The sequence below is a fragment of the Amblyraja radiata genome, chromosome 16 (assembly GCF_010909765.2).
Source record: "Amblyraja radiata isolate CabotCenter1 chromosome 16, sAmbRad1.1.pri, whole genome shotgun sequence".
NCBI lineage: Eukaryota > Metazoa > Chordata > Chondrichthyes > Rajiformes > Rajidae > Amblyraja > Amblyraja radiata.
The window spans coordinates 2,140,996-2,213,084 of record NC_045971.1 but is presented as its reverse complement, the minus strand read 5'-3'; the positions used below and the strand labels follow the sequence as shown (position 1 = coordinate 2,213,084).

Here is a 72,089-nt window from a genome sequence, read left to right as displayed (position 1 = left end):
TTTTTAATTTAAAACATTTCCAAAGAGTAATTTCTATGTTTCGTGAGTAGGATTCAAGAATGAATTTGGCAGGATTCAAGAATGAAGCATTGTGGCGGAGATGGAGGGGGGGAGGGCAGGAGCCAGAGGAATCTCATTTTAGGGGAGAGGTGACAGTAAGCTGGTGCAGCACGTGAAGGAGGTTGTAGCCAAGTCACCTTGCTGTCGTAGACTTTGCAAGCACCATCAGGACGTTGAAGAAACATTTAGACAGGTACATGGATAGGATAGGTTTTGAGGGATATGGGCCAAATGCAGGCAGGTGGAACGAGTGCAGCTGGGGCATGTTGAGACGAGTGGAATCGAGGACATGGGTTTAAGGTGAAGGGGACAAGATTTAATAGGGATCTGAGGGGTGATTTTTTTATTTTTTTTTTCCCCACACACAGGGTGGTGGGTGTATGGAACGAGCTGCCAGAGGGGGTAATTGAGGCTGGGACTATCCCATCATTTAAGAAGCAGTTGGGACAGGTACATGGATGGGACAGGTTTGGAGGGATACGGGCCAAACGCAGGCAGGTGGGACTAGTGTAGATGGGGCATGTTGGTCGGTGTGGGCAAGTTGACTTGAACCAAATGGGTCAGTTTACTGCAGACTGACCTCGTCAGTGCAGCTGCCACTAATTAGTTGTTTAGGAAAGAACTGCAGATGCTGGTTTAAATCGAAGATAGACACAAAATGCTGGAGTAACTCAGCGGGACCGGCAGCATCTCTGGAGAGAAGGAATGGGTGACATTTCGGGTCAAGACCCTTCTTCAGACTAATTAGTTGTCCTTGGCTTGTCGGGAGTGACAGCAGATTCAGTTCAAAGTTTTCAATTTCCCAAAGAGATACTCGCTTGAGAAATCTTGTTCGGCTAAAATGATTTCTGAAAATATTTTTTTTAATTGGAGATTATTGGCACCGACCAATGATCACCGCGTACCCTAATAAATAAATAAATGCCTTGTCTTCGTTGAGCTCCACGGCACAGACACGTTGCATTAAGTGACATCTAGTTTATACCAAACAAGCTGTGACACTTAACCATATTAAAAAAAAAACATTAATAACAATAGACAATAGGTGCAGGAGTAGGCCATTCGGCCCTTCGAGCCATTCAATGTGATCATGGCTGATCATCCCCAATCAGTACCCCGTTCCTGCCTTCTCCCCATATCCCCTGACTCCGCTATTTTTAAGAGCCCTATCTAGCTCTCTCTTGAAAGCATCCGGAGAACCTGCCCCCACCGCCCTCTGAGGCAGAGAATTCCACAGACTCACCACTCTCTGTGAGAAAAAGTGTTTCCTCGTCTCCGTTCTAAATGGCTTACTCCTTATTCTTGAACTGTGTGGCCCCTGGTTCTGGACTCCCCCAACATCGGGAGCATGTTTCCTGCCTCTAGCGTGTCCAAACCCTTAATAATCTTATATGTTTCAATGAGATACCCTCTCATCCTTCTAAACTCCAGAGTGTACAAGCCCAGCTGCTCCATTCTCTCAGAATATAACCATCCATCCATGTTTGTTGAAAGGACAACAGGCTGCGCACAGAGGGTGGTGAAAATTGCCCAACGCATCACCGGTTCCTCGCTCCCCTCCATTGAGTCTGTCCAAAGCAAGCGTTGTCTGCGGAGGGCGCTCAGCATCGCCAAGGACTGCTCTCACCCCAACCATGGACTGTTTACCCTCCTACCATCCGGGAGGCGCTACAGGTCTCTCCGTTGCCGGACCAGCAGGTCCAGGAACAGCTTCTTCCCTGCGGCTGTCACTCTACTCAACAATGTACCTCGGTGACTGCCAATCACCCCCCCCCCCCCCGGACACTCCTCCCACAGGAAGAACACTATGACTGTATACATGTAAATAGATTTATTTATTGAAATCATATTCTATGTCGCTCTTCCAGGGAGATGCTAACTGCATTTTGTTGTCTCTGTACTGGACACTGACAATGACAATTAAAGTTGAATCTGAATCGGAGATGAAAATAAATGGGCCTTAATGTCGATATTTATATTTGAGTTATTTTTCGTTGCATTGTTCCCCCTCAGGCACCTTGTGAGTTCGGCCACGACTGCGGCACGGGTCTCTTTTGCGATCACCATTTTGGGCGTTGCGTCTCTTTGCGAGAACAAGGCCACTTCTGCCGGCGGGACGGTCAGTGTTCTCCGGGCCTGAGCTGCATGTTTGGCCAGTGCCATCTCACCATCCCTGACAGACAGGAAGGTAAGAAAACTGTCACGGTGGCGCAGCGGTAGAGTTGCTGCCTCACAGCGCCGGGGACCCGGGTTCGATCCCGACTACGGGTGCTGCCTGTACGGGGTTTGCACGTTCTCACCGTTTGGTTTTACCTGTGAGGAAGGACATCCTTGCAATTGAGGCAGTGTAGCGTAGGTTCACGAGGTTAATCCCCAGGATGGCGGGACTGTCATCTGAGGAAAGATTGGATTCACTGGAATTTAGAAGGATGAGAGGGTATCTGATAGAAACGTATAAAAGGACTGAACAAGCTATATGCAGGAAAAACGTTCCCGATGTTAGGAGTCCAGAGCCAGGGGCTACAGTCTAAGAATAAAGGGGAGGCCATTTAAAACTGAGATGAGAAAAAACTTTTTCACCCAGAGAGTTGTGAATTTGTGGAATTCTCTGCCACAGGGCAGTGGAGGCCAAGTCACTGGATGGATTTAAAAGAGAGGTAGATAGAGCTCTAGGGGCGAGCAAAATCAAGGGATATGGGGAGAAGGCAGGCACGGGTTACTAACGCACTAAGGATGATTTACAAAAGCCAATTAACCAATTAGTGTGGAAGGAAACCAAAGATCTCGGTGGGTCACAGGGGGGTCGGGTCTCTGGTGCTGAGAGGCAGGAACTCTACCTGCCCTGAAAGTTGGGAAGGAGGCACCTGGATTAGAACTGCAGTCAAATGTTCCACCATTAAGCTATACCCCCTACCTGTCAACCTGTGATACTGCACCTATGACTCCAATACTACAACAGGTTGAAGACATCCTAAAGGGGCTGCTCCTTGCCTTCTGGCTGCATTTCTCACCCACATAGAAACATAGACAATAGGTGCAGGAATATGATCATGGCTGATCATCCAACTCAGTATCCTGTACCTGCCTTCTCTCCATACCCCCTGATCCCTTTAGCCACAAGGGCCACATCTAACTCCCTCTTAAATATAGCCAATGAACTGGCCTCAACTACCTTCTGTGGCAGAGAATTCCAGAGATTCACCACTCTCTGTGTGAAAAATGTTTTCCTCATCTCAGTCCTAAAAGATTTCCCCCTTATCCTTAAACTGTGACCCCACGTTCTGGACTTCCCCAACATCGGGAACAATCTTCCTGCATCTAGCCTGTCCAACCCCTTAAGAATTTTATAAGTTTCTATAAGATCCCCCCTCAATCTTCTAAATTCTAGCGAGTGCAAGCCGAGTCTATCCAGTCTTTCTTCATATGAAAGTCCTGACATCCCAGGAATCAGTCTGGTGAACCTTCTCTGTACTCCCTCTATGGCAAGAATGTCTTTCCTCAGATTAGGAGACCAAAACTGTACGCAATACTCCAGGTGTGGTCTCACCAAGACCCTGTACAACTGCAGTAGAACCTCCCTGCTCCTATACTCAAATCCTTTTGCGATGAATGCTAACATACCATTCGCTTTCTTCACTGCCTGCTGCACCTGCATGCCTACTTTCAATGACTGGTGTACCATGACACCCAGGTCTCGTTGCATCTCCCCTTTTCCTAATCAGCCACTATTCAGATAATAGTTTACTTTCCTGTTTTTGCCACCAAAGTGGATAACCTCATATTTATCCACATACTGCATCTGCCATGCATTTGCCCACTCACCCAGCCTATCCAAGTCACCTTGCAGCCTCCTAGCATCCTCCACACAGCTAACACTGCCCCCCAGCTTCGTGTCATCCGCAAACTTGGAGATGTTGGATTCAATTCCCTCGTCCAAATAATCCTCATCTTTGGACACCCTGTGCGTAGGGGAGAGGGTAGGGCTGAAGATGTCCTGGTTGGGTTGCTCTTGGGCCTGGCCAAGCTGGCCATCCGCGAGTCAAGGCACCAGGCGGTGGAGGGGCTCTACCCGAGCCGGCCGCCTGCCCCTTTTCCGAGGATACGTCCGAGCCCGGGTGCGGTTAGAAAGGGAATACGCCCTGTCCACGGGCACCCTGAGGGAGTTCCGGGACCGCTGGGCTCCGCATGGCGTTGAATGTATCCACAAGAATTAAGGGACAGAAGTTTAGGGGTAACATGAGGGGGAACTTCTTTACTCAGAGAGTGGTAGCGGTGTGGAATGAGCTTCCAGTGGAAGTGGTGGAGGCAGGTTCGTTGGTATCATTTAAAAATAAATTGGATAGGCATATGGATGAGAAGGGAATGGAGGGTTATGGTATGAGTGCAGGCAGGTGGGACTAAGGGAAAAAAGTTGTTCGGCATGGACTTGTAGGGCCGAGATGGCCTGTTTCCGTGCTGTAATTGTTATATGGTTATATGGTTAATAAGGATTGTATCATAGTTCACTTTGAATATATGTTTGTATTATGATGGTGGCTTCTGGCTTGTTTTATTGTAGTGTAAATATTATTTTTTAATAATTGAATACATTTTTTGGAAAAAAAAATGGTGTCTATCTATACTCGGTGTAAACCTGCAGTTGCTTCCTACACATGAAACCATTGCTGCTTGCTTGCATTGCTCTAGGGGCCCGCTGCCAACTGGACGAAGACTGCGCTGGCTCTATGTGCTGCGCGCGGCATCACGGCGAAATGATTTGCAAGAAGAGGTTAACCTTTGGCATGGATTGCTATGTACCTGACGGTGGGCTGGCATACAGCATCAACCAGCTCTGCCCCTGTGACACGGGGCTCGTGTGCAGGAGCGGCAGGGTCACACGAGAGTAAGTACAAGATCCTCTTCTTCTTATCGAGTCCACACACAAGATTAGAAGTTGTTCAGCCAGAGCTGAACACGCTTCTCGGCATCTGCACAATGGTGTCTGTCTTGCGCGTCTTGTGCGTGGTGGTGGAAAGATTGGTTGAAACAGGGCCGCGACGTGAACGCTCTTTCCTTGACCCCAGTACAAGATGCAACAAGCCTGTGGTCACTCCAGTCCAAAACAACCTGCATCTCACGATCACAGACCTCATCTAAGTCTGAAGAAGGGTCTCCACCCGAAACGTCACACATTTCTCCCATCCAGAGATCCTGCCTTTCCCGCTGAGTTACTCCAGCATTTTGTGTCTATCTCCTGATCACTATCTGTCCCGATCATTTTCAGTTCATAAGTCGTGGGAGCAGAATTAGGCCATTCGGCCCATCGTCTATTCCACCATTCAATCATTGTTGATCTATCTTACCCGCTCCTTTCTATCTTGGTTTTTCTTTCGTTAGTAATTGTATCTTTAAGGTGGTACAGAGCAACTGACTCTGTAAGATGGCAGAAATACTAATCCTTAACTTGAGCCACAAAGTGTGGTTCCTCAACAAAATAGATGGATTTTGGGTTGCTGTTTCACCTAGGGAAGACACAAAATGCTGGGGTAATCCCTGGAGAATCTGGATATGGTGACATTTCAGGTCAGGACTCTGCTTCAGTTTGAAGAAGGGTCCCAACTCGAAATGTTACCTATCCATGTTCAGTTTAGAGATACAGCGCGGAAACAGGCCCTTCGGCCCAACGGGTCCGCGCCGACCAGCGATCCCCGCTCATTAACACTATCCTACACCCACTAGGGACAATTTTTACATTTACCAAGCCAGTTCACCTACAAACCTGCACGTCTTTGGCGTGTGGGAGGAAACCGAAGATCTCGGAGAAAACCCACGCAGGTCACGGGGAGAATGTTCTCCAGAGTCTGACCCACTGAGTTCCTCCAGAACTTTGCGTCTGTCCTTGGATACATTTTGCTTTTCATCCAACTCGCTGGTGGGATATGAACATCCACCACAGATTTGTGACCCTCCCGCCAGTAGTCATCACCTCCTAACTCAAGAGCAACTAATCAATTCCCGTTGTATTAGACTTTAGAGATACAGCGCGGAAACCGACCCCTCGGCCGACCAGCGACCGATCCCCGTACACTAGAACTATCCTACACACTAGGGACAGTTTACAATTTTACCAAAGCCGATTAACCTACAAACTTGCGAAGGAAGGAACTGCTGATGCTTTTTTACACTGAAGTTAGACACAAAATGCTGGAGTAACTCAGCGGGACAGGCAGCATTTCTGGAGAGAGGGGATGGGTGACGTTTCGGGTCGAGACCCTTCTTCCCACAGAGTCCGGGGGGGGGGGGGGGGGGGGGGGGGAGAGAGAGAGTCTAGAGATATGGAGGGGTAAGGCGAGAAAACACCAGATCAAAGCAGACAATGGTACGGAAATGTAGAATGGTTCATTGTTAGCTGAGGGGAAGGTGGCAAGGGTTGTATGCCTCCTTGTCAGGGAGAACTATTGCTCAAACTCAGTACAGACAGCACCATAGCCAGGATCGAACCCGGGTCTCAGGCGCTGTGAGGCAGCAACTCTGGCGCTGTGAGGCAGCAACTCTACCGCTGTGCCACCCTGTTTTCTGTTTGGGAACCAATTCACAATCCACGGCAGTTTACCAGACCAAATACCGCACGCTGCAACCTTAGTTAGTAAACCTTTGATGTGGTAATTTACAGTTCTACTGAAAGTCAGTAAAAACCATTTTACTCGCATGTTCTGCAAGCTACAGATGTGAAAGATATGCGAGGGATGACGGGGTGAAAGTCGATACATTCCTTCTCTCCAGTGTAGGGTAACGTTAGTGTGCGGGGATCGCTGGTCAGCGTGGGCTCGCTGAGCCGACGGGCCTGTTTCCGCGCTGTATCTCTAAACATAGAAAATAGGTGCAGGAGAAGGCCATTCGGCCCTTCGAGCCTGCACCGCCATTCGATATGATCATGGCTGATCATCCAACTCAGTATCCTGTACCTGCCTTCTCTCCATACCCCCTGATCCCTTTAGCCACAAGGGCCACATCTAACTCCCACTTAAATATAGCCAATTAACTGGCCCCAACTACCTTCTGTGGCAGAGAGTTCCAGAGATTCACCACTCTCTGTGTGAAAAATGTTTTTCTCATCTCGGTCCGAAAGGATTTCCCCGTCATCCTTAAACTGTGACCCCTTGTCCTGGACTTCCCCAACATCGGGAACAATCTTCCTGCATCTAGCCTGTCCAACCCCCGAAGAATTTTGTAAGTTAGCTAAACCAAACTAAGATGCTGCCTGATCTGCTGAGTTAATGCCCCTGTCCCACTTAGGAAACCTGAACGGAAACCTCTGGAGACTTTGCGCCCCACCCGTGCGGTTCCCGGAGGGTTTTGTTAGTTTCCCGACCTGCTTCCACTACCTGCAACCTCCGGCAACCACCTGCAACCTCCGGGAACCGCACGGAAACCTTGGGTGGGGCGCAAAGTCTCCAGAGGTTTCCGTTCAGGTTCCCTAAGTGGGACAGGGGCATTAACTCCAGCACTTTGTGTCTATCTTCTTTGTCAAACATGATCAATTAGACAAACCATATTTACTCCTCAAAATAACATTATGGTAAAAATAGATTTGAGTATTTTCCTTTGACCGATGCTTGGTCATGGACATAGAGTGGTTCAGCACAGAAACAGGCCTTTCGGCCCATCTTCTCCATGCCAACCACGACCCCCCCAACTATGCTAGTCACATATCCCTTTAAGCCTTTCCTATTTACCTGTCCCAATGTCCTTATTGTACCTGCCTCACCTACTTCCTCTGGCAGCTCTTCCCGTATACCTATCATCCCAAGTGAAAAGGTTGCCTCTCAGGTTCCTGTTAAACTTTTTCCTTCTCGTCTCCCACCTGAAACCTGTGCCCTCTGTTTCTTGTGTAGAAAGGAACTGCAGATGCTGGCTTATAGCGAAGGGAGGCACAGAGTACTGGAGTAACTCAGCGGGTCAGACAGCATCTCTGGAGAAAAAGGATGGGTGACATTGAGTTTGGTCCAAAGAAGGGTCCCAACCCAAAATGTCACCCATCCCAAAATCCAGAGATATTGCCTGACCTGCTGAGCTACTCCAGCACTTTGTGCCTACCTGCTAGTTCTTGATTCCTATACCTTTTCTTACTGTTATATTTATCCTTACATCAGTGTGAAATATTTTAGATCCATGGTAGATAATGATCAGCGTATCCCTTACCACCTTCCTCTGTTTGTTACCAATATCAATTATAATACCCTGGGTGGCACTGAAGATAGACACAAAGAGCTGGAGTAACTCAGCGGGTCCAATACCTTCTCCGGAGAAAAGTAATAGAAACATAGAAAATGGGTGCAGGAGTAGGCCATTCGGCCCTTTGAGCCAACACCACCATTCAATATGATCATGGCTGATCATCCAAAATCAGTGTCCCATTCATGCCCATTCCCCCCCCCCCCCCCCCCCCCCCATATTCCTTGAATTCCTTAGCCCGAAGAGCTAATAGGTGACGTTTCGGATTGAGACTGACTCGCTGAGTTGTGGGCACAGCAGGTAGAGCCGCTGCCTGACAGCACCAAAGACCCGGGTTCAATCCTGACTGTGGATGTTATCTGTATGAAGTTGTACTTTCTCCCTGCAACCTGCATGGGTTTTCTCCGGGAGCTCTGGTTTTCTCCTACACTCAAGATGTACACGTTTGCAGGTTAATTGGCCGGGTAAATTGTCCCTAGTGTGCAAAGGATAGTGTTAGTGTGTAATGTACACGGATCGCTGGTAGGTACAGACTCAGTGGGCTGCAAGGCCTGTGTCAGTGCTGAATCTCTAAACTAAGCATTCACTTCAGGCCTGTAGATCTCCTGATTTCCCATGTCTCCACCCGTATATATAAAAATTACATTAATTTCTCTTCCATTTCCCAATGCTAGTTCTCCAGTCCATTAAGCGATTCAGAGTAACTTTAGCTGCTTTTCCTTTTACATGTCCGCGCAAGCCAAGTATTTTAGTTTCTCACTAAATCATTCCCATACGCTATCCACCACCACCATACCATATGATCAAAACCATCATATCATATAAAAGTACTATATATTATGGAACTATTTATTTAATCGGTATGCAGAGTATGATGCATTGGACATTCACCCAGTTCCACCCTTCTTTCCAGTAAATGCAGAAAAAAAAATTAAGCCAAGCACTTAAATTCCAGAAATCACACATTAAAGGGCCTGTCTCACATATGCGTGTCGCGGAGTTACACCTGTATGGTCGTGAGTGGTCGCCCAAAGAGTCATACGTTTTTCTGGTCGACGCTGGATTTTCAACATGTTGAACACCCAGCTGCGACCTATGACGGCAGGTCACTGAAATAATCACGCAAGTGGGACAGGCCCTTAACGGAGTGGAGTGTCCCTTTACACTCGTTGGTGGCGAATCTGTGCAAATCATTGCCACAGACGGCGGTGGAGGCCGTCAATGGATATTTTTAAGACAGAGATAGATTATTGGATTGGTACGGGTGTCTGGGGTTATGGGGAGAAGGCAGGAGAATGAGGTTAAGAGGGAGAGATAGATCAGCCATGATTGAATGGCGGAGCAGACTCGATGGCCTAATTTTGCTCCCATCACCTTTGACCTTACATCCTTTGATCAATTGCACCAGTTAGAAGTCCAAAGAGCAAAAAAAAAATTTAAAATCACAATGTTTAGGAAACATTTAAACCGGTTTACAGATGGGATTAGAGGGATATGGGCCAAATGGAGGCAGGTGGGACGAGTGTAGATGGGACATGATGGTTGTCGTGGGCAAGTTGGGCCAAAGGGCTTTATGTAGCTGGACTTAGAATTGCACACAGCACTCCAAGTGTGGTCTCACCGATGACTCGTACAGCTGCATTATGATGTCCTAACATGGAGCACACAAGACTATATTAGTTTGACAACTTAAGATATCTTCGTGCTTCAATTGTGCAGCACTAAGAGTTGCACAGTGGCGTAGCAGTTTGTCACTGCTTTAGTGCCAGTGACCCGGGTTTGATCCTGACCACGGGTGCTGTCTGTCCAGAGTTTGTAAGTTCTCCCCGTGACCATGTGGGCTTTCCCAGATGCTCTGCTTTCCTCCCACACTTCAAAGACGTGCAGGTTTGCTGATTAATTGGCTTTGGTAAAATTGTAACTCGTCCCTGGTGAGTGCAAGATAATGCTAGTGTATGGGGGGACTCCACTCTGTGGGCCAAAGGGTCAGTTTCCTCGCTGTATCTCTAAATACAGCATGGAAGGGCCAAATGGCCTACTCCTGCACCTATGTTGCTGGCTCGAATGGCCTACTCCTGCACCAATTGTCTATTGTCAAAGGTCTAAATGATTCACAACCCAACCGGTAAATTTTCCTTACTGCAATGGCTTTCAATCCTCTCCTTGCCCTGATAAGATAATGGAGATAATAGTCTTCCTTAGACTTCAACTTAAACTATGTTGGTTTTTGTTTTTTTACACAGGAAAGAGTTTGATTACTGGGGATACACCAACAGCTGGCAATGCCTAAACCCATCCTTGACCTGATCAACCAACACTGACGGCACCCAGTTGTATGTTTTAACATTGTAAATACCTGATGTAATATAATCCTAATAAATAGAACAGTTCAAATGATTCAATGTAAATAATGACTGGTCGCAACACCACTGTTGATGAATGTAATAAAATCCTGTACAGTATTGACAATTCCCATTGCTCATGGAACACTATTTGCCCCAACAGCAGACTCACCATTCATTGCCTGAATGGCTGTTCCATGTGTGAACATTTTAGGATGACTAACCTCACTTGAGATGAAACAGTGAGTGAAGTTTGTATGGAAGGACACACACACACACAGTGCTGGAGTAACTCAGGGGGTTAGGCACCATCTCTGGAGAACATGGATAGGTGACGTTTCAGGTCGGGACCTTTCTTCAGACAGATTGTGGTGGGGGTGGGGCTGGGTGAGTTAGGAAGAGCAGGAGGGAGAGAGGAGAGGCAGGACGGGGTGGGAGATTGCAACCTTCACGTGGTCCGCCCTGTTTCGACGAATGCAATCAACCCGGCGTGCACAATCAAATAGAACAAGTTGTCCTACAACTTCAGGCTGTGCCCGCCCTACGCAAGAAGAAGAAGCAGGATAAAATGTGGCAATAGCTGAACACAGGCAAGAGGGTGGGGGTGCCACCATGTGTGCAGGCTGGCAGTAGACAAGACTATTTGGTGACTTTTTGTAACTTTGCCACGTTTTGGTGCCGACAACACTTGTGAGCTGCTGAGGTGAGGACTCCTATTCATTGCCACTCCCATTCAAGGCTGTGGAGGCAGTCAATGGATATTTTTAAGGCAGAGATAGATTCTTCATTAGTACGGGTGTCAGGGGTTATGGGGAGAAAGCAAGAGAATGGAGTTAGGAGGGAGAGATAGATCAGCCACGATTGAATGATGGGAGTAGACTTGATGGGCCGAATGGCAGAATTCTGTCCCTACCACTTGAGAACTGCATGATGTCACTGGGTTGTATGCAAAGCAAATCATTTCACTGTACCTAGGTACACCAGACAACAAAATAATAGAATCATTTATAATAACTTCAGATTTTGCTTTGTGAAGAAAAATTACCCAAAGACACAAAATAAAGCATCCATTGAAAAAAAAAAATACACAAAAAGTTTATTTAAAACACATGCGGTATCACATGTCCTTGGAATGAAAAATGTTTTCAATGCATTTTCAATGTACAGTTTACACAGAAGAGTATAACAATGTTGTCAGTAACATGACCGTTTCAATACTCGCTCTTCCTCACTTCTGAAGCGAGTCCCCTGTTAAATATTAATACTTAAATAGATTTTTTTTTTTTTTTAAAAACAAAAGAAAATTGATGAAGCTGACATCAGAGTGGCCACCATCAGAGGCAGCAGAGAAAGCCACATGATCGGTGGTCTCTGTATAGCCATAGACAAAAGCGTGATTACAAAAACGGTCTCAGGAACCAGGGAGGGGAACACATGATAACAAATATGCAGACGGTACAGTTTCCATCGAGATTAAGTTCACAGTTGGTGGAGGTAGAGAGTTTCCAAGAAATCCCTTGGGTCCATCTGACCTAAAAAGGCTCCCAAAAAATCTTAAAACTTCATCTATACTTATAAATCTAAAAGGAGCTTAGTTCGAACCACTGTCCCACAGAGACAACTGTTTTTTTGACAATGATTTGATTCAGGGAGAGGTGCTGATTAGAGAGGTCCCTGAATGTATCGCACCATTCTAGCAATCTCGATGAATAAAAATCACACCACAACTCAGTGAGGGGTTGGCTTCATCTTCAGCACCAGGTAATCCCATGAAAATTCCTGGGTTCCCACAGCAGTTCATTACAATTTACACTTCAAGAAGAATATACATCCTCCTAAAGTTGATAAAGTTGCTAAGGCAGATTAAATGTCCATAAGAACCATGATATCCCTCCATTTTCACAAGGATGTCAATATCTCCCTGCCTGTCACACCCACTGTGAAAGTAGCAATTTAAAACGAGTGCAATCCATTAGCTAATACAAGCCTGACTAAACGACTGAAGGCTCCTCTCCCCACATTTGCTGCACGCAAATGGTTTAAAAGTTTGAAAAGAGTCGCCTGACAACCAGTCAAAATATGCCTGCAGATTCGCCCTTCTGAAGAACATAAAGAAACACAAACCAAAGGCAGTGAAAGACCAACATTAAATTGCAACCATTTCCCCACAAATACTGCTCAGTATTTGTTTTCATTGAATAGGCTCAAGAGCAATTTGGCTGGACAACCATTAGCAAATTGATCAAATTAGCACGTTTGGTGTAGCCAGTGCCCTATTCCTGCCCCTTGAATTTCAAGGAATAATAGCAGCGAGTACGAAACACTGGGGATTCTAGCAACACCTCATTCCCATCTACTCACAGGAGCCAAACAACAATGTGAATGAAACATGACGAAAGGTGAAGCACTCAGCCCTGACACCATCAAATACATCCCGAGATCTGGACCACAAGGAAAATCAAAGCTGTTTCTCAGTCAGGAACACATTTGGGGGAAATGCTCACTGCAACCCATGCGTGGAGGTGTTATGCCATATGAACAAGAGGCTGCAGAAACTCCACCCAAATTCAAGTCCCAATTCCTCATGTCGCAGCATAAAGGCCCCGTCCCATTTTCACGACCTAATTCATGCCGAGTTCGCCCTCGAATCATACTCGCAGCATGGTCGTCACGAGGTGGTAGGTAGGTAGGTTGTGATGCTAGTCGTTAAATTATACTCTGCCCCAAAACCAACTAGATAGAACTTTTTCCCAGGTCTAACAAACCCCGAGAAAAACCACCAAGAGGCACTTCACCACCAAGGTACATCATCTTTCTTGTATGGACGTACCCGGAAACAGCATTGCTTATAGAAGGACCAAAGCACATACAGGGACTGTGACCATGCAGCTTCATCATGGCCGATCCCTAGATGCATTATGGATTCGAAAATACTGTCCAGTGACAAACCAATGTATTAAAATCGTTGCACTTCTGAGAAGTAGCAAAGGATCAAGTCAAAATTAGGGTTGAGTGGGGAAAAGGGGACCAACGAGAAAGAAAAATATTTTGACCTAATGTTCTAAATTATGTGCAGGCAGATAGGAGTTGGTCTTGGCATCACTTCCAGCACAGACACTGTTGGCCACAGGACCTGTTCGTGCTGTACTCTGTTCTATTTTAACTGTAAAACCTCACCAACCACCTCCGATAAACTGACTCAAACACATTCACCCTTCGACCCATTTGCTGCACATCCATTCATCACGGAGGAGATTTTTTAATGACCAATAACGAAGGAAGCAATGAGCCTGACTGTTGAACTGTAGAAAAGTAAATGCTGTGTGAACAGCCACCTAGGGCGTGGTGTCACGAAGAAAATAGTCGAGAGGGTGTAACAAAACCCAACCCAGTGATTATTTTCAGCAGGGATTAGACAAATTCTTGAATGAATCTGACAAAAAAAATAAAAAAATTTGAATGGAAACTTGTTTTCCCAGGCCAATCTTGGCAAGAGCGCAATTCCCTTCACCTCTCTCCATTTTCATGTCCCCGTTCTTTACCGAGACCAATTCGCAGGCACTGTTGAAGCCTCACGTTAACAGGCCCGACATAAAACGCACACCAATCCCATCTTCACTTCCAATGTCAAATTCCAGCCGCCTCACTTCATTAAAAGGTGGAATCTTGGCGATGAATTAAAATGTGAAACAAAGAGCCTAGAGCCTAAGCTTGACTTTGGCGGCTGAATTTTGGGCAGAGATGAGAGAGTGGGACTTTGGAACTATGTTCACTCTGTGGTGCTATGCTTCATTAAATCATTGATGCAGAAACCCTATCACCACTAAATTCTTTAACTCAGTGGCAATTATGTTTAAAGGCAACAGTAATATTTAAATTAATAATTCAGATGGGTGTAATACGAGATTGGAGGTAGAATCTATTATCCCGATGTTCAGATCGATGTTCTTGACTAAAGGAGAGGAATGGCTTCTTCAATCTCAGTTACATTGTGGCTGAAGTAGCTTCAATGACATTCACACAAATCTCAGAACAGGTGCCACAGATATAAGCTAGAGATTCAATTGCAGTCAAGGTTCTTCCAGTAGAGCCTCCCGCACCCACAGGCAACAAGTTGCAACTGAAAAAAGGCATGTTTTGCTCCAAATCCTGACATTAGTCCCTATTTGACCTTCCATCCAAGTCTAGACATTGTAAGCAACTCACCATTTATAGAAAGGTTTTCCATTCACACCCCCCACCAAGAAATGTGTCTCAGATATTTGACAGTTTCAAACTCCAGAGCCCAGCAACTTACAACATTCAACTCATTAAGTCACCATCCTGCTGCAATTTGGATGACCTGCCTCTAGTGTTTTAAAACGGCAAGTACAATACTTTTGAAAAGCACCACAGTTAAGAAACATTATCTAATTGTTTGCAGTTTATGGACAAATTTGCAAGCTCCAAACATACCACCATTCAACTACCCTGCAGGTCTTGTCATCTCTCAATTTGTGACCATCCTACACCACGGGGGGGGGGCTCAAGGAAGAGCAACAATGGTTGAAACATTACACGAGGATTAAAAAAATTCTCATGCAAAGGTGAAAGAAGGCAGCATGGTTACATTTGGACAAAGCTATTTTTCCATCTTTGCAGTGGAGCAGAACTACAGTGGCATTGGACATCCGCACATATATCTGGCTTGGAGCATAAATATTAAACATAAGGGAAGTCTTCTCTTAGTTTACCCTTCAAGTAGATGCACAAACTCGGAAGAGAAAGGACCAGCCAGGGCCAAAACTAACAGCTCATCTATTAAGGCCAGTCTGGTGGAGATGTGAATGAAATGCAAAAAAAAAAATTAAAAAATTGGGAGTGGCATCCAATTCTGCAAACAAAGACCAGCATATCGATTCTATCACTCGGGTAGTTGATCACTGGACATCTTTGCTGCACTTTTAAGAATACAAATCTACCGTACAACTGGGGGGCATAAAATGTCCAACTCCATTTGCAGTGTGAATAAATTAAAATGCTTAGGGAGTCAAAAGTGCTGGAGAAACTCAGTGGGCGCGGCAGCATCTATGGAGCGAAGGAAATAGGCAACGTTTCGTCCCGAAACGTTGCCTATTTCCTTCGCTCCATAGATGTAGCCGCACCCCTGAGTTTCTCCAGCACTTTTGTCTACCTTCAATTTTCCAGCATCTGCAGTTCCTTCTCGAAAATTAAAATGCCTACTCGAGTGAAACCCAAACCCCCCCCAAAATCAAATTAACAATCAGTCCAATCTGTTCCATTACTCGAACCTATGCATCAGGCTCTCCCCCAACTTTTGCCTGTTAATTAGTATATTGTTTAGGGATGGGGGGGGGGGGGAAGAAAAAAAAAAAAAACTTCACACGGCACTGATGCCAAAGAGGTCAGGAAGACTAAGATTTGATCCCTCACGTTTGTGCTTGAAATATGAAGCCAGCCCACTATCATCACCAAAAGGATTAGCACGTTAGCCAGAGATTCTGTCTGGAAGGGGAGCGGTCACCAATATCTCTACCCCAGGAACTTTGCATTTGGTGCCATAGTCATACTGAAATAGTTTCATATTTCCACCCGCCCGTGTTGGGAGTTGGGTACTGTTAATGGGAGTTGGATACTGTTAATGGGAGTTGGGTACTGTTAATGGGAGTTGGGTACTGTTAATGGGAGTTGGGTACTGTTAATGGGAGTTGGGTACTGTTAATGGGAGTTGGGTACTGTTAATGGGAGTTGGGTACTGTTAATGGGAGTTGGATACTGTTAATGGGAGTTGGATACTGTTAATGGGAGTTGGGTACTGTTAATGGGAGTTGGGTACTGTTAATGGGAGTTGGGTACTGTTAATGGGAGGACAAACACACAGTGCGACATTACCTTTAATCAAATGGAAGTTAGATTTTAAAAAAAAGCTGGAGAAACTCAACATCTATGGAGCGAAGGAACAGGCGACGTTTCAGGTCGAGACCCTTCCTCAATCAAATGGATGCCCGCCTATTATTGATTGAATTCAGATTGTAGCGGATCCTTCCAGCAAGTTTGTTCAAGTTTCTCTGGCTAACGGGCCCCGCCCCATTGGTACCGCCAAACTATCCTCAACTATGCAATTCCCATGCATGGGCTTGTTAGAATACACAACGTGGAAATCCGCGCACAAAACCTCAACAGCCAGATCTATTAGACAGGGTGGCATAAAGGTGGGATTTAACTGCTGAGGTGTTTTGTTGAATGAATGAGAGTAGCAGAGCTCAGTATGGAGTATCTGGGTAATAGCAAGATGGACCAGTTGAAGCAGGTCCAACTCCAACTGTTGATAGAGGAATGTGCCTGGTGGTCGGCCTCAAGAGTTTTCACCGTCAATAAGACAAAAGGGCAGCAATTCACTTCTCTCTTGGAACTTTCACGTTTCTTTGATACAAGATTAAAAAAAAGTAAAATGCTGTACACTGGGACAGTTTTGAGCAAATCTACTGACATTAGCTCCGAAGTGGAAAAAGTATGGATGTATCAAAGCTTCATCGCTCCAAGACTATTTATTCAAGCCCTAAAACAGACTTATACGAATCAGTGATCTTATGATATGCCATTCGATAGAATAAAACTGGTGAAGTTAAACGAGAAGCAAGACTGTTCCTGAGGTTCAAAAGAAAGAAATACTCTTGGCAGTCAGGTTGGGAATTAAACGCATACCCTAAAGTCCGGGCCACACACAGGTCCTCGTTTTCCCACTTCAGCTGCGAGCACAAACACCAAGCCAGCTCAGTAAACACATTTCTCGAGTACTCAAAAGTTACCCTGGAAATTTCAGAGCATTGCACACTGCAAGCAGTTTTCTCCTTTCACTTTTCTGACCCCGAGCCTGCACGCTTCCACGGTTAGCGTTGGGTTTTCTGGTGGATTCAGTCAATTAGTCTGTTCTGCACCTTGGACTGTGAGAGGTTAAAATCCAGCACATTCGCACAAGGCCATTCTTTCCAGCGAGTTTAGTCCACCAGGATGGTTGTCCTTCAGTTCTGGGGCCAACTGCTTCGATTAGAAAGGATTCTCTGTACGTTATGTTTCAAGTGCCCAGCCAATAGCCACCTTCCAGTAGTTTAAGATACGTCTTCCAAGAACAAGGCACCTGGTTACTGGTGAGTCAATTCTTTCCAAAGCTTTTTTTTGGTTTGCAAGTACCTATTTTGCTGACGTCTTCAAAGTCATCCATTCCAGCCCTTGACCCAACCTGAAAGTTTAAAAAATAAAGAATATAATATAATATCACACTAGATTCAAATCTTGTGTAAAAGCAGACAGACAATGAAGAGTTAGAATTGTAATTTTCTTCAGGATGTGCACAATTCTCTGGCCCCACTAGCCTAGGTTTTGTAAACTCTGCTCAAAACGTCTAGCCCAAGTGATCGATGCCCGTTTATATCCTACTGGCACTTCCAATACTGCAGTCTGGCCTTGGTAATAGGATGGTAAAGTCACAGAACAGCACAGTGGTGCAGCAGAGTTGCTGTCTTATTGTGCCAGAGACTGGCGCTCGATCCTGTCTACGGGGAAGTCTGTACGTTCTCCCTGCGACTGCGTGGGTTTTCTCCAGGGGCTCAGGTTTCCTCCCACATTCCAAAGATGATACGATATGAATGAACTTTATTTAACCGAGGATGGAAATTGGTCTACCAACAGTCATAAAACACAAGATACACGAAATTAATGTGACAAGTGCAAGGGATTCGGGATGTGCAAAGATTGGGATGATGGCGGATCAGTATACCTCACAACAGAAGGGGAGGAGTTGTACTCAATAGCCACAAGGAAAAAGGATTCTTAAACTGGCCCCTGGTTCTGTACTGCACCTTGGTGGAAAGACGTGCAAGTTTGGCTTCTGTACTTTGTCCCTAGTGTGTAGGATAGAACTAGTGTACACGGATCGCTAGCCTAACAGTCAGTCAGAACCTAATTCCCATGGTTGAAATGTCAAAGATTAGAGGGCATGGCTTTACGGAACAAGGGCAGAGTTTAAAGATAAACAGCACAAGGTTGTTTTTTTACCAGGGTGGGTGCCTTGAACACACTGCCAGGGGTGGTGGATGTAGATAAAATAGTGGTATACAAGAGATTTTTAGATAGCCACATGGACATGCAAGGAATGGAGGCATCTGGATCACATACAGCCAGAGGAGATGAGTTTAATTTGGGATCATGCTTGGCACAAACATGAAGGACCTGTTCCAGTGTTGCACCATACCAGGTTCATTGTACACATTTGGCAGGTAAATCTTCACAGCATCAGAATCATGTACACATCCACCACCGATTGCACAGCACCCATGGCTCCATAGCCACACCGAATTATCCATTTTGCTGGACCAGAGGACAAGGCCTTTGGGGGCCACAATTACCGGCCCACAAAGTCGGCCTCAGAAGTCCACATTGGGAATGGATCTGCTGGCTGCGACAGGCCAGAGTCCCAGAACCCGGGCCGCATGTGGCAAATCCCGATGGGGTCAAGATCAGCCACATCACCCTGGCCTATGCGGCATATTGTCGGGGACTTCCCAGGAGAAGGGGGATTCAGGTGCACTCTCGTAATATTATCTGGATTAAAGGAGACGCCAGTCCCATATCAATATACGTGGCCGCTTTCAAAGCATCTCTTATTGATGGTAGTCTTTCAAAACCATTATTTGCTAACACCAATACTCTGCAACCCCGCACGTCTCAACACTTGGCAGTTTAATGCAATTTCAGCCTTGTTTTATAAATGGGCTGTTGGAGAAGTTAAACTTTAATCTACAAGACACTTTTATACAAACGTCTTTTTATCCGATTCATGCATAATCTGACTAGTACAAAGAGACGAAACGCTTTAATGATAGGCAGTGCTATTTCGGGATCATACCCGAACTAGATTTGATATGAAAGCTAATTTTATGGATTTCAAATACATTAATTGTCCAGACAATCATATTGAAATGAAAAATAAAACATTTTCCCTCAGGGCAAGGTCCGGCACTTGCAATACTAACCCTTCGCCTGTTAGTGCACAACAGGCCTGTATGTGCCATGGATGATCTTTAATGGATGTTAATGTTAGAAACTTGGAAATTTCAGCTGCCGACATAGAGTTCATCATGTCCTGCTTATTGGCAAACACCAACACAGCTGCCTTCCTGAGGTCCTGCCAGTGAGAACAAGATCGTGTTATAAGCCTTGAATAACAGTAATACCGTAAGGAGCATTCCATCACCAACACTGGAGAATGGGGAAAATCAGATCAGGTTCTGGGAATTAGTTTAGTTTAGAGATACAGCGCGGAAACAGGCCCTTCGGCCCACTGAGTCCCCGCCGCCCAGCAATCCCCGAACATTAACACTATCCTACACACACTCGGGACAATTTACACTTATACAGATAATACAAACCCAAGCCAATTAACCTACACACCTGTAAGTTTTTGGAATGTGCCAGGAAACCGAAGGTCTCGGAGAAAACAGACTCAGTCACGGGAAGAACGCACAAACTCTGCACCGACAGCACCCGTTGTCGGGATCGAACCTGGGTCTCCGGTACTCCAAGGCAGCAACTCTACCGTGCTGCCTTATTGTATTCCAGTCTCAGCATCCAAACCCCTTGAACGTGATTAACAAGCAACCCCATGTACATCGATGAGACAGCACAAGGTGCAGAGCAGGTAGAGCTGCTGCCTCACTGTTGAGTCGGATCTTGCGTGCAGTACTTTGTATCAGCTCACCACGAGGGAATGCTTTGATGAAATTCACGTCGACAACATCCACTGCTCTAATCTCTAGCATCGTCGTCTCCTCAAAGAAATCAAGGTCACCCAAAACACGAGGTCAGCCCTCGCCTACGGTGTTATGTACTCTGTGTTCACCCTGTGATCGTGCCAAATCCCCTCCACATTTTGGGCTTAATTTGCCATGTTAATTAGCTCAGCACGTAGGCGAGGTGCAGAATATTGCGGGCGGGGGGGGGGGAAAGATTAATGGGAATGTTGAGGGAGGAGTGGAAATACAAAACCCCCCGCCCGCAATATTCTGCACCTCGCCTACGTGCCCAGCGACTGTCATCGCCAGTGGCACGTCAGGCCTTCGGGGGGCGAGCAGGGCCGGGTTCGGCGTTTGCTTCCCCCAACAGTCCGCAGTCTGTCGGTCTAGTGGCAAACGCCGATAGGCAGCTGGCCACGGAACCCGACAAGTTCCAGACCCGAGGGGCTTCGGTTAATGCAGCGTGGCACAGACCAGGACACGGGCAACAATGCTGCTCGGCAGCAAGTTCCAAAACGTTGAAACGTTTTTGCAGTGGACGACAAGAGGTGTGCTGGACGTTAGGTAACAAGTGAATGATGAGAGATTCAGTGGATGAGCCAATGTAGCAGATTGAAAACAACTTGATGCACTACTGGGAAATCTCTTTTCCTCTTGCATTTCACTGTTAATTTACATGGTTCCACATAAGAAACAAATTGTACCTCATGTGCCAGCATTTTGTAGAGTTCCTCTTTCGCAAGTGTGAGTCGCTCCCTGTCTGTGCTGTCCACAACTAGAATGATGAACTGAAAATAACAAACATACACATGATAATCACATCTGTTTTATGTACACTTCGCATTCATTTACACCAATGCTCTTTTTACTGGCGAATCCTGCCATGATTGAGGGGGATGCTCATTTCACATGCTGAAATCTCTCCTTTCATGTGCTGCTGGTCCTGTTCATTTAATAAATCCCCACTCATGGAATGTAGTCATCGCTGGAAAAGCCAGCATTTATAGTTTATCCCAAATGCTCAAGACCGGCGGTGCAGTGGTAGAGTGACTCTTTGTCACACTTGACTAGTCACAGTGATATAAACTCCTTACACAACACGTCTAGCCAGGATTGAACCCGGGTCTCTGGCGCTGTGACTAGTCAAATGTGACAACGTATCATTCATTGTACATTCTTCTCGTCAACATGAGGGTTTTCTCCCAGAGCTCTAGTTTCCTCCGACACTCCAAAACCGTACAGGTTTTTAGGTTAATTGGCTTTGATAAAGATTGTAAATTGTCCATAGTGTGTAGGGTAGTATTAGTGTGCAGGGATCACTGGTTGACGCAGACTCAGTGGATCAAAGGATGAGTATCTCTAAACTCCCCCTTGCCAGGCAAGTATACTTGTATACGGTTTCTGGTGTGGGGTTAAGGGCCTGTCCCACTTGGCAGTAATTTACGCGGCCTGGTAGCGTGTGGGTAGCGGCGGACGGGCGCATGGAGTGGCGTAGAGTTGTGGGTGGTATCGTGCAGCGCGCCAGGATTACGTGCTACACGTAATCTTCGCGCACCACCGGCCAAGTGGGGCAGGGTAATGTTTCGTGTCGAGACCCTTCTTCAGACTGAAACATCATCCATTCCTTCTCTCCAGAGATGCTGCCAGTCCCGCTGAGTTACTCCTACATTTTGTGTCTATCTTCAATTTAAACCAGCATTCTCAGTTCCTTCCCACAGATTAATTTGGTCTGCAGCTTGCTACTTTTCATTCACCTCTATTTTTGAATAGGGGCATTCCATCTGCAGTTTTTCCCAATTGCTAGCAGCACTCAAGAAAATCACCATAAATATCATAAACTGAGTAAATATCATAAACTGGGTATTCAAATGACGTCACGCGCTCCAGAAGGCTGTGCGGACGCATGATGAGGCACACGACAGTCACTGTTGAGTAAATGACGGCCAAGTGGGACAGGCCCTTTACTGAGCTAATGAGAAGACCAGCAGATGCCATCAGTTAAGTTTCCAACCTTGAACAGAACCTGGCAGCTTCATGAACACTAACCAACAGATTTGATTGCTATGCAACCACTAGAGTGCAAGAACAGCGGCAGCAAACTTCAAACATTGCCAGCTTATTCAGTGGGGAGGTTTGTACAAATGCACAATCAGAACTAGTCTGACTGATCACTATTGCTGTTGGTTAAGAAAGAACTGCAGATACTGGAAAAATCAACAGTAGAGAAAATTGCTGGAGAAACTCAGCGGGTGAGGCAGCATCTATGGAGCGAAGGAATAGGTGACGTTTCGGGTTGAGGCCCTTCTTCAGACTGATGTGGGGGTTGGTAGGGGGCAGGGTGAAGAAAGGTAGAAGGGAGACAGTAGGCTGTGGGAGAGCTGGGGAGGGGAAGGAGGGAGAAAGCAAGGGCTACCAGAAATTGGAGAAGTCAATGTTCATACTGCTGGGGGGGTGTAAAATATAGCTGTTGGCTTCTCAGAAATATTTTACAGCACAAAACCAGAAACGTTAGAGAAGTCAATGACACACAGGTTCTTATGTAAAACATTCAGTATGAAACATTAACAGTTTCTTTTCACCACAGGTAGGGCCCAACTTGCTCAATATTCCCATCATTTTCTGTTTTCATCTAATTTGATGATCCCAATGGTCAATAAGACTTGAGATAGTGCAGCCTTAAGGGCCTGTCCCACTTGCGTGATTTTTTTCGGCGACTAGCCAGCACCCGACAGTCGCAGCAGGTCGCCAAAAACTTTCAACATGTTGAAAATCCAGCGGCGACCAGAAAATGGTACAAATCTTTGGGTGACTACTCACGACCATACAGGCATCATGTGTCGACATGTCGCAGGGCGACGCCTGTATGGTCATGAGTAGCCGCCCAAAGAGTTGTACTTTTTTTGGTCACCACTGGATTTTCAACACTTTGAAAATTTTTGGTGACCTGCTACGACTTTAACGGGTTCCTGCAGTCGTCGAAAAAAAATCACGTAAGTGGGACAGGTCCCTTTAAACACAAGACACAATTCCAACAGATCTTTGTACACTTGACCTCCACATGGTGTTCCGAGAATATTTTCTGTTAAGAGACCCTAGTAAAAAGAATTGTATAGGAAGGAACTGCAGGTGCTGGTTTATACCGAAGATAGGCACAAAGTGCTGGAGCCACTCAGCAGGTCAGGCAGAATGTCTGGAGAAAAGGAACAGGCGACATTTTAGGTCGGAACTGTATAAATTGTATTTACTTTTTCCACAAATTCAATCAGAATTTTTTTCCAGTTTCTCAAATTTGTGTTGCAATTTAAAAAAAAATATGTAAAGTCACATTTCCATTACCCAAACAGCCACAATGAAGAGTTCATCTGAACTGCAACCCATTAATTCCATCTTCAGGTAATTAAAAACAATTAAAAAAAAGAGTTTGCATGTTAGGAGGGAATTGCATTCCCTAAAGAAAGCATGAGACCAGATGAATAGATCTCAAGATTTTGAAAGAGCCAGTGGGGAGAGGTGCTGCTCTCATTCCAATAAGATTAGGCTCTGGAAAGCTCTGAAAGATTCAAATGCAGCTCCAAAAGGAGATTGGCCCGCAAATGAATTTTCTTCAGGGAACCCCAGATAAAAAGTGTCATATTTACTTTTTCCACAAATTCTGATGGGGAATTTTTTCGGGACCTCAAATTTGAGCCGTGATTTACAAAATCTATAAAGACAAATTTCCATTATCGGAATAGCCGTCATGAAGGACAAAAATAGGCAAAGCCCTGGGGGAAGGGCAAGGCAGCGATTATTCAAAAGTCGTTAGCGTTTTGTCGTTATATGCCCAAAACAATGACATTCTTACTTGCAGCAGCACAACTGATATGCAACAGATTAGCTGCCCTTTCATGTGGCTTCATACACTGTACAATTTCAGGAGTAAAATATGAGTAAAAGAAATTTGGTAAAAAATGAATAGTTGGCCATATGACACTGAAGTCTGGACTCCCCCAAACATGCTCCCGATGTTGGGGGAGTCCAGAACCAGGGGCCACAGTTTAAGAATAAGGAGTAAGCCATTTAGAATGGAGACGAGGAAACACTTTTTCTCACAGAGAGTGGCGAGTCTGTGGAATTCTCTGCCTCGGAGGGCGGTGGAGGCAGGTTCTCTGGATGCTTTCAAGAGAGAGCTAGATAGGGCTCTTAAAAATAGCGGAGTCAGGGGATATGGGGAGAAGGCAGGAACGGGGTACTGATTGGGGATGATCAGCCATGATCACATTGAATGGCGGTGCTGGATCGAAGGGCCAAATGGCCTACTCCTGCACCTATTGTGTCTATCTCATGCACACTTGACAGAGATCCAGTGTTGCAAGGCCCATTTGTGTTTTTTGGTCCAAGCCCAAAGATAGTAACTTGATAACTTTTTCATTTTGCTAACTTCGCTTTCAAGTAATTAAAATAGCTGGCGTGGAAAATATTTGCAGTATTAGTCCGTCCAGATGAAAATATTTGAAATAAAAACAATTTTGCAGATACTTTCATATTTTATACTTCTCAGGGTGGGTTAGGGAATAATTGAGCTGACTCTGCACATTGGCAGTGTTTACACATCACCAGAGGGGAACTGGCTCCCTGCTGTGACTAACCCGTAAACTGCTGGCAATGACAATATTATTCTCGTGATTAATTCACCGTGGGTAGGAAGGAATTGCAGATGTGTTTAAGAAGGAACTGCAGACAAACAGACATCTATGGAGCGAAGGAAATAGGCAACGTTTCGGGCAGAAACGTTGCCCATTTCCTTCGCTCCACAGATGCTCCTGCACCCGCTGAGTTTCTCCAGCACTTTTGTCTACCTAAGGAATTGCAGATGCTGGTTTACACCCAAGATAGACACAAAATGCTGGAGTAACCCAGCGGGACAGACAGCATCTCTGGTGAGAAGGAATGGGTGATGTTTCGGGCAGAGACCCTTCTTCAGACTGCTGGGTCTCGACACAAAACGTCACCCATTCCTTCTCTCCAGAGATGCTGCCTGGCCCGCTGATTAAATCACCTTGATGGAATTAAACAGGGAATTTGGGAATAATCCCCAAGAGCTCTCTTTTCCTGGTGGTGGAGACAAGATTTGATCTTTTTTTTAAAGAATTTAACACTTGAAAGGTACCACATAGCGATGGAAACGTGGCACTGTTGCACAGCCTCAGAAAATCTACTATTTCATTTACGGTACAACTGTTGTGCCTTTACACATGATTGTGTAAGTGTGACTTTACTGTATTGTATGCAAAACAAAGCATTTCACAGTACATTTCTATGTAGTGACAAACTATTGTGTTCAAAAGGGAACTGCAGATGCTGGAATATCGAAGGTACACAAAATTGCTGGAGGAACTCAGCGGGTGCAGCAGCATCTATGGAGCGAAGGAAATAGGCGACGTTTCGGGCCGTCTGAAGAAGGGTTTCGGCTCGAAACGTCGCCTATTTCCTTCGCTCCATAGATGCTGCTGCACCCGCTGAGTTCCTCCAGCAATTTTGTGTACCTAGTGACAAACTATTGTCATTTTGACTACTCTATGCAAATTTCTGGCAATGCACCACAGCAGTTTAGAGACCCAGAAGCCAGCTCTTGAATCTGCAGAGGCAAAATAAGCATTTCCCCTTGATAGAGGGAAAAGTGGATTCACCAATACGAGGGGGTGGGAGATTGCAACCTTCACGTGGTCCGCCCTGTTTCGACAAATGCAATCAACCCGGTGTGCACAGTCAAATAAGATCAAATAGAACAAGTTGTCCTACAACTTTAGGCTGTGCACGTCATACGCAAGAAGAAGAAGTCCAATACGAGTAGGAAGGAACTGCAGATGCTGGTTTAAACTGACCATAGACACAAAAAGCTGGAGTAACTCAGTGGGACAGGCAGCATCTCTGGAAGGAAGGAAGGAATGGGTGACGCTTCAGGTCGAGACGCTTGAGTATAAGAGCAGGGAGGTTCTACTGCAGTTGTACAGGGTCTTGGTGAGACCACACCTGGAGTATTGCGTACAGTTTTGGTCTCCTAATCTGAGGAAAGACATTCTTGCCATAGAGGGAGTACAGAGAAGGTTCACCAGACTGATTCCTGGGATGGCAGGACTTTCATATGAGGAAAGACTGGATAGACTCGGCTTGTACACGTTGGAATTCAGAAGACTGAGGGGGGATCTTATAGAAACTTACAAAATTCTTAAGGGGTTGGACAGGCTAGATGCAGGAAGATTATTCCCGATGTTGGGGAAGTCCAGAACTAGGGGTCACAGTTTAAGGATAAGAGGGAAGACTTTTAGGACCGAGATGAGGAAATCATTTTTTACACAGAGAGTGGTGAATCTGTGGAATTCTCTGCCACAGAAGGTAGTTGAGGCCAGTTCATTGGCTATATTTAAGAGGGAGTTAGATGTGGCCCTTGTGGCTAAAGGGATCGGGGGTATGGAGAGAAGGCAGGGATGGGATACCGAGTTCGATGATCAGCCATGATCATATCAAATGGCGGTGCAGGCTCGACAGGCCGAATGGCCTACTCCTGCACCTATTTTCTATGTTTCTATGAGACCCTTCTTCAAGAGCCTGTCCCACTTACGCCGGCACCCGTCATAGTCACAGCAGGTCGCTGAAAATTTTCAACATGTTGAAAATCCAGTGGCGACCAGAAAAAGGTATGACTCTTTGGGCGGCTACACACGACCATACAGGCGGCACCCCGCGACATATCAGTTCCTGCCTTCTCCCCATATCCCTATCTTTAAGAGCTCTGTCTAGCTCTCTTGAAACAACGCCTGTATGGTCGTGTGTAGTCCACCCAAACAGTCGTTCCTTTATCTAGTCGCCGCTGGATGTTCAACATGTTGGAATTTTTCAGCGACCTGCTGCAACTATGACTGGTGCCGGCAAATCGCCGAAATAAATTGCGCAAGTTGTTCTGACCCTTCAAGCTCAAGTTTCGGGTCTGAAGGGTCTCGACCCGAAACGTCACCCATTCTTTCCCTCTAGAGATGCTGCCTGTCCTGCTGAGTTTCACCAACGTGATACTGGTCATGTCAAGAGGATGAGGTGTATTTTAATTCTTTAAAAGCAACATGTTTGATGTACTCTGGGGATGCCTGGGCTACCTGTGGTTTTTGTCAGTCTCCCTACCTGCTTCCACTACCTGTAACCTCGGGCAACCACCTGCAACCTCCGGGAACCGCACGGAAACCTTGGGTGGGGCGCAAAGTCTCCAGAGGTTTCCGTTCAGGTTTCCTAAGTGGGACAGGGGCATTACAATGCCGGACGCCCAGGTCCGACCCAGACTACAGATGCTTCGGCACGGAGAGTTTGTATGTTCTCCAAAGACATGCGAGTTTGTAGGCTAATTGGCTTCTGTAAAAGGTTTTCCCTGGAGTGTAGGATAGAACTAGTGTACGGGTGATCACTGGTCAGCACGGACCCTTCAGGCCCGTTGCCACGGTGTATCTCTAAATGAACCTAAAGTGCCTGACGTACTTCTGATCTAAGAATTTCATCGACTGAATACCAAACCACGTAGGTTTTACTTCCAAAAAAAACTAGACAAGGTGTGTCGCCTTTTTGTAATTAAACCCTACATGCTTTGGTATTCAGTCGATGAAATTCTTAGATCAGAAGTATATCTCTGCAGGTCAAAGCATTGGCCTAATGTTTCCACACAAAACAGCACCATATGTTCATGAGTTCTAGGAGCAGAATTAAGCCATTTTGCTACTCAGTCACGGTTGATCGATCTTTCCCTCTCAACCCCATTCTCCGCGCAACCCCTGACCCTTACTAATCAAGAATCTGTCAATCTGCGCCTTAAAAATACCCAATGACTTGCCTTCCACAGCCGTCTGAGAATAAATTCCACACTTTCACCACCCTCCGCATCTCCTTCCTAAATATCTCCTTTATATGAATTTGTTACCAGCACACTCTGCTGGACTATTAGAAACATAGACAATAGGTGCAGGAGTAGGCCATTCGGCCCTTCGAGCCTGCACCGCCATTCAATATGATCATGACTGATTATCCAACTCGGTATCCCGTACCTGCCTTCTCTCCATATCCCCTGATCCCTTTAGCCACAAGGGCCACATCTAACTCCCTCTTAAATATAGCCAATGAACTGGCCTCAACTACCTTCTGTGGCAGAGAGTTCCAGAGATTCACAACTGTGTGAAAAAAGTTTTTCTCATCTCGGTCCCAAAGGATTTCCCCCTTATCCTGGACTTCCCCAACATCGGGAACAATCTTCCTGCATCTTCAGGCATCTAGCCTGTCCAATCCCTTAAGAATTTTGTACGTTTCTATAATTGTCAGAGGTGCCATTGCAAAGTAACGTATGCACCTTGAAGTTGAGTTCCTCTGTAGCATAAAGCAAGTGGTGCCGAGGACAAAAACATTCACTTCCTAGGCAGCTGAGGAAAGGGTGGGGTCAGGGGAGATAATAAATACAAGATATCAGAATGATTAGGGGAAAATAGGTGCATGCAATTATTCAGCAGCATAGGCATCGTGTGTAAGTTTTCTACATAATACAGATGATCTACTGGATACTTATGAAATATGTAATTTGCCTATAACAGTCATTAAACAGCACTAGGACAGACTAGTCACATTCTGTGCTCTTGCACACAATTAGTTTTAAGGCCAAAAGCTTCTCGATTTACTCAAATCTTTTAATCAAAATACTACAATTAGATCACTCCTTTGATGTTAGTGTAAATTTACTCGATGCAATCAGTATGATTTTGGTTCATCAATACAGCCTCCAATCCAACACTCTTTTGTCTCCTCGATCTCTTACTGCACCCATCTACCAACCCAACACCCTTTACCTGCAATACCTGTACTACAATTAGTCTGAAGGGCCCCAACCCAAAATATCGCCTGTCCATTTCCTCCACAGATATTGCCCAACCCGCCAGTTATTCCAGCATCCGCAGTCCCTCGCGTCTGCAAGCGTTCATTCCTCATTCCCAGCGGGATCCCGCCAGAGTTCAACATAACCACCACATTTTTGACCATGTCCAAAGAGTTCACGTACCTCTGTGTTTGTGTAATACGTACTCCACATTGAACGCAGCATGTCCTGCCCACCAATATCCCACATTAAGAAATGAGTGTTCTTTACAACTATTTCTTCCACGTTGCTGCCGATTGTGGGCGATGTATGGACCACCTCATTCATCAGGCTGAGGGAATCAAGCGCACAATTAGGTTGTAGACTGAAGCCATCCATTGCAACCCAAGTGGAAAGCTTGGGAGACTTCAATTCAGTTATTTACACTCTGGAGATGGCATTGCATTCAGCAGAGGGAATTGTACAGTTCTACGGCAAAGAATCACAAACTGGTTGTCCAGCACTAACTTGTGCAAAAATATTTAAGTGAATGCCAGGGCTGATCCAGAATTGCTCTTTACTCAACAAACAGACATTTATGGCAGCATTTCTCCTCAGTAGCAAAAAAACCCCATCACACTTAGAACAGTCATTAAAATAATCCACTTCCTCCATAGTATAGAGGCAAGGACCTAACTAACCAGCCTTACTCTAGCCTCCTGGTTGAACAGACAAGGAACGGGTTGGGTCAGGGTAGACAATAAATACAAGATTGCAGTATGATCAGTTCACCCAGCAGGGAAAAAGGTGCATGTAGTTATTCAGTAGGGGAATAGTGTTCTAAGGGGTTTCTACATAATGCAGATGATCTATTGGATACCCATGTGAAATATGTCATTTGCCTATAACAGCAACTTGAAAGAGCACTCGGAAATGTTGTGCCCTCTGGCACACAGCTAGTTTTAAGGCCTAGCGTCTCTGTTTACTCAAATTTTTCATTCAAAATACTACAACTAGATCACTCATTAGATCTTGCACATATAATGCAAATGTACTCTATACAACAAGATCCAAAGCAATGTAATAGGCCACATTTTACACAGGGCGATAGGTTTAAGGGACACGCTGATGGGAGAAGTGGAGAGGCAGGTGCTATAACAACATTTAAAACACATCCGGACAGGTACATGGATAGAAAAGGTTTAGAGGGACATCATAAGGCCATAAGTGATAGCAGCAGAATTAGGCCATTCGGCCCATCAATCATGGCCGATCTATCTCACCCTCCTAACCCCATTCTCCTGCCTTCTCCCCATAACCCCCAACATTGGTCAAATAGGACTGGGCATTTGGCGGGCATGAATGAGTTGGGCCTGTTTGTGTGCTGTTTGGCTCCAAGCCATTGATGCTCTAAACTGCAATGAGACTCATGTCAGCTCAAGACTTAGAAAAACTAGTACATGCCTTTATTACTAGTAGGCTAGATTATTGTAACGGTCTCCTTGCAGGTCTTCCGAAAAAAACTGTCAGGCAGCTACAGCTTGTTCAGAACGCTGTTGCTAGAGTTCTAACAAAGACCAAAAAATTTGAACACATTACACCAATTCTTAAATCCTTACATTGGCTCCCTGTATGTCAGAGAATTGATTTCAAAATTCTGCTGCTCACCTATAAATCACTACATGGTTTAGGGCCAAAGTATATCACTGACATGCTTCCACTATATAAGCCTTCTAGACCGCTAAGATCTTCTGAGACCAATCTGTTAGTGATTCCCAGAGTAAATACAAAACATGGGAAAGCAGGATTTAGTTACTATGCAATAGCTGGAATAAACTTCCTGAAGATTTAAGACTTGCCTCAACTTTGACCACTTTTAAAACAAGACTGAAAACTTATGTTTACTTTAGCTTTCAGCTAAATCTTAACTACATTGCACTTTTAACTTTTGCATTTTTAATTTTGCTTTATTTTCTTTTAATTCTTCTATTTTATTTCATTTTATTATTTCATTTTATTGTATGACATGTTTTTATGTGAAGCACTTTGAGCCTGCCTCGTGTATGAAATGTGCTATATAAATAAAGTTGCCTTGCCTATAAACTAATGGATGAAGGAGCAAAACCACCGGCTCCTATGAATTCATGTCAGACAGTATCTGTGGAGAAAATAAAGGTTCAGGACAGTGTGCTCTGGAGAGAGGTAATCAACCGGGTACATAGACCGTCTCTCTGCACAGAGCTGCCTAACGTGCTGAACACTAATGTTTTCAGGATTTTATTTCAGCTTCTGAACTCCTGGTGTCAGATTCTCGCCTGGAACCAAATGTAATAAACATGCTTCAAGGAAACTGAACCCAAACGCTTTGTTTCATTTGTCCGCCATTCATTTACACCCTCGTGACACGTGTCCTCTGACCTTTGACTCATAGTAACATGTGATAAATTTAAATACAACATCAGTTACCATGACACCCGGGTTATTTTGCAGATTCCAATTGAATGTATTATGGCGTCAGCTAGGAAGACAGTGCACCACACACACGCTGGCTCCGATACCCAGCTGGATGTCAACTTTCAAACCATTAAATTTAACTAAAAATCCGTTAAAATGTGAAAATCCATCACATCAACATCTGAATGTTACAACCATTAGCCATGTCAAATAGGAAGAGCACTTAACTAATCTAGCCTCCAGTGACCGAACGATTTCACCCATACCATTCAACTTTTAGTAACATTGCAAAACTGAAGAGCTCCTTGTGAATGAATCACTAAAATACCACTCTCAAAACAATCCCGAGGCTATAGATAATGAAGAAACAAAGAACTGCAGATGCTGGTTTACACCCAAGATAGACAAAGCGATGGAGTAACTCAACGGAGGTACACAAAATTGCTGGAGGAACTCAGCGGGTGCAGCAGCATCTATGGAGCGAAGGAAATAGGCGACGTTTCGGGCCGAAACCCTTCTTCAGACTTCAGACAGTAACTCAACGGGTCAGACAGCATCCCTGGAGAAAAAGGATGTGTAATGTTTCGGGTCGGGACCCTTCTTCGGACTGTCTGAAGAAGGGTCCCAACCCAAAACATCACCCATCCTTTTTCTCCAGGGATGCTGCCTGACCCGCTGAGTTATTTTAACACTTTGTGTCTCTCTTTAGATAATGAGTTTGAATACAGCCATGGGAAACGGGTTATTTAAATCTGGTAGCAATCTAGTACCAGTAAGGGCGACCAGAGATTTATCATATTATGGCAAAGCCCTTTCTGTCTTAAGGTCTTTACAGAAGGAAATGTGTGATACTTACCCAGCAGGCTAACGTGGCCTCGGACCGAAAGGAATGCAATTAACTCTTACGTGCCTTAGAATGCCATCAGTTATGGGGCAATTTGGAACAGACAATAATTGATAGACATTTTTCACAAGAACATAGCTATGAGAGGTTGAGAGGTGACACTATAGGCTTAAAATTATAAGCATAGTCACTCAATTCGTTTCACAATCTAAAAGGGCACAGAGTAAAGGTGAGAGGAAGAGGTTAATAGGAGATAAGAGGGGAATTTGTGTTTACAGAGTGCGGTTGGTATCCGCAACTCATTGCCAGAGGGCAAGTTTGCAAACTAAAAGAACTTCAGAGCCACAAGTTCTGGCACTGAATGCATGCTGCTCGAATGTTTTGCGAGACTACATATATACCATTACCAGACTGTCTAGCAAAAATATACTTTAACAAGTTTATAAGTGTATAAAATTTGGACCCAGAAGATTTATCATCAGAATTTGAGATGTAACAATTCGCAGTTCACATTCTAAGATGACACCACCATTGTGGGCCGGTTATCAAATAATGAGGAGACTGAATACAGGAAGGGGATTGAGAAGGTCATGTCCTGGTGTCAATACAACAACCTTCCTCTCAATGTCAATAAGATAGTGATCAACTTCAGGAAGCGAAACGGTACACATACCCCAGTCTGCATTGGAATCAAATTCAAATTCACGGTGCCAAAGTAAATTTCAAATTCCTAGGTGTCAATATCACCAACAACTTATCCTTGACCACCCATATTGAAGCAACGACCAAGAAAGCACACCAAAGCCTCTACTTCCTTAGGAAGTTTGGCATGTCCACTACAACTCACCAACGTCTACAGATGCACCATAGAAAGCATTTTATCAGGATGCATCACAGCTTGGTTTGGGAACAGCTCCATCCAAGACAAGAATTTGCAGCGAATTGTGGACGCAGCCCAGACCATCACGCAAACCAACCTCCGTTCTATTGACTCCATTTACACTTTGTGCTGACTCTGCAAGGCCAGCAGCATAATCAAAGACTAGTCACACCCTGTCCACTCTCTCTTCTCCCTTAAGGCATAGAAGTGTGAAAATGCACACCACCAGATTCGGGGACAGTTTCTTCCAGCTGTTATCAGACAACTGAATCATCCTACTACAACCAGAGAGCAGTGCTGAACTATTATCTACCACTTTGATGACCCTCGGACTATCCTTGATCGGACTTTGCTGGCTTTACCTTGCACGAGACGTTATTTCCTTATCATGTATCTATTCACTGCAAATGGATTGATTGTAATCATGTATTGTCTTTCTGCCGACTGGTTAGCATGCAACAAAGCTTTCCACGTGACAATAAATGAAACAATATCCCAATTCAGAGCACTGATACTAAAATGTGTATTCAGAGAAAGTGCATAAATGTACTCACAACTGATAAAGGATGGTGGTTTTCCCTGCATTGTCCAGCCCTACGATGATAACTTTGTGTTCTGGTGAAACAAAAACATAGCCACCATGGTTACATTACACACTCTTCAAAACTCCAGACTTTAAGTAACAGTAAGATTTTTAATACACACCAATTAAAAAAAATGACAAACTTTCTCGGGTAGCCTACCAAAATTTCCAAGAACATTTGGTTACTTTAGAACAAGGGGAGAAGCCAGGAGAACATGGTTGAGAGGGAAAGATAGATCAGCTATTATTGAACCTCAGAGTAGACTTGATGGGCCAAATGGCCTAATTCTGTTCCTAGAACTTAAGGAAGGGATGCTGTTCCGAAACATTGTCTGGTTTCTCTTTGCACAGGTGCTGCTCAATTGGCTGAGTTCTTTAAGCGTTTCTGTTTTGGTTTCAGATCCCATCACCAACAGTTTAATTGTTGTCCAAAAAACATTTAGCACCGTATCCGTCTGCATATTAAGGCACAGTTACAGTTGCAGAGTTATTGTTAGTGAATAATCTTTTCTCCCTTAAGGCTGTAACCTTGTACAAAGTAAACACATGGTCACCGCACACCACGTGCCATTATAGAAACATAGAAAATAGGTGCGGGAGAAGGCCATTCGGCTCTTCGAGCCTGCACCGCCATTCAATACGATTAAGTGCCAAATGCAAACGTTTTCTTGTAAATACCTTACAAATGGAGTAAATAACCAACAATGAAAGACATGCTCTCGTTTGAGATTTACCAACCGTATAGTGAATCCAAAACATAAAGTGCATGTCTGGTTAGCAAACATTTCTGAATTAGTAATAGCATCTAGTTTAAAAAACAACCTAATTGAAACTACTGAGACCAGAATGCCCAAAACAACAGTGAATAAAAGGTACACACAGAGCATCTTTAGTTTAGAGATAAAGTACAGAAATAGGCCCTAGGTCCACAGAGTCCTTGCCGGCCAGCGATCCCCATACACTAGCACTATCCTACACACTAGGGACAATTTACAATTGTTACTAAAGTCAAGTAACCTACAAGCCTGTACGTCTTTGGGGATAAAATCCGAGCACCTGGGGAAAACTTGTGGGCACAGGGAGAACGTACAAACTCTACATACAATACCAGGATCATACTGGGGTCTCTGGCACTGCAAGGCAGCAACTTTACCACTGCACCACCCTACTCCCTCAGCTATTGGAATCCTTAATTTACAATACAATTATAAAAGGTGCTGCTCGTGACATACTTGTCATTAAAGGTTGAGGGAGACCTGTGGCAAGTCCAGGCTTCAAAGAGTGAATGGTTGTAGCCTCAGAGGTATTCAAGCTGTGACCTTGTTTCTGTAGATATTTTCTTATAGCAAATGATTGCCAGGAGAGTGTCCGTGTCCCCCCCCCCCCCCCCGGCCTATCAATGGCAGTTAATGTCTCAGGGAAATGGCCATTCAAAACTCATGTACATTTTGTTTTAGGAGCATATATATTGCAGCTGCAGCTGGCCCAGTGGAAAGTTGCCGGGCAGCAGATACCGCAATCAATAGCTGCTGCTACAGCACTTTCCCTTCCCTCACATTGCAGAAGTTAGGCTATTGAAGGCAGCACACCACAAGTGCATGATTCAGTGGAGTGAGACGCTGAGCTGCTGCACCTCACTCACCCTGCTCCTTTCCAGTGAACAAATGACATTAATATTTACTGTTATTAGTTTGACATCTCATTACCCTGCAGTTTGTTGGATTATCCGAGCAGACCCTAATCCTTCAGAGTTCACAGACCTTGCTTAATTACTGTGTTATGCATTAATAATGCAGCGTTAGTGCAGAAACTACTCTAGAAGCATTGTGAATAATGTTGGCACCACGTCTAGCTCTTTACAGCTCTCTCCACCACCTGTGAACAATGCAGTCAAGACTACTTCAGGAACAGCATGCAAACTGAAGCCGATGTCACACATCTACAAGCTGTGCCTGGACCGTCACCCAAGCCAGACTGGAGCTAAATTTCTGTGTACATTCGGGCTGCACGGTGGCGCAGCAGGAGCGTAGCTGCCTTACAGCGCCAGAAACCCGAGTACGATCCTGTCTATGCATGCTCATTGTACGCAGTTTGTACATTACACGTGAACTGCACGAGTTCTCTGCTCCGGTTTCCTCCCACGCTCCAAAGGTGTACAGGCTTGAAGGTTAATTGGCGTGGTCAATTTGTAGTGTTAGTGCGTGGTGATCATTGATCGGTCAATTTCTACCAGTGAACTAAACAAAATAATTAGCTTTAAACTGACAAATAAAATGTAATTTAAAATATTGCAACAACATAATTGGGCTCACCGTGAAGCCACAGAATATATAAACAGAAGCTGGGAGTAGGAATCTTCTAAATAGGATTGGGGCAAGACAGCCTTCGCAGCAAGTGTACCGGTACAACCCTGATGCAATTATATTCGTCCTGCAGACAGATATAAAGTCTAAACTGATGGCCCTGCACGGAAGTGAGCCAATGTCAGCATTAGGCACATGGGGACTGCTGACAGACTAACATCAACTCCTCATACACCGTTCCCTAAAAGTGGCAAAGAGCCATTTATTTATTTATTTATTTTTAAATTAAAAGGGCCATGGGTCCCTTTCACAAAGCGACTCCCTTGGGCCTATTCGCCGCACCGAGTCCACACTGTCCAGCAATCACACACTAATGCTATCCTACACACATTAGGGACAATTTACAATTATACCAAAGCCAATTAACCTACAAACCCATATGTCTTTGGAGTGTGGGAGGAAACCCGAGCTCCCCACATGGAGAAGGCACAAACTTTATACAGACTGCACTCATAGTCAGGATCGAACCCGGGTCTGGCACTTCTTGCATTTGAGGCAACAGAAGTCTGCAGCAGGGTGATGCCATCCGGTTCGACGTCTGTAGTGCAACAACTAATGCTGCGCCACCATGCCACCCTAATTAAAAGGGTCAAGGTTTTCACTGTTGCATCGTAGACGTATGTAGGAGATGCCAGGAACAGCAATATACTTCCAAGACAAATGCATGCAAGTTGGAGGGGCATTTGAAGATGGGGTAGTCAAGCTCATGGGTTGAAAGGCTTTTCCATAAGTTAGAGGAGTAACTACAGAGCATTCTATAGAGTGAAGATACTGTAGCCAGTGTGAAGTGCTGGATATAATAAATGATTACAGTGGAGGAAGGGGTGCCAGTCAAGTGGGCCACTTTGACTGTGGTATCAAACTGTTTTCTGATAAAATGGTCAAACTAAAGCCTTTACTTTCCTCCGGCTGAAAACTGCACAGTAATATTAAAAACTGGCTAACTCTCCAAAATGTCAAAGAAATATTTACTTTTAGCTAACACTATGACAAGGTTGTTTGAGGGGGTTTAGTGTGTGTCAAATTTCCTGCACTTTTGATTCGCAACTGCGTGTTAAGGGTCACATGGTACCAAGTGCCCTAATTTCCTCCCACATCCCAAACACCTACTGGTTGTTTAAATCACATCTGTAACATTGACCCCTCATTGCAGGCGTGGGGCAAAGAATCAAAAGGCAAGTCATGGACTGGTGATAGAGATCGAATGGAATGGGTTACTCAGCTAAGAGCTATCATGGATGCAAGGGGTTAAATTGCAATGTCGCAATGAATGAGAGGTTTCTGACATCCTCAGATCATGAAACCAGGGAGAGAAATACCCTGACACCTCTCTCCCCTATCTTGATCTGTTTCCATCACAGACTATCGACTAACATCTACTATAAACCCACAATCTCCCATAGTTATTTGGACTACACAGACACACGAAACAGACCCTTCGGCTCAACTTGCCTACACCAACATGCCCCATCGACACTTATCCACCTGCCTGTATTTGGTCCACATCTCCGCAAACATATCCTATCCCCCTGTACCTGTCTAAATGAGTCTAAAACGTTGTGATAATACCGGCCTCAACTATGTGCTCTGGCAGCTCGTTCCGTATACCCCTGCACTGTTTTTTTTTTTGTTTTTTTTTTTTAAAGTAGCACAAGCCTAACTTGTTAACAGACTGCACCAGTGTACATATATTAACTGCAAAATTACCCCAACCAAAAGTGTGAGAAACAGATCTGCAAAAGGTCACGAGTTGGTTGAATGTTTGCAGGGGCCTGCATGCTTCAGTCACACAGCCATCTGTCACCACAAACCCGCTGCAAGATGTGGAGACGGCAGAGACAGCGCCCCAACGTGCAGCCCGGCGACACCATCCAAGGACCCCACCACCACTCTCCCTCCGTGTGAAAGGAGTCTATTGGCATTCAAAGCGCAGCTGTCAGCATTACAGAGACACCTCAAACAATACCCAAATGAGCACAGCTGTACACACACACACACCACAGGTTGAACACAACTCTAGTATAATTTTTACTCCACTCAGCTCAAAACTAAAACCACAGTAAAACCCGTTTACTGAAAAGAATCAGCACATACAAGGTTCTTTCTTCAAAAATGCAAATCTAAAGCCATGATATCGTGCCCCTCCCCCACCAACAGGGAAACACTGGTGCCGAACACAGAAAGGAGCATTAGCATTAAGACGTGGCTTCAGTCTCTTCAAATTCAAAGCATGCAATCAGATAATGTTTCCCCATTTAATGAGTTGCCTTCATGAGACAAATCAAAGGTCCATATTTACTGGTTCAGATTAGAGATAAATTCACATATTATCAAAGAATAGGATTCCTGAACACAATGTTCCTTTTCTCCAGAGATGCTGCCTGACCCGCTGAGTTGCTCCAGCACTTTATGTCTCTCAACCCTCATTCAAACCAGATTAGCTGATCACTGATCTCATTTCACTGCAGTATTGTTCAATGTCACGTTTGTCCACGATACAACAGGCTGCAATAGTTCTCTACTCCCAGTTGATTTTTTTTTTTGGATGAAGACAAAACAGAAAGTTTCATGGAATGGCACGTTCTATCTTTGCTTTCTCAATTAGTACAGTTCCACCAGCTGTGGGGCACGAACAGAGCTCGGCAAACCCACGCACCCAGGTGCAAGAGGCATTCGGTACAAAGTTAACACTAATATAGTAGCATAGCAACTAAGCAAACAGAAGGCCGATCTGGAAAAAAAGTTCAAATCCAACCAAGGCAGCTGAGAAATTTGAAATTTAACAATGAAGTAAATCTGGGATTTATCAGTAATAGACAATAGACAAATGGTGACCAGGAAGCCATTGAACTGTTGTAAAAACAAATTGATTGAAAAATACCTTTTGGCATCAATCACCAGTCAACCAGTCACACTAATTCAATGGTATTTCACTTTTGCATCCACTTCCGACACAGTAGGTGTAATTTAGTCATACAGCATGGAAACAGACCCATCTGCCCAACACCGGCAAACATGTCCCATCTACACTAGTCCCACGTCTGCGTTTGACCCATATCCTTCCAAATCTGTCCTATCCATGTACCTGGTATCCAATAGGGTGAATTTATGTACAAACCCTAATGTCTGAGATGTGAGAGGTCATAGGGAAAACACAAACTCCACACATACAACACCTGAGGTCAGGATCAAATCTGGGTCTCTGACACTGAGGCAGGCAGTGCCTCTATCAGCTACGCCACAGTGCTGCCCTGTTTCATTTATAATCAGATTGACCTGTGAGAGGTACCAGGCCGTTTGTGGTCGACTTAGAATTTTGAAATGTCTCTCTAGGAGTAGGGAAGTCAGGGCTCCTCTGTTTACTACAATCCGCCTTGAAGTTACTTTGCACGATTAGATTAACAGCCCACACAGTGCTCGTCCCTGAACTGTGAAACTTGCGAAACTACATAGTGGAACAAGCCAGAGCTGCCTGGAAGGGAGAACGGATTTAATTCTGAAGTGCACAAAATCCCACTCAACAAATCGCAGCAGAGACAGTCCATCAGAACAAAACAATGCCACGACTTTAAAAAATATAGTTCGATTACTAACAGGTGCAAAGCAATAGCCAAGTGAAGGCATGTGTGTGAAATAAATCTGGATGTCTTTATACACGTTAACTACAAGTCAAAGGAAGAATTGGTTTGGGTCATTCAGCTCCTGAGATTTTACTGCTAGGCAAATAACCCTTAACACCACTGCTCTACACAAGAGACCATGAACCAATATAATTAAGCTGAAGGGTGGGAAGGGGTGGGAGAATGCAGCATTTGGTCTTAATAACAGCCATCCTTCGGACCTTGAAGCTAATGCAAGATTATAGGGATTTTTGGAATCAAGGATGATCTACCTCTATGGATTTTGTAGTGTTGGAGGCGTTTGAGTCGGCCAATATAAAAACTGCACATTCCACAGAAGGGGTAGGAAGTGCCTGACAAGACACTTGAGGGGCGATGCATCCTTCTGCCACTCACATGGTAAATGTGCACTTCTGATGCATTGGTTTAAGATGTGTTATATTCTGAAGGCTCCTTCTCCACTTTAAGTGATGAGCCAGCAATCTCCCACACAGGGGCGATATTCCTTTGAGGCTCTGAGCACAGTCTTGAATATTTTCCTCTGTCCACCTGGTGACGGAGTTCAGAACAAAGAGCCATGGTTTATGAGCAAGGTTGCCCAGGGAGTGAACTAGGGCCCCAATGCTCGGGACATTAGCCACGAGAGGGATGGCACTGGTCCAGCAAGCAGAAGCCTTATTGCTGGTGCTATACGTGTAGAGATTGTACATTCTCCATGACGACATGGAGTTCTATCTGGTCTTCCAGATTACTCACACATCTCAAAGATGGTAAATGCATTTTGTTGTCTCCGTACTGTACACGGACAATGACAATTAAAATTGAATCTGAATCTGAATCTGACATGTACGTTGGTGAGAATCGGTTGCAACTTGACTTTACTGTATATAGGAGTGGCAGAATCTAGAGGAAAGAGTGAGTTGATGGAAAGCTGGGAAGAATAGGTTACAGCGAAAAGGATTGCTGTGAGCCAGCACAGACTTGATGGTCCTGCTGAATACTGCGAGGAAACAAGGACATTGATGTTGGTTGACTTGAATTTGCAAAGAACTACTGTGCCTTCGCCTCGTCAAGATATGGTTGATTAAAGGAGAGATATGCAGTGACGCTAGTAATTCAGCTTGGATTTAAGGGGAAGATAGTGGAAGAACTCAACAGGACAGGCAGCATCTCTGGAGAGAAGGAACGGGTGATGTTTCAGGTCGTGACCTTTCTTCAGGCTCAGTCGAAACGTCACCCATTCCTTCTCTACAGAGAAGCTGCCTGTCCCACTGAGTTCCTCCAGCATTGTGTGTCTATCTTCGGTTTAAGCCAACATCTGCTGTTTCTACCTACACATTAGATTTAAAGGGCCTCGACAAATTAGAGAGTAATCCTTGCTTTAGATGGGAACGACATGACAGTTGGCAGAAACATTTGATCATGCCTTCTGCAAATTGGCAATTTGTCAAGCTATAAAAATGACTGGAGTGGCAAATGCATAGCTTGCAATGACAGGAGGTAGCTCTTTTATACAAGGGCTGCACTGACAATCCCAGCTTACAATTTTGAATTGCTCAATGTAAAAGTTTGGTACAAAGAATTTAAAAAATATTCCGGTCTCCTTAACGCCCACCATGGAAATTAAAAATAGACTTTCGGCTTTCATTGGTGTAAACAATATATTGAAAAGTCATTAAGATGAAAAGTTAGCTATAGAATCCGAGCCTTTACGCACTTCTGTTTGCCATTTAGGAAATCATTCAGTTTATGTTAGAAAGATGAACATAAACAAGTTAATACTAAACTAAAAACACCTCAAAAGTTAACCTTCCTTCAATTCACCAGGCGCTGGAATTTAAGCTGGTCAGCATTAACGAGTGTAAAAAGTTCAAATCCTGAATCAGTGTCCATGGATGGTTACATTTGCCCAAGCAGCTGATGATTCAATTTCCACACGCATGCAAAACTTCAATTTCATAAACTACAGGGAAGAGCAATTCATACAATTTATGTAACGAGCTTCCGAAACAAGACAGAACAGAAAGCTGACAGATAGAGGACTAACCCATCTTTCCCCCTTACAGTGAGATCAAGATCATTTAAGACCATTACTCAGATTTCAAACTCCTTTATCACATTTGGCGCTAAATGTCAGCTAGGGTAAGTATATAGTAAATGAGCTACACGTCAACATTTCAGGACAACGTTAAAATTCCTACCGAATACTAAATACTGCCTCGCAATTGCATACTTTTATTTAAAAATTAAAGTTGATAACATTTAAATGGCACTTCAAATGACAAAATAAATACTGTACATGCTGGAATTCTGAATTAAAACAGGAAATGCTAGAAACACTCGGGTCAGGCAAAGTGCTTAAAGAGAAATGGCTAACATTTCACTCGACTTAACCAGGCACCATTCAACCGGAAGATAGACACAAATAGCTGGAGTAACTCAGGCAGCATCTCTGATGCTCGAGATGTTAGAGATGCTGCCTGGCCTGCTGAGGTGCTCGAGCTTTGCGTCTATCTTCGGTTTAAACCAGCATCTGCAGTTCCTTCCTACACAATATTCAACCCGAAACATTAATTATAATTCTTCCAACAAATACCACTGAGCTTTTCCAGCATTTCTGCCTTTTATTCAAATAATGCTCAATCTATAGTTAGAGACAATCAGCAAACCAGCCACCAATCTTTGTTGAAGACACAAAGTACTGGAGTAACTCCGGCCAGGCAGCATATATGGAGCAGATGGATGGGTGACATTTTGGATTGGAACCCTTCTTCAGACTGATCGTGGTGGAGGGGAGAGAATGCTGGAAGGTAAGCAGAAGCAGAATAGTCTGGCAAGTGATGGATACAGGTGAGAGGGGATTTTTTAATTGGCAGATGGTTAGACAAGGGCCAATGATGAAAAGACAAAGTGTAAGGATTGAAGTGGTGTGAATAGTGAAGCCAGATGAAGGAATACAAGTGGAAGGGGACAGAGGGAGGGGTAGGGGGAAAATCCAGATGGGGCACTTATAACTTTGTCTTTTCATCGCCTGACTTTGTCTAACCATCTGGAAACTCCAACGCATTAAATTACCAAAATGGTTTCATCCCAGCCTTCCTGTCGTTCATTCCAACACAGATCCTCATATACCACCTTGTATGTAAAAGCTGGCTGCTTGCCCCGTGTGCTCCATCCCTCTAGACTTTCACCTCATGCCTATAACCTCATAATCCTACAACTCTCATATGATCTCCTCCGCCTGCTTCCTTACACTCGCCGTTGCCAATAACTATAGAAAAACAAAGCTGGAGACAACTCTGGGCTCCACAACTGATCCGCCCTATCTTGCTATCTATTTTAGGAAGAAACCCAGTGCAACTGCACCGTCCAAGTCACCAATCTCTAGCAAGAAATCAGGTGTGGATTTAAGAAAACTTCTATTTATCTAGATCACGAGATAAACTATTAAAATGGATATGTAGGGACCAGATTACGTGCAGCAGAGACTAGTTTAACCGGCCACATTGTGGGCTGAAGGGCCTGTTCCTGTCCTGTTATGTACTTTAAATGATCCATGCTCAAAATCCTTCACCATATTAGTTCATAGGTTCTAAGAGCAGAATTAGGCCATTCTGCCCATCGACTACCATTCAATCGTGGTCAATTTATCTTTCTCTCAACCCCATTCTCCTGCCTTCCCCCCATAACCCCCGACACTCTTACTAATCAAGAACCTGTCAATCTCTGCCTTAAAAATATCCATCGATATGGCCTCCATAATGAATTTCAGATTCACCACCTTTTCATTAAAGGAATCCCTCGCCATCTCCTTCCTAAAGGAAAGTTATTTTATTCTGCGGCTATGGGCTCTTCTGGTCCTAGACTCTCCCACTAGTGGAAACATCCTCTCCACATCTACTCTATCCAGGCCTTTCCCTATTTGGTCAGTGTCAATGAAGGGTTTCTTCCTCCCCCCCCCCCCCATCCTTCTAAACTCCAGCGAGTACAGGCCCAGTGCCTTCAAACGCTAATCATATGTTATCCCAATCACTCCTGGGATCATTCTCGTACATCAGTTACTGTGACCACAAACCAGAGCTACATTCCTTAAATTTGAATCATATCAGAATCGTTAATCCCTTTTGGTGAGATCCACTGAACATGTGACATAAACCCATAGCAGTTGCCTAGATAAACCAAAATAATATATTCTCAAAGATGATGAAACAAAGTTCAAACTTAATCTAAAACCCTGTTTGGTTTGTTTCTCTTTCCTGTTCTGAAGATTCACTGCACGTGCTGTCACCACAAAGCCCAGCACTTCACTAATTGTGGATGTCAATCCTTTTTGCTTCGTAGAAGGTTGCTACCCAAAGACACATGCGGAGTATGCACATTGGATACGAAACCAATTCGTTGACAATTGGACGATTACGTCAAGATATAGCATGACAGCCAAGGGACTTTTTGGATGAATTAGTCGATTTAAATCAAGATATACACACCTCAAAGGACCTCCAGCTGGGACTAATGAGCATAGAGGTACAACTGGCGAGGGGAATGTTTTCCTTTGTTCTACACCCAACCTGCAAGGTTGGAAGGCAAATAATGAACTTGCATTTGTATTTGAAACCATTCCAAAGCATATGACGAGTGATTATTAAACAGCCAGGCTGACCTAAGGGGGCATAACTAACTTCACTGTAATTCTTTTCAAACACAAGTTGTTTACTAATAGTCAGAGTCATACAGCGTTGAAGCAGGCCCTTCGTGTTCACTTGTCCACACCGACCAACATATCCCATCTACACTAGTCCCACCTGCCTGTGTTTGGCCCAGATCCCTCCAAACCAGTCCTATCCATGTACCTGTCTAATTGTTTCTTAAATGTTGCAATAGTCCTTGCCTCAACTACCTCCTCTGGCAGCTCGTTCCATACGCCCTTTGCGTGAAAAAGTGACTCCTCAGGTTCCTACTAAACCTTTCCCCAATTGTGAATTAATGGTTAATTCAGTCTCTCAGACTTGTTGAACAGCTGGCAAGCCAACCTGGTCCCACATTTGTTTGCTGCACATTGAGCTGTCAAGAGGCCCATGCTTCCCCCAGAGTCACTGGGAGTGCAGCATTCCTTCTAAGAGGCTTTGAGCACATCCACTGATCTCTTTTCTCTGCCCACCTCTGTAAATCGCTTCCCATAGTAGAGCTGGGAACTGAGTGCATGCTCCACAAGTCTGATGCAGAAGGTGGCCAGCCCAATGAAGTGAGATATTAATTGACCAACAAGCCTGACATGAATGAAGCAGGGCATCTCCTCCAGACGAGGTTCTCCACCAGGGAGGTAGAAGGCAAAATACTGACAGAATAGGCACAGGGGCAGCACAGTGGTACAGCGGTAGAGTTGCTGCCTTACAGCGCAGATACCAGAGTCCGATCTTGACTGCAGGTGCTGTTCATGCAAAGTTTTTGAGCTCTCTCAGGGACCGCGTGGGTTTTATCCAGGTGCCCAGGTTTCCTCTCACACTCCAAAGACATGCGTGTTAATAGCTTAATCGGCTTTGGTAAAATTGTAAACTATCCCTGGGCTAATAGTGCTAGCGTATAGGGGGATCACTGTTCAGCATGGACTAGGTGGGATGAAGCGCCTGTATCCACTCTATCTCCAGAGTCTAAGTATATTAGGTTGTGAACAGCTTTAGTTTTAGGACTTGGACAGCCAGGCAGCTGTACACTCAGACCACATGCAGAGGATGTAAATAATATGCAAATGTGCGCAAATTGGTTGCGGCTTTGTTTAGAATATTCAAGTACTTCACCATTGAGCGTGGTTAATTTGACATACTGCTCAAACCACGTAACATAAAAGGCGAAATAAAATGTAGAGACAAGGAGCATAAAACCAAACTGCTGGAAGAACTCAGCAGGCCAGACAGCAGCAGAGGTATGTCTAATGTTTCTGTTTGAGACCCTGCATTAGGACTGCATCAGAAATAAAGCTCTTGAGTATTAATGGTAGCAGAAATTATGCTACTCGCACAATATCAAACTCTAAAGGGCAACAAAATTAAAACGTCTGTAAAATTACAATGACATTATAGGTCTCACACATTTGGATAAACAAAGATTTTAAATGACTAATTCTGAGCAACCGCAAAATTTAACTAGAATTAGACTCCTTAGAATTACTTTACAAATGTAACAGGTACTAAATTTTAGTTAATTGTCTAAATACTCCATTAGCAAATTAACTGTTCCAATCTATCTTATTGGAGAAATTGGACATTTTTATCTGAAACTATAACACTACAATGCTGCAAACTATACCCTGCATGCAGATAGACACAAAAAGCTGGAGTAAATCAGCAGGACAGGCAGCATCTCTGGAGAGAAGGAATGGTGACTTTTCAGGTCAAGACCTTTCTTCATACCATGCATGCACTCTGGTCATTTTTCCTTTGCACTGTTACATAGAAAATAGGTGCAGGAGTACCCTATTCGGCCCTTCGAGCCTGCACGGCCATTCAATATGATCATGGCTGATCATCCAACTCAGTATCCTGTACCTGCCTTCTCTCCCATACCCCCTGATCCCTTTAGCCAAAAGGGCCACATCTAACTCCCTCTTAAATATGGCCAATGAACTGGCCTCAACTACCTTCTGTGGCAGAGAATTCCACAGATTCACCACTCTGTGAAAAATGTTTTTCTCATCTCAAAAACCCCCAAAAAAACAACATTTTTCACACAACCGTTGTTGTATTTGTGTATGGCTTGATTGTAATCATATCATCTTTTATAATTGATTAGCAAACAAAAGTCTCTCACTGCATCTTAGTACACGTGACAATAAACAGATATATCACCATAGCAAATCCTACCCTGTGAACATTAACATCCAATTGCTCACGCCTGCCCAAATACACATTTCTATCCGGGGGTTTTCATCAAAGCTTATTTACAAATCTTTCAAGTTCTTAAGGATGCCAGTATTAACAGATTCTCCTTCCATAGACAGTACCTGACCTTTGTGTTTCAATATTTTCCATTTTAATTAATTTGGTAAACCTTCCACAGATGCATATTTTTTTCAGAAATACTAGCTTGTGATTCTGGAAGCCAGTATTCTTGTAACACAGATGGCTGAAAACAAAGCTACAAAATCCCAACTCAATATTAGGTTACATTAGAGTCAAAAACACAGCATCACATTACAGGCCTAAGGAACCAGAATTGCATTCAGGTGTCTGAAACAGATAAAGATAAGGACGTAGATGAAAAATGCTGGAGAAACTCAGCGGGTGAGGCAGCATCTATGGAGAGAAGGGATAATAGGCAACGTTTCGGGTCGAGACCCTTTTTCTGACTGATGTCGGAGGTGGGGTAGGGGCAGAAAAATATAATGAACTGACTTTAAGGATTCTCTCCAAGGATGTACAAAACTCAAGTTCTGTTTCCACTGGATCACCTCACTCCCTATCTTCTAACTTGCAGACAACAATAACCACACACAATTTCATTCCATGCAGTGAAGTCCCATCTCAAAACCATGCTTGCTAACACAATTAAAGACAACCCCATATCTCCAACACAGAGACAGTGGACATCACATCTAAATTAACACAAGGAAAACATTTTAACTATGCACAAAAGGTGCTCGAGAAACTGGTACTATCACTGGAGAGAGCTTGCTGCTTGGTACTTCGTTATTAAGAGCCCCGGGGAGAGGCTGTAGACACTTCCAAGTTGCAGGCTTCACTGGAATTTGAGAACTCACAAGGGAGCCCTTCATCCCAGCGGCGATGGACCGCAAGTCGAGGAGGACAGACGCTGCCACAGGGGGGGGGGGGGACTTGTCCACCCACAACCCACCCCCCCCCTCCCCCGGCCGTGCTCGCTCCCGTACCCCCTTTTGTCCCCCACCCCCTCCCCTCAACCCCAACTCAGCTCTCCCTCGCGCGCCCCCCGTATCCCCTCCTCCCCCCCACCACCACCGCGCGTGCACGCGCCTCCACCTCACCCCACCCGCGCGTGCACGCGCATCCACCCTCCACCTCGCGTGCACGCGCATCCACCCCCCTCCACCGCGCGTGCACGCGCATTAACCCCCACCTCGCGTACACGCGCCTCAACCCCCCCCCCCCCCCGCCGCGGGAGCGCGCCCCACCGCTCCTCCCCCTCCCCCCCCACAAAGCGCGCTCCCGCGCCAGTCCGTGGCCGCGCGCGCGCGCCCGCTCCGTCTCCTCACCCTGGTTACAGAAGAGTCCCATCAACTTGGCCAGAAACATCCCCATCTTCACCCCTCCCCCCCCCTCCCCACCCCCACACCGGCCGGCCGGCCGCGGCCTACTGCTGCCGCCAAGCCACACGCACCGGGGGGTCGATTTCACCCGCTGGCCGGGCGAGGGTCGAGGGGTCCGGGGAGGACGGACGAGGCGCCCACCGACAAAAAAAAAAAAAAAATAGGCGGCCACGAAGCGAGTTAATGGAACCTCCAGTCGAAGTAAATATCCCCGAAAGTAACAGACGACCGCTGGGCTATTTCCTGTGGAGAGGGGATTATTATGAGGAGAACCGGCGAACGGGCCGACAGCGAGACCCCCTCCTCTCCACAGGCCCGACTGCCGGGCACTGCCCCTACACCAGCCGCGCCCTCTATTTATACCCTCCCGTCACCTCGTCCTGCGCATGCCCCGATCACAATCGCCAACTACACGCCCCCTTCCAAGCTTATTAGTCACCTATTATGCAGATTCAATATGAATATGCACCATTCTTGTGATGAGGGGGCGGGGTTCAATGTCACTGTGTATGGGGGTGGGGTAGGGGGGTTTGGGTCTGAATGGGGAATAATACATACTGTAGATACTGGTGAATCTCTGGAACTCTCTGCCACAGAAGGTAGTTGAGGCCAGGGTACACAAAAATGCTGGAGAAACTCAGCGGGTGCAGCAGCATCTATGGAGCGAAGGAAATAAGGCGACGTTTCGGGCCGAAACCCTTCTTCAGACTGATGGGGGGTGCTTGAGGCCAGTTCATTGGCTATATTTAAGAGGGAGTTAGATGTGGCCCTTGTGGCTAAAGGGATCAGGGGGTATGGAGAGAAGGCAGGTACAGGATACTGAGTTGGATGATCAGCTATGATCGCATTGAATGGCGGTGCAGGCTCGAAGGGCCGAATGGCCTACTCCTGCACCTATTTTCTATGTATCTATGTAGGTACATAGCCACATAGACAATAGGTACGGCAGTACGCCATTTGGCCCTTCATGCCAGCACCGCCATTCATTATTATCATGGCTGATCACCTACAATCAGTACCCCGTCCCTGCCTTCTCCCCATATCCCTTGATTTCGTTAGCCCTCAGAGCTCTATCTAACTCTCTTTTGAATGCATCCAGGGAATCGAAGTCCGATGGGGCAGAGAAACTGGCATTTATAACATAGTTCTTAGTTTTAGCTTTAGAGATACAGCGTGGGAACAGGTCCTTCTGCCCACCGAGTCTGCACCGACCAGCGATCCATGCACATTAACACTATCCTACACACACGAGGCACAACTTTGCACACACACCAAGCCAATTAACCTAGTATGTCTTTGGAGAGTGGGAGGAAACTGAAGATCTCAGAGAAAACCCACGCGGTCACGGGGAGAACGTACAAACTCCGTAAGGACAGCACCCGACCCCGGGTCTCTGGCACTGCAAGCGCTGCAAGGCAGCAACTCTACCGCTGGTCCGCCATGGCTGCCCTGTCATGTGAACATGTAGCTAGTTAGCATGTTTTGCAACTGGTGATCAAAGAGATGCCAAATGGAGCTGAGGGTGGCAGATAAAAAATCACAATGAGGCAGGTTAACAATGACTGAAATTGTAATCGTAATTGTAATTTTATTGTAACATACAAAGAATTTGATTTGCCATACAGTCATACCAAAATTAGCAACAAGCTACACAACTACATAAAATTTAACATAAACATCCACCACAGCGGATTCCCCACATTCCCCACTGTGATGGAAGGCAATAAAGTCTTATTTTTTTCCTCCCTATTCACAAATGGGATGTTCAACAATTAAATGGGCATAACTTATGGGAAATCTATCAGTTTGAAGAGTGTAGGAAGGAACTGCAGATGCTGGTTTACTGAAGATAGGCACAAAAGGCTGGAATAACTCAGCGGGACAGGCAGCATCTCTGGAGAAAAGCAATAGGTGACGTTTAGGGAGCGACACTGGGTCGGGTCTGAAGAAGTGTCTCGGCCCGAAACGGCACCTATTCCTTTTCTCCAGACATGCTTCCTGACCCGCTGAGTTACTCCAGGTTTTGGTGTCTATTATCAGTGCGAGGCCCGACCCGAAACGTCGCCTGTCCATTCCATCCGCAAACGTGTTCCTGACCCACTGAGTTCCTCCAGCATTTTGCGCTTTGCAAGATCCCAGCATCTGCAGTTTCTTGCGCCTTCAATCAACAGGAATGTGTGTGGCTCATTAATCTAATTTGTTTTAATGAACAGTCCGAAGAGAGAAGGAATTTATGAGAAGGCTCAACAATCAGCCTTTTCTCCTCGACGGAAAACAATACTGGTTTATCTTGCCTCATCATGTAGCCCGACATCTCTGTGCTATTCCACTCAATGCCTTTAGTTTTGTTCATGTTTTTTGTCCTGTGTAGCAAGGTGCAATGAAAAGCCATTTTGTTGCATGCTATTCAAGAAAGACTGTACATGATTGTAATCAAACCGTCTACAGAGTAACGTTTCGTGCAAGATGAGGTGGATGGTAGGTCAGGACACTCTAGTTGGTGAGAGGGTGGTTCAGCTGCCTGAATACAACCGGGAAGAAACTGCCCCTGAATCTGGACGTGTGCGTTTTCACACTTCTGCATCTCTTGCCTGATGGGAGAGGGGAGAAGAGGAAGTGACTGGGGTGAGAATCCCCCTGTCTCTCTGAAGCCTTGACACCTCTGAAATATCTTTAAAATGCCTTATAAAAATCATAAAATTGCAATGACCACAATAGTTCTGATCAAAGAGTGTGCCATTTGCTTGTCTTACAGAAGACTGCCACAATTATAAAATTCCCTCCCCCCCCCCCCCCCTACCCAAAAAAAATCCAACTTACATTCTGCACTTCTTTTAAGCCTGAGTAATTTACAGACGGTCCTACAGGTGTGTGAGTCACTCTACCTGCAGCTCGCTCATACCTGCATGAAGTCATTGCTGGATGGGACATGACAAACTGGTTTTCCCCTCCGTTTCCAAGAAAGGTGAAAGAAAAGACCCCTCCACTCCTGCTTCTATTTACGGTCAGTAATGTAATTATTCTTCTGAGCACTTTCACATCAGCAGATGTCCTGAGAATGACTGATCATTTATTTTTGTTGTGCTTGCACAGTGGGCGTGGTGGGTAGAGCTGCTGCCTCACGGCGCCAGAGACTCGGGTTGGATCCTGACCTCGGGTGCTGTCTGTGTGGAGTTTGCATGTTCTCCCCTGTGACCGCGTGGGTTTCCTCCGGCTGCTCCAGTTTCCCCCCCACATTCCAAGGTATGTGGAGGTTTATAGGTTGATTGTAAATTGCCCCTAGTATGTAGATACTTGTAAAGTTGCATGGTTAGGAAAGATTCAGAGGGATGTGGGCCAGATGCAAATAAATAGAGTTTGCTTACATGGTATGGACAAATTGCCATTTTGTTCGTATGGACAATAGGGATGAAGGGCCTGTATCTGAGCTGAGGATAGGCACAAAATGCTGGAGTAACTCAGCGGGACAGGCAGCGTCCCTGGATAGAAGGAATGGGTGATATTTCGGGGCGCGCCCCTTCTTCAGAGTTAGAGTCAGAGGAGAGGGAGACACAGAGATAAGGAAGGGTAAGGTGTGAAAACGAGACAACATACATCTGTGCTGTGTGACTATAACTCTAGGACTCCAGTGTCAAAGAACCAATCATTCAAAACTGAGGGATTTCTCAATGAAGGTGGTGAATCTGAAATTCTCTTCCTTTTAGGGTTGTGGAGGCTAGATCTCTGGGGGTATGTAAAGAGAGGGAGGAGGGAGATAAATCTTTGACATGCATGAATTGAGGGCACAGGCGATCTTGTATAGAGGAGGTGTCGAAGTCTGGGGTAGATCAGCCATGATTATATTGAATGGCGGGGACAGGGCTGATGGGCTGAATGGTCTACTCCTGTCCCCTATCTCCTTGTGTTCTGTGTTCCCACCCAGTGATGACTAAGGTTGAATGTGCAACACGCCGTCTCAGTATCAGCGATGACGTCACCGGAATTAGCGAGTATGACTAACTTCCCCAAACTTTCCTGAAGTTTCTATTAGATAATTAGCATTTGCTTTTGAGGTGCAACTCACCTGTGGCTTTGACCTGCCGTTGCTGTCATGTAAACACACTAGGCCGAGGGAATGTACCATCACCGAGCAAACACATGCAATTATATTATAGACACAAAATGCTGGAGTAACTCAGCGTCTCTGGAGAGAAGGAATCAGTGATGTTTCAGTCTGAGAGTCATGGGAGAGGGAGTCTAGAGATAAGGGAGGGTAAACATAGAAACAGAAACATAGAAAATAGATGCAGGAGTAGGCCATTCGGCCCTGCACCGCCATTCAATATGATCTTGGCTGATCATCCAACTCAGTATCCTGTACCTGCCTTCCCTTAAGCCACAAGGTCCACATCTAACTCCCTCTTAAGGTTTGAAAACGACTGATCAAAGCAGGTGCTCTCAAGGAAATGTAGAATGGTTCATTGTTAGCTGAGTGGGGGGGGGGGGGGGGGGGGGGTGACATCGCGGCATACAATCAGTAATATTAAATCAGGAGGAAAGTAGAACTATTCGGAGAACTAGGATGGGGGAGGGGCGGTGAGAGACTTGCAATCCTTTTACTTTAGCCATTGGGGTTATTTAGTCAAGTCAAGTCAAGAGAGTTTATTGTCATGTGTCCCAGATAGGACGACAAAATTCGTGCTTGCTGCAGCACAGCAGAATATGTAAACATAGTACAGAACAGGAGATAAAAGTTCAGTGTGTCTATATACCATAGACCATATCTATACATAATAAATAAACAGATAAAGTGCAATAGTAATAATAGACTCTTATTGTTCAGAGCTTGTTTGATGTCGTGTTTAATCGCCTGATGGCTGTGGGTTCATAAGTTCATAATAAGTTCATGTTCAGAAGTTCTAGGAGCAGAATTCGGCCATTCAGCCCATCGTCTACTACTCCGCCATTCAATCATGGCCGACCTATCTTCAAGTTCAAGTGTTCAAGTGAGTTTATTGTCATGTGTCCCTGTATAGGACAATGAAATTCTTGCTTTGCTTAAGCACACAGAAAATAGTAGGCATTTACTACAAAACAGATAAATGTGTCCATATACCATGGTATAAATATATACACACATGAATAAATAAACTGGTAAAGTGCAAATAACAGAAAGTGGTTGTTAATAATCAGAGTTTTGTCCGAGCCAGGTTTAATAGCCTGATGGCTGAGGGGAAGTAGCTATTCCCCTAATAGGCTCTGTATAGGACAACAAAATTCTTGCTTGCTGCAGCACAGCAGAATAGGCTAAACAGGCTCTTTGGCCCACCGAGTACAATCTTTCCCTCTCAACCCCATTCTCCTGCCTATTCCTACAGCTTGCGGGTTGTACGCTGGTTTTACACCATCATGGTTTAGTTTAGCTTAGTTTAGTTTAGAGATACGAAGCGGAAGCAGGCCCTTCAGCCCACCGACTCCGTGCCGACCAGCGGTCCCCGCACACTAACGCCATCCTGCTCACATTTGCGGTTCTTTCCTACATCAGTAGGGAAATGGTGGGTGAAGGCTGAATGGGGGGGGGGGGGGGGGGGGGGGGGGGGGGGGGGGCAAAAACACCCCACCTCAGGTGAGCGTGCACAAAGCAATGTGTACGATATACATATGTATGAGCTGCCCCCCCCCCCCCCCCCCCCCCCCTCCCCCCTCCCCCCCCCAAAAGCGGCCCAATTTAAATCTCTGTCATGAGCACACAGAGACCGCCAGTGTAAATCCTTATCTAATGCCGTCTGCTTGATTTGGGAAACAATAGAAATAAGGCAATTTATCTGATCTACAACTTCCTGGCCTGGCCTTTATCACACTGTTGTGTTATTGGAGGAGTGTTTCCATTTCCCAGTCACACAGGAAGTTTTTTCCAAACTTCAACCCTGCCACCCCTGTAAAGTGCACTTTAGAAACATAGAAACATAGAAATTAGGTGCAGGAGTAGGCCATTCGGCCCTTCGAGGCCGAATGGCCAACTTTAAAACTTTCTTATGATTAGTTTGGTTTTAGAGATGCAGCGTGGAAACAGGCTCTTTGGCCCACCGAGTACAATAGACAATAGGTGCAGGAGTAGAGGTCATTTGGCCCTTCGAGCCAGCACCGCCATTCAATGTGATCATGGCTGATCATCCCCAATCAGTACCCCGTTCCTGCCTTCTCCCCATATCCCCTGACTCCGCTATTTTTAAGAGCTCCATCTAGCTCGACCCGAAACATCACCTATTCCTTCCCTCCATAGTTGCTGCCTCACAATAGACAATAGACAATAGGTGCAGGAGTAGGCCATTCGGCCCTTCGAGCCAGCACCGCCATTCAATGTGATCATGGCTGATCATCCCCAATCAGTACCCCGTTCCTGCCCTTATCTCCCCTTATCCCCTGAGTCCACTATCTTTAAGAGCCCTCTCTAGCTCTCTCTTGAAAGCATCCAGAGAACCTGCCACCACCGCCCTCTGAGGCAGAGAATTCCACAGACTCACCACTCTACCTATCGCCCAGCGATCCCCGCACGCTAGCTCTATCCAACACACACACGAGGGACAATTTACATTTATACCAAGGCTATTAACCTACACACCTGTACGTCTTTGGAGTGTGGGAGGAAACCGGAGATCCTGGAGAAAACCCACGCAGTTCACGGGATTTCGCGCAGATGCTACAAACTGAAGCACAGCTGACACATGTTTACCACCAAGTAGAATTGGCACAGTTCTGCAAAAGTGTGGTTGGGAAGTTTCAGAATGACGCCGTGTGTGTGTGTGATTAAAAAACAATTATAGTGCCATGATTCTATTTACAGATTGGCAAATTTCCATTCCATTTTCTGCTAAACAAGTATATTTGTGAAACTCTCGGTTGTGAAAGAGGGATGGCAATGAGGAGAGGCAAAGGCATGTGGGAACTGAATGGCTATGATCCAATGCTTTTCTCTCCCTCCCTCCTCTCCCCCTTCACCTCTCTCTCCTCCTCTCTCTCTCCCCCCCTCTTACTCTGTCCCCTTACTCTCTCTCTCTCTCCCCTAGCTCTCCCCTCTCTCTCCCCTCTCTCTCCCCTCTCTCTCTCCCCCCTCTCTCTCCCCTCTCTCTCCCCTCTCTCTCCCCTTTTCCTCCTCTCTCTCTCACTCTCTCAAGAACTGCAGTCTCTCCTGTCCCTGGGAACAGTTCTGTAAGGCAGCATCTCATGGAGGCTTTGACGATCCACAGCCTCAATCACATATACATAGACAATAGGTGCAGGAGTAGGCCATTCGGCCCTTCGAGCCTGCACCGCCATTCAATATGATCATGGCTGATCATCCAACTCAGTATCCTGTACCTGCCTTCTCTCCACACCCCCTGATCCCTTTAGCCACAAGGGCCACATCTAACTCCCTCTTAAATATAGCCAATGAACTGTGGCCTCAACTACCTTCTGTGGCAGAGAGTTCCAGAGGTATACGCAACAATTTATAAAGCATTGGAAACATGATAAGAATTATAATTAAATAAATATATCAAAGTTTGATATGAACCATTAGAAGATATAGGAATTATTAACTAAGGAATTTGGGCAGAGGTAGATCAAAATATCTACGGCTATCTGGAGGAACTCAACAGTTCAAGCCACATCTATGGAGGGAACAGACAGGTGACGTTTCGGGTTGGGATCCTTCTTCTGCTCCTGAGCCGAAATTGTTGTCTGTTCATTCCCTCCACAGGTGCTGCCTGACCTGCTGAGTCCCTCCAGCACTGTGCTTTTTGTTTCAGGCATAGGATCAGACATTAGACTTTAAAGACACAGTGTGGAAACTGACCCTGTATCCACCTACAATATCTCTCGCCGGGCTTTATCTTGTCCCCACTTCTCTTCCTCCATTCAGCAGGTGATACAGAAGCTTGAAAACGTGCACCACCAGACTTGGGAACAGCTTCTTGCTATTCTTGTTATCAGGTCCTCCCATAAGCGAACTTACTGTCCACCTAACGTCCACCTTCTAACGTCTACCTTCAGTCGAAAGGTGGATAAATGTGAGGTTATCCACTTTGGTGGCAAAAACAGGAAAGCAGACTATTATCTGAATGGTGGCCGATTAGGAAAAGGGGAGATGCAACGAGACCTGGGTGTCATGGTACACCAGTTATTGAAAGTAGGCATGCAGGCGCAGCAGGCAGTGAAGAAAGCGAATGGTATGTTAGCATTCATAGCAAAAGGATTTGAGTATAGGAGCAGGGAGGTTCTACTGCAGTTGTACAGGGTTTTGGTGAGACCACACCTGGAGTATTGCGTACAGTTTTGGTCTCCAAATCTGAGGAAAGACATTCTTGCCTGGACTGGATAGACTCGGCTTGTACTCGCTAGAATTTAGAAGATTGAGGGGGGATCTTATAGAAACTTACAAAATTCTGAAGGGGTTGGACAGGCTAGATGCAGGAAGATTGTTCCCGATGTTGGGGAGGTCCAGAACAAGGGGTCACAGTTTAAGGATAAGGGGGAATTCCTTTAGGACCGAGGTGAGGAAAACATTTTTCACACAGAGAGTGGTGAATCTCTGGAACTCTCCGCCACAGAAGGTAGTTGAGGCCACAGTTCATTGGCTATATTTAAGAGGGAGTTAGATGTGGCCCTTGTGGCTAAAGGGATCAGGGGGTATGGAGAGAAGGCAGGTACACGATACTGAGTTGAATGATCAGACATGATCATATTGAATGGCGGTGCAGGCTCGAAGGGCCGAATGGCCTATCCTGCACCTATTTTCTATGTTTCTATGAAACCAGCTTCTGCAGTTCCTTCCTATGCGTACTGTTGAGGTGACCCGTTGTCTTGTCAAACACATTTTATTGTACTAAATAAAGACATTGAAGACAAATAAAACTGAACTGGCCCAATTAATATAATCATAATCATACTAATACTAATAATACTTTTGCAACATACGAGGAATTTGATTTGCCGTACAGTCATACCATTAAAACGCAGCAAATACACAGAATACATTTTAACGTGAACATCCACCACAGTGACTCCTCCACAGTCCTCACTGTGATGGGAGGCGAAATAAAGTTCAATCTCTTCCCTTCTTTCTTCACCCACGGTCGTGGGCCTCCAGCCTTCATTTGAAGGGACGATCTTGGCTCCCGTGGCCGGCGGTCGACAAAAATGCTGCAGAAACTCAGTGGGTGGGGTAGCATCTATGGAGCGAAGACCCTTCTTCAACGTCACCTATTTCCTTCGCTCCATGGATGCTGCCTCACCCTCTGAGTTTCTCCAGCATTTTTGTCTACCTTCGATTTTTCCATCATCTGCAGTTCCTTCTTAAACAAAGCTCCACTTCTATACTTTTTAGGCAAATAGAAACATAGAAAACAGGTGCAGGAGTAGGCCATTCGGCCCGTCGAACCTGCACCGCCATTCAATATGATCATGGCTGATCATCCAACTCAGTATCCTGTACCTGCCTTCTCTCCATACCCCCTGATCCCTTTAGCCACAAGGGCCACATCTAACTCCCTCTTAAATATAGCCAATGAACTGTGGCCTCAACCACCTTCTGTGGCAGAGAGTTCCAGGGACTCACCACTCTCTGTGTGTATTAACTAGGTTAAGCAACTGGGATGGCATGGATGTGTTGTGGCTCAGGACCTGTTGCTCGATGAATCTCTATTCACTGTTGGTCAATGAGGGCTGGGAACTGCTGTAGGTTATGACTGGACCGGAATGTGATTCAGGTTGTCGGGTGGTTAGTTACATTCTTTCTCTGCACTTTCTAGACACGCTGAAAACTCAAACAAGATCAGTGCCTTTGCTGGGACTTTCCAGCAAGGACATCCCCCTCTGTTACGAACGGGTGAGTGCGTAGCGAAGGCATGCACAGGCAGAGAACAGGAAAAGCAAAACCTGAGAGGGAGGAAACAGAGTTCGAGGAAATGTATTGAGAAACAAAAACTCGTGAAGCTTTTCCTGAAAGCTAAAATGATTACAGGAAACGATTGCTCAAAGCAGGGGCTTTGGTGGGCCGACACCGATCAGGGCGGCAGGAAATGTGTAGGAAAGAACTGCAGGTGCTGGTTTAAATCGGAGGTAGACACAAAATGCTGGAGTAACAGGCAGCATCTCTGGAGAGAAGGAATGATTCAAGATTCAGGATTCAAGAGAGTTTATTGTCATGTGTCCCTGTATAGGACAATGAAATTCTTACTTTGCTTCAGCACAACAGAACATAGTAGGCATGAATACAGAACAGATCAGTGTGTCCATATACCATTATATAAATATATACACACATGAATAAATAAACTGATAAAGTGCAAATAACAGATAATTGGCTATTAATGTTCATAGTTTTGTCCGAGCCAGGTTTAATAGCCTGATGGCTGTGGGGAAGTAGCTATTCCTGAACCTGGTTGTTGCAGTCTTCAGGCTCCTGTACCTTCTACCTGAAGGTACCAGGGAGATGAGTGTGTGGCCAGGATGGTGTGGGTCTGTGATGATGCTGGCAGCCTTTTTGAGGCAGCGACTGCGATAGATCCCCTCGATGGAAGGAAGGTCAGAGCCGATGATGGACTGGGCAGTGTTTACTACTTTTTGTAGTCTTTTCCTCTCCAGGGCGCTCAAGTTGCTGAACCAAGCCACGATGCAACCGGTCAGCATGCTCTCTACTGTGCACCTGTAGAAGTTAGAGAGAGTCCTCCTTGACAAACCGACTCTCCGTAATCTTCTCAGGAAGTAGAGGCGCTGATGTGCTTTTGAATGGGTGACGTTTCGGGTTGAGATCCTTCTTCAAACCCGAAACGTCACCCATTCCTTCTCACCAGAGATGCTGCCTGTCCCGCTGAGTCACTCCAGCGTTTTGTGTCTGTCTTAGGTTTAAAAAAACAGCATCTGCAGTTCCTTCCAGCGCCTTTTGAGGATTCCCATTCATGTGCAAATCAGCTCCTCCCCATGTTGATGTACGTTGACACAATGATGTTTATAAATAAACACCGCTGGTATCCAGGAAATGTCGTCAGCGGCAGTGCCAAATAGTTGGAATAGTTGCAGCAAAAACAAGTAGTTCATGTTCATAAGTCATAGGAGCAGAATTAGGCCATTCGGCCCATCAAGTCTACCCCACCATTCAATCATGGCTGATCTATCTCTCCCTCCTAACCCCCATTTTCCTGCCTTCTCCCTATTACCCCTGACATCCATACTAATCAAGAATCTATCAATCTCCTCCTTAAAAATATCAATTGACATGACCTCCACAGCCTTCTGTGGCAATGAATTCCACAGATGCACCACCCTCTAAAGAAATTCCTCCTCATGTCCTTTCGATAGGTGTGCCCTTTTATTCTGAGGTTGTGCCCCTCCTCTGGTCCGAGGCTCTCCCACTAGTGGACACACCCCCTGTGCGTCCGCTCTATCCAGGCCTTTCACTACTTCACTCGCTGTAGGTACAAGGAACTGAAGATGCTGGTTCACGCAAAAAAGGGCACAGAGTGCTGGAGTAACTCAGGCAGCATCTCTGGAGAACGTGGATAGGCGAAGTTTCGGGTCAGGACTCGAGTAAGAGGTGACGTTTCGGGCAGAAGGTACAGAAGCCTGAAAGCGCGCACCACCAGACTCAGGAAGAGCTTCTTCCCCTCTGTTATCGGGCCGACCACTGTCCCATTCATTTCTATCCCATTGTGGATGGTAGACTTTGTCTATGGAATTTGTATGCTGCAATGCTGAGAACTATTTTCTGCACTCTCTATCTTCATATTTGCCCTACCTACTGCACTTGAGTTTGACTTGAATGTGTTCATGTGTAGCGTTGTCTCATCTGAGTGGATAGCATGCACTGTACCTCGAAGATAGACACAAAATGCTGGAGTAACTCAGCGGGACAGGCAGCATCTCTGGAGAGAAGGAACGGGTGACGTTCTGGGTCGAGGCCCTTCTTCAGTCCATGCTTCTTCCTGTATTGCATGCTTTCCTCTCAGATCAGACAATACCACACGTAAACACAAGCAAATCAAACTCAAGTGAAATTAAAAGGACTTGACACCGGCAGGTGTTTGAGAGGGGGAAAGGGAATGCAGTGGATGAGTTTAGTTTAGAGGTACATCGTGGAAACAGGCCCTTCGGCCCACCGAGTCCGCAACGACCAGCGATCCCCGCAGAACCTACGCACACAATCCCACACACTCTAGGGACAATTTACACTTATACTAAGCCTATTAACCTGCACGTCTTTGGAATGTGGGAGGAAACCGAAGATCTCGGAGAAAACCCACGCGGTCACGGGGAGAACGTGCAAACTCCGCGCAGACAAGCACCCGAAGTCTGGATCGAACTGCACCACGAAGATAAACACAAAGTCCCGGGATGGCGGGACTGTCATATGCCGACAGAATGGAGCGGCTGGGCTTGTACACTCTGGAGTTTAGAAGGATGAGAGGGTCTGGCCTCAACTACTTTCTGTGGCAGAGAGTTCCAGAGATTCACCACTCTCTGCGTGAAAAATGTTTTTCTCATCTCGGTCCTAAAAGATTTCCCCCTTATCCTTAAACTGTGACCCCTAGTTCTGGACTTCCCCAACATCGGGAACAATCTTCCTGCATCTAGCCTGTCCAACCCCTTAAGAATTTTGTAAGTTTCTATAAGATCCCCCCTCATAGAAACTTACAAAATTCTTTTAACATGACACTTGTCAAAACCGCAGTGTGAATCAAAGACCATATTGCGGCTGTCATCTTTGGTGTGAATAGGAGACGCTGACCCATGGAACGTCAGAGGGCGGCTTTATGGCCACAGGTCAAATCAGGACTCCCACTGCTCTCAGACATGGAGCCAAGATTAGCCACGGCAGACTATCCAGAATCATCAGGTCATGAGGAATAGGAGTAAAATTAGGCCAATCGGCCCATCATGTCTGCTCCATCATTCAATCATAGCTGATCTGGACATGATACTGGACAGAGAATTTTTCAGGTAGTCTGAAGAAGGGTTTCGGCCCGAAACATTGCCTATTTCCTTCGCTCCATAGATGCTGCCGCACCCGCTGAGTTTCTCCAGCAATTTTTGTCTACCTTCGATTTTCCAGCATCTGCAGTTCCTTCTTGAACATCTGATTTATCTCTCCCTGCTAACCCCATTCTCCTGCCTTCTCCCCATAATCTCTGACACCTATATCGGTTGATATATCCTGGTTCCCTGCCCAATACATCCCAAGCTCGGCATCACCAAAGCAAGAAAGGTACAGAAGTGTGAAAACGTACACCTCCAGATTCAGGGGCAGTTTCTTACCAGCTGTTATCAGGCAACTGAACCATTCTTCCAACATCTCAAGTGCGGTGCTGAACTACCATCCACCTCATTGGAGACCCTGGAACTATCTTGGATCGGACTTTACTGCACGAAACGTTATTCCCTTGGTCCTGTATCTGTACACTGTGAATGGCATGATCATAACCACGTATTGTCTTCCCCCTGACAGTTCCGCACGCATATTTCAAAGACGTGCAGGTTTGTAGATTAATCAGCTTCTGTAAATTGCCCTGAGTGTGTAGGTTGCGAAATTGGGATAAAATGGAACTAGTGTGCGAGGTGACCAATGGGCTTTGTGGACTCGGTGGGCCGAAGGGCCTGTTTCCATACTGTATCTCCAAATGCAACTTGGGCCATAGTCTCGGGACGAGGAGAGACATGAGGAAACTTCTGCTTTCAGAGTGCAGTGTATATTTGAGATTTTCCACCCTGTGGAGATGACCATTAAGTATGTACAAGGCTCAGATAGATGTAGAGGAACTTCAGAGGAGGCATGTTCCCAAGTTCTAGGCGCAGAAGTAGGCCATTCGGCCCATCATGTCTACTCTGCCATTCACTCATTGGCTGATCTATCTTTCCCTCTCAACCCTGGAGTTTAGAAGGATGAGGGGGGGGATCTTATAGAAACATGCAAAAATTATAAAAGGATTGGCCAAGCTAGATGCAGGAAAAATGTTCCCAATGTTGGGCGAGTCCAGAACCAGGGGCCACAGTCTTAGAATAAAGGGGATGCCATTTAAGACTGAGGTGAGAAAAAGCTTTTTCACCCAGAGAGTTGTGAATTTGTGGAATTCCCTGCCACAGAGGGCAAATCACTGGATGGATTTAATTGAGAGTTAGATAGAGCTCTAGGGGCTAGTGGAGTCAAGGGATATGGGGAGAAGGCAGGCACGGGTTATTGATTGGGGACGATCAGCCATGATCACAAAGAATGGCGTTGCTGGCGCGAAGGGCCGAATGGCCTCCTCCTGCACCTATTTTCTATGTTTCAATGACCCCACTTCTCCCCATAACCCCTGACACGTGTACTAATCAGGAATCTGTCCATCTCAGGATGGGTTGTTTGGAAAGAGATAAATTAAATCCTAGGACCCAGATATAATTTCCAGCAGCAGACACAGAGAATAGGGCAGAGAAGGCACAAGTAAACGTAACATGATATTTCTTAATAAAACTTACATTTGAACATTTATTTATAGTACATACTGGACATAGAATTTTTCAGGTACGGCCAACAGATTGTGTGACTCTGTAACTCTGATCGATATCAGACTGGCCTATGTTTCGTCAAACATTGACGTCACCCTGTGGTTTGCCAGCCTAGGCCTAGACTGGCCAACTACAAATTTCAACCTTCCACAGAAAATTCAAACAGTAAATCACCAAAAAAACAATATCGGATAGCAGGGTGGTTTGAGAATGAACTGCAGATGCTGGAAAAATCGAAGGTAGACAAAAATGCTGGAGAAACTCAGCGGGTGAGTTTCCAGAACCAGGGCCCACAGTTTAAGAATAAGGGGTAAGCCATTTAGAACGGAGATGAGGAAACACTTTTTCACCCAGAGTGTGGTGAGTCTGTGGAATTCTCTGCCTCAGAGGGCAGTGGGGGCAGGTTCTCTGGATGCTTTCAAGAGAGAGCTAGATAGGGCTCTTAAAAATAGCAGAGTCAGGGGATATGGGGAGAAGGCAGGAACGGGGTACTGATTGGGGGATGATCAGCCATGATCACATTGAATGGCTCAAAGGGCCGAATGGCCTACTCCTGCACCTATTGTCTATTGTCTATTGTGAGGCAGCAACTATGGAGTGAAGGAATAGGTGACGTTTTGGGTCGAGACCCGAAACGTCACCTATTCCTTCGCTCAATAGATGCTGCCTCACCCGCTGAGTTTTCTCCAGAATCTTTGTCTACCTTCGGATAGTAGGGAATGATTTTTCAGGGCTATGATTTTATCTAAGGGTTTGGATAATGTTTCTAAATGCTTCGACCTTTCATTGCATATTGTTTTGGAAAATATTTTCTGGAGGGCCCTCTGTAAAACTCGAATTGTTAGCACAAGTCACACACGATGAGCGTTTGACGTCAGTGGGCCTGTAGTCGCTGGAGTTCAGAAGAATGAAGGGGGACCTCATTGAAACGTACAGAATAGTGAAAGGCTTGGATAGATTGGAAGTGGATAGGATGTTTCCACTAGTGGGAGTGGTCATAGCCTTAGAATTAACGGACGCTCTTTTAGAAAGGAGATGAGGAGGAATTTCTTTAGTCAGAGGGTGGTGAATCTGTGGAATTCATTGCCACAGAAGGTTGTGGAGGCCAAGTCAATGGATATATTTAAGACAGAGATAGATCGATTAGTACTGACTAGTACTGGTGTCAGAGGTTATAGGGTGAAGGCAGCAGAATGGGGATAGGAGGGAGAGATAGATCAGCCATAGAAACATAGAAAACAGGTGCAGGAGTAGGCCATTCGGCCCTTCGAGCCTACACCGCCATTCAATATGATCATGGCTGATCATCCAACTCAGTATCCTGTACCTGCCTTCTCCCCATACCCCCTGATCCCTTTAGCCACAAGGGCCACATCTAACTCCCTCTTAAATATAGCCAATGAACTGGCCTCAACTACCTTCTGTGGCAGAGAATTCCACAGATTCACCACTCTCTCCATGATTGAATGGTGGAGTAGACTTGATGGGCCGAATGGCCTAATTCTGCTCCTATCGCTTATGATCTTGTGAACTTGGCACCCACTTCAGGGAGTGTGGCTATACTGTAGCTCAAGTTCCCTATCTTATTCCCAGATCCCTGAAAATTTGCTCACCTCCAAAGCACTTTATTTTCATCCCGATCCAGGGGGCATTTGCCAATGTCGGCACAAATTTAGCCTCTAGTGTTCCAATCACAGGTAACTCTGTGTGGTAGTATTCTGGCTTCAAGCTCATGAGTGAAAGGATCAGAATTGGGCCCATTCGGCCCATCAAGTCTACTCCGCCATTCAAACATTGTTGATCTATCTTTCCCTTCATAACCCCATTCTCCAACTTTCTCCCCATAACCCCTGACACACGTACTAATCCAAAATCTCTCTGTCTTTGCCCTTAAAAATATCCACTGACTTGGCCTCCACAGCCTTCAGTGCCAAAGAATTCAACAGATTCACCACCCTCTCAAGAAATCCCTCCTCAGCTTCTTCCTAAAGGAACGTTCTTTAATTCTGAGGATGTGGCCTCTGGTCCAAGACTCTCCCACAAGTGGAGACGTACAAGGAAAGGTTAGTTGCACCAACACATTTATCTTAAGGCCGCAGATAAAGGACATAACTGTTTTTGTATCTGGGCTGGAGTCAACCCAAAGGCTTAGTGTCAATAGTGAGATCAATGTTCCAACCTCCTGCACCTCTTGTGGATTGGAATATCTTCTCAACCCATTGATTGGATCACCTGCCTTTTAAATCGCTTCCATTTACCTATTTATGTTTAAATTTGGGCAGAAATTACCCATTCTAAGTTTCCCCTCCCCAACCTAGGTTCTCCCTACCCACAGTGGCGGACATTACAAATGGTGTGTTACAAAGGGCAACAATCTCTCTGTGAAGCCAACCTCTGTGTACCTTTCATGTACAAAGTCACGAGAGGAATAGATCGGGTAGATGCACAGAGTCTCTTGCCCAGAGTTGGGGAATCGAGGACCAGAGGACACAGGTTCAAAGGGAAGGGGAAAAGATTTAATAGGAATCCGAGCGGTAACTTTTTCACACACAGGGTGGTGGGTGTATGGAACGAGCTGCCAGAGGAGGTAGTTGAGGCTGGGACTATCCCATCGTTGAAGAAACAGCTAGACAGGTACACGGATAGGACGGGTTTGGAGGGATATGGACCAAGCTCAGGCAGGTGGGACTAGTGTAGCTGGGACATTGTGGGCAAGTTGGGCCGGTGTGGGCTTGTTTCCACACTACATCACTCTATGATTATGACTCTGCCCAGTTCTCAGTCCCGATCCATACCTTCAACACTTGGTTCCGTTTCCCCTTCGTTCCTTCCTCCTCCCCAAGAGACCCATCCCTTTTGGAAATTCGACCTCTTGGTTGTAACCAGTTGGTTGACCAAAACGCAACGCGGGCCCGTCAGTGTGGGCGCGTTAACCAGTGAGAACTCTCAACCCAGCAGCATTCAAAGTCAGAGAAGCCCAGTGTTCAAATGAAAGAAGGGACAGGTTAAGCATGAAATAACGTTTAATGGTCGGTACAAGCTTCAGATCCATCTCTAGTTTCCTTATATCATAATCCTTCACCCACCTTTTCCAATTTGGAAATGACGTGGGGTGGTACAAAGGGGAGGGTGGGGGAAGGGGTTTAAAACTTGTGGAGGGGAGGGGTTAATAAATAGCTTCTCACCATCCATTCAAGATGCAGAGAAGGGTTAAATCGCAGAGCAGTATAGAAAACACAAGGACTCTTCCCCATACTACCCTCTCCGAAGACCACCTTTGATATTTGGATCCATGTAAACGAGGACGGGTGGGCGAGGGGAGGTGGGGGGGGGGGGGGGGGGGGGGGGGGGGCGGGGGGGGGGGGGGGGGGGCGGCTACGGGAGAACTGTCGGAGAGAAAGTTTGAGCGATTTTTTTTTCTTCCCATTTTCAAAAGTTTCCTTCCATTTAAGTTTGGATTTCACATGAGCACGTTGCACCCATTGCTCGCTCACCGGTTGGAGCTGAAGACTTCCCAGTTGGCAGTGAGAGAATTGGCAATGGCTGTGGATTTGGGCACTCTCGATTCTAATTCTAAGCTAGCTAGACCAGGGATGGACTGTTCTCATGGCACAAGGGCATTCGGCTGTAGTTTGTCAAAAGTGTCGCTTCTTGAAAGGGCCAACAGCCTTGTAGCCCGAACCCCCTACAGACCCAGTGGTGAGGCACTAAAAAGCAAAGGGAAGAGGGGTGGGGAATGGTCTGCCACGCAAACTCTCCCCCTCCCCCCTCTCCCCCCCCCCCCCCCCCCCAATCGGTTGGCATTGAAAGAGGGGGGGGGGGCAGGCAAGATGAACGCACCAAATGCTGAAGGACATCATCGACTCTTCTTCCTGGACAATGAAACAGGACTGACGACGGGCACCACTACATGATAACAACGTCTCTGCTGGAGCAGGAGATCGATCGGCCCCCACCGCCCCCACCCCACCCTCCCTCCGAGGCTGCAAGTGCCGGCCGCACGTTAACAAATGTACATGTCACGGTTCCACTCCTCCATGTCGCTCTGCCTCCTGCTCGTCACCTCCTCGTTGGTCTGGCGGTAGTGGTCCCTGCCTCTCATCCGCTGCCTGCTGTAGTTGCCGTTGTCCACCTCGTCTTCTTCCTCTTCCTCTTCCTCCTCCTCCTCCTCCTCCTCCTCCCACGACTCGTGGCGCTGGGCCCGCTGCCGAGGGACCCCTCCTCGCCAGGGACCCGCCCTGTGCCGGGGCTCCTGGTCGTCGTAAGGGTCCGTCTCCATGCAGGAGTCCCCCGGCTCGGTGTAGGCTGAGTCCCGGCTGCCCTGCATCTCCAAGTCAAAGGTGTCCTGGCGGGACAGGGCCCTTGAGATGGCCCTGGGCTGGCGGCCGTACTGAGGCATCGAACGTTGGTAGGGCTGCTTGGCAGAGTCATTCTGATAGTCATGCAAGCTTGTCCGCTCGGGACTCGAACAGTCAATGCTCTGCTCTTCATGCACTAAGTAGGCACCCTGGTTAGTAACAGCAGACCATGCAGAAAGGATGGGGAGGCAGGGAAGGGGGGGGATGAGGAGGTGGGTGGAAAACAAATATTCGTTAGCCATTAACAACAAGCACAGTCTCTTACAGCAGATTAATAACACAGGCCAGCAGCTAACAAACCCATCGCCTCAGTGTTAAGATGTTAAATTAAAAAGCTCAATAATGTGTTAAAACAATGCAGCTTTGTTTGAGCAATGTTAATGACGTCTCTGCTGAAATGTTTAGGGGCCCTGAGCCAGAAACATTAACATCATTATCGCACATTGTGAAAATATCTAATCTCTGTAGATAGGCACAAAATGCTAGAGTAACTCAGCGGGACAGGCAGCGTCTCTGGAGAGAAGGAACGGGTGACGTTTCGGGTCGAGACCCTTCTTCAGACTGAGAGCTACATAGAAACATAGAAAATAGGTGCAGGAGGAGGCCATTCGGCCCTTCGAGCCAGCACCGCCATTCATTGTGATCATGGCTGATCGTCCCCTGTCAATAACCCGTGCCTGCCTTCTCCCCATATCCCTTGACTCCACTAGCCCCTAGAGCTCTATCTAACTCTCTCTTAAATCCAACCTGTGATTTGGCCTCCACTACCCTCTGTGGCAGGGAATTCCATAAATTCACAACTCTCTGGGTGACATTTTTTTTTCTCACCTCAGTCTTAAATGACCTCCCCTTTATTCTAAGACTGTGTGGCCCCTGGTTCTGGATGATACATAATAGACACAAACAAACTGAGGGGGGGGGGGGGGGGGGGCCGGGTTTGAAGGACTTTGCAAGAACAACATAGTCCTTGTCTACAACATTCAGCACCACAATATGGAGGAAACCCACCAGGTCAGAACTGGAGTGGACATTCCTGATCCTGTGTACTGGTGTACTGGTATCAGAGAGGGAAACATTCTAATATCTCGTTCAAAGCTTCAGGAGGAGTTGGCAGTGGAGGTGGGCCTTGTTCTTTGCCCCAAATTCCAGGTGGATTTTCGGAGACACAAGGAACTGCAGGTGCTGGTTTACAAAAAAAAAACGCCACACGCAACGTGTTGGAGATCTCATCGGGTCAGGCAGCACCTCATGGAGAACATGGTTCGTTCATATGTTTAAGAAGGAACTGCAGATGCTGGAAAATCGAAGGTAGACGAAAATGCTGGAGAAACTCAGCGGGTGAGGCAGCATCTATGGAGCGATGGAAATAGGCAACGTTTCGTCCCGAAACCCTTTGGGTTTCGACCCGAAACGTTGCCTATTTCCTTTGAGTTTCGACCCGAAACGTTGCCTATTTCCTTTGAGTTTCGACCCGAAACGTTGCCTATTTCCTTTGAGTTTCGACCCGAAACGTTGCCTATTTCCTTCTCTCCATAGATGCTGCCTCACCCGCTGAGTTTCTCCAACATTTTTGTCTCCCATGGATCGTTCATCAGTTCTAGGTTTGGAGCAGAATTTAAACATTTGGCATCGCCATTCAATTATGGCTGATCTATCTTTCCTTCTCTTAAGGATAAGGAGTAAGCCATTTAGAACGGAGACGAGCAAACACTTTTTCTCACAGAGAGTGGTGAGTCTGTGGAATTCTCTGCCTCGGAGGGCGGTGGAGGCAGGTTCTCTGGATGCTTTCAAGAGAGAGCTAGATAGGGCTCTTAAAAATAGCGGAGTCAGGGGATATGGGGAGAAGGCAGGAACGGGGTACTGATTGGGGATGATCAGCCATGATCACATTGAATGGCGGTGCTAGCTCAAAGGGCCAAATGGTCTTACTCCTGAACCTATTGTCTAATGCCTATTAATAATAATAATAATGGATGGGATTTATATAGCGCCTTTCTAATACTCAAGGCGCTTTACATCGCATTATTCATTCACTCCTCAGTCACACTCGGTGGTGGTAAGCTACTTCTGTAGCCACAGCTGCCCTGGGGCAGACTGACGGAAGCGTGGCTGCCATTCTGGCCTACGGCCCCTCCGACCACCACCAATCACTCACACACATTCACACACAGGCAAAGGTGGGTGAAGTGTCTTGCCCAAGGACACAACGACAGTATGCACTCCAAGCGGGATTCGAACCGGCTACCTTCCGGTTGCCAGCCGAACACTTAGCCCATTGTGCCATCTGTCGTCCCTATTATCTCAACCCCACACTCCTGCCTTCTCCCCATAACCCCTGACCCCCGTACTAATCAAGAATCTGTCAGTCTGCCCCTTACAAATACCCAATGATAGGTGGCGTTTTGGGCCGGGACATCTAAAGGGTCAGGTGGGAGTAAGGAAGCCTGGATGATGAGAGGAATCGAGCTCTGGCCAGGAAAAAGGAGGCACGGGACAGGTATAGGCAGCTGGGATCAAGGGCATCTGCGGAGGGATTTCAGGGACTGAAGAGAATACGAAGGAAATCAGAAGGGCAAAAAGGGGGCAGGGCATGGCCCTGGAAAATAATATTAAGGAAAATCCAAATAGATGTTATCAGTAGAGATGAAGGGAAATAGGGTAACCAGAGAGAGAATAGGCCCCTTAACAAATAAAGCAGTTGTCAGCCTTGATAAAGTTCCTGGAAGGATAGATCGCATGGAATCCGGGACAGATAGTTGGCTTAAGACAAGAAGACTAGAAAGATGGGTTCCCACCCGAATCCACTTTCTCCAGAGATTTAAAGGCGACATGGTGGCACAGCGGTAGAGTTGGTGCCTTACAGCGCCAGAGACCCCGGTTCGATCCTGACTACGAGTGCTGTCTGCATGGAGTTTGTACGTTCTCCCCGTGACCTGTGTGGGTTTTCTCCGAGATCTTCTACTCCTGCACCTATTGTCTATTGTCTATTGTGTGTAGGATTGTGTTAGTGTGCGGGGATCGCTGGTCGGCGCAGACTCGGTGGGCCGAAGGGCCTGCTTCTGCGCTGTAACTCTAAATGAAACTAAACTAAGATGCTGCATAAACCGCTGAGTTACTCCAGCACATGGCGGCTGTTTTTAGTCCGGGTAACTTTCCCTCTGCTGGGTGACTGAGGAGAAGCTCAAACACTGGCTGGATCTCTGGGTCTCTATCATCCGGTGTGATGGCACTCATGCTGAGAGCCTCGGCAAGTGGGAATGACACTCAATGATCTGCACAGCCTGCGGACACAACCTCCCCTCCCCAGGCACACCCTGACTGCAAGCGTTCACTGACCCTCCCACCCTCCCGCCCGCCCGAAATTGGCTCCGATATCCACAGCAGTCATTGCACCTGCCCCCCACCCCGCTAAAAAAAATACTCACCATCTTTTACAATGGACGTACAAAAGAAAATAAACATAGACTGTGCAGGAAGGAACTGCAGATGCTGGTTTATCTCGAGGTTAGGCACAAAGTGCTGGAGGAACTTGGAGTGGCAGGCAGCATCGCTGGGGTAAAAAGGAATGGGCGACGTTTCGGGTTGAGACCCTTCTTCAGGCTGAAAGAAGAGGGACGGAGAGGGTGGGGGGGGAAGAACTAGAGGTGGGAAGGCCTGAACAAATACAGGCCAGCGATAGATGAGCAAGGAAGGGTGGAGCCCACAATGGCTCATTGTTGGCTGGGGAAAGAGGTGAAGACACAGGGGTGTGAACAGTGGGACCAGCTGCACAACTAAGGTGGGGGTAAGAGAATGAACTTGAAGTTAGAGAAGTCAATGTTCGTACCCCTGGGTTGGAAGCTGCCCAAGCGAAATATGAGGTGCTGTTCCTCCAATTTGCGCTGGGCCTCACTCTGACAGTGGAGGAGGCCCAGGACAGAAAGGTCAGTGTGGGAATGGGAGGGGGGAGGGGGGGAGTTTAAATTGTGTGAGATACAAAAATAGAGTGATGAATTTTGTGAGCGAGAGAGTCTGAAATGATCACCTTCAGTGGTGAAACATTATGTACACTTTACACATTCTCAGAGCAGTCGGAGGCAGAGAACGCGGCAGTTTAGTTAGCTGGGGTAGAAATTGGCCGTGGGCAAAAGCATCAAGGATGTCGCTGAGACGCTGATGGAACCTCCCCCTATTCCGCTGAGTCAGGACAAGTCCCAAACAGGTTGACTCCCTGTTTACCTGAGTGAGATTTACCTGCCCTGGAGCCCTTGTTATTCTTCACCTTTCTGAACAGAAGCAAGCACTCGAACAAATTGGAAATGAAAGTAAAAAGTGATCAGTTTAGTTCTAGGTAGACAAAAATGCTGGAGAAACCCAGCGGGTGCAACAGCATCTATGGAGCGAAGGAAAAAGGCAACGTTTCGGGCCGAAACCCTTCTTCAGACTAGCTCGTCTGCCAACACCATACCCACCAAGGTAGACAAAAATGCTGGAGAAACTCAGCGGGTACAGCAGCATCTATGGAGCGAAGGAAATAGGCAAAGTTTCGGGCCGAAGCCCTTCTTCAGACTGATGGGGGGGGTGGGGCGGGGAGAAGAAAGGAAAAAGGAGGAGGAGGAGCCCGAGGGCTGAGGAACGGGAGGAGACAGCAAGGGCTAACAAAATTGGGAGAATTCAATTCAGTCTGAACAAGGGTTTCGGCCCGAAACATTACCTATTTCCTTCGCTCATAGAAACATAGAAACATAGAAAATAGGTGCAGGAGTAGAGGCCATTCGGCCCTTCGAGCCTGCACCATTCGCCATTCAATATGATCATGGCTGATCATCCAACTCAGTATCCCATCCCTGCCTTCTCTCCATACCCCCTGATCCCTTTAGCCACAAGGGCCACATCTAACTCCCTCTTAAATATAGCCAATGAACTGTGGCCTCAACTACCTTCTGCGGCAGAGAATTCCAGAG

General features: G+C 46.0%; 2 protein-coding genes across 8 annotated transcripts in view; both read right to left on the bottom strand.

Moving 5' to 3' along the window:
* Window positions 1-17,058: 17,058 nt before the first annotated feature.
* arl5c (ADP ribosylation factor like GTPase 5C) lies at window positions 17,059-48,606 on the bottom strand. The gene is made up of 6 exons (XM_033034875.1): window positions 48,233-48,606; window positions 33,997-34,057; window positions 29,469-29,616; window positions 21,112-21,195; window positions 19,649-19,800; window positions 17,059-17,856 (listed from the first exon to the last, which is right to left on the bottom strand). The coding sequence occupies exons 1-6, from the start codon at window positions 48,276-48,278 to the stop codon at window positions 17,808-17,810; spliced, it is 540 nt and encodes a 179-aa protein (XP_032890766.1). The 5' UTR covers window positions 48,279-48,606; the 3' UTR covers window positions 17,059-17,807.
* A 17,605-nt stretch (window positions 48,607-66,211) lies between these two features.
* The window catches only part of cacnb1 (calcium voltage-gated channel auxiliary subunit beta 1), a 79,431-nt gene continuing 73,553 nt past the window's right edge, over window positions 66,212-72,089 (bottom strand). For all 7 annotated transcript variants that reach the window (XM_033034867.1, XM_033034869.1, XM_033034871.1 and 4 more), the window contains one exon: window positions 66,212-67,295. In XM_033034867.1, coding sequence (XP_032890758.1) covers window positions 66,792-67,295 — 504 coding nt within the window. In that variant the 3' untranslated portion in view covers window positions 66,212-66,791. The remainder of the gene's footprint in view (window positions 67,296-72,089) is intronic.

Coding starts and splice junctions, on each gene's coding strand:
- arl5c (XM_033034875.1), bottom strand. CDS start 48,278: ATGGGGATGTTTCTGGCCAAGTTGATGGGACTCTTCTGTAACCAGG. Junction 19,801..21,111: donor ACAAAATGCTGGCACATGAG/GTACAATTTGTT, acceptor TCTCACTGGCAG/GACCTCAGGAAGGCAGCTGT. Junction 17,857..19,648: donor TGTGCACTAACAGGCGAAGG/GTTAGTATTGCA, acceptor TTAAACTTTCAG/GTTGGGTCAAGGGCTGGAAT.